Genomic DNA, 72,089 nt, shown 5'->3' with positions numbered 1-72,089 from the left:
CCCAGAAAGCCTCCCCTCTTGTTGAAGGCAGCGAGAGGTAGGGCGTCCCACAAGGCCATAATGTTTGTCCTCGCCACCCTAGCGACGGGGAAGATGAGCAGCAATGCCATGCACTAGAACGCCCACCTCTTCCCAAGGCTCAGAACAAGGAAGCATTCTGGTGGTTGCTTCACTCTACCTCATTGATGGGCCGGCTCATACAAAACCTTCCACCATCAATGTATTCCCATCGTGCTGAAAAGAATTAACAAGACTGCATATCAGTCAGGAGGGGAAATACATGCCACATTAAAAATGCCAACCATAGTTGGTTTATTGCCCAGTAGTCATTTTGTCTCTTCTGTGAAATAAGGGAGACAATGGTCAAAAACCTGGCAATACATTTCAGATTTTTACATTATTTGCATTGGGATACTAATAAAAAAAATTACACTTAATAGCTTGCAGTTTATCTAGGCAGGTGAAGTTGTAGCTGTGTTCTGTTTATGCGACTTATTTAAGTTTTTGCCATTCTTGTGGCTGAGTTACAGGCCAAGTCGTCATGGCAGTTTTGATATATGACAGCCATAAACCAGTCAGAATTATTATATAAGAGATATGGGTGCTGTGTGGCATTTAGAGACGGTTCTATCTAATATATGTCTATTAGTGCCTAATGCAGCCCTGGATGGCAAAAAACCAAACTGATACGACAACTTTCTTGATATGCATCTCATAGAGGAGTTTCCAAGATTCTTAGCATTTATTCTTTATTCTAGGGGCATTCCGGCTGAAAGTTATCTCCTATTCATTTTCAGCTATTGACGTCAATGAAAGTTATACACGCTTAGATTAGTGTGGATCAATGCCATCCGTCAAAAAATAACTGTCAAGTTTTCTAACTTTTTCTATAGATATTCTCCCCCCCCCCCCAATGAAATGCTTTGGAGACCATATATAAATCACATTTTAGTGTTTTGCCATAACTTTCTGCTATACCAAAAAGCTGTCTTTAGATCTGGTGTCTGGGTAACATTCAAAATGAACTCTGAGGTTCTGCTTGTGAACTTCCTATAGGCATCTGGTTGGCCACTGCAAAAACAGGGTCCTGAATTAGAAAGGCCTTTCATCTTAACTGGTATCTCTTGATACCAATCTTTACTTGCACCAAAGTATATTTACACCAAGATAAGAGACAGATAATTAACACTTTAGGCCTATACACACTTACTTGGGAGTAAAGCCCACTGAGCATAGAGGAAATACTTCTGAATAAAAATACATGCTAGTCAGGGAGTTGTTGCGGCTACTCCCGAGTAAAGATGCTCCAGTCCCTTGTGTCTTTAAAGGTTTTATTGTGCATACTATTTACAGTGCAGAGATAGCAGAAAACATGACCTCCTAGTCACTCTCAGAACCCGGCAATGGCGCCCGTCGGCTTCGGGACCAGCATAATAACCTGGGCACCCCGAAACGATGCCCCCTCGCCCTGCGTTTGGGCGTGCGCCTCAATTCGGGCGCCGAAAGGAGTGGTGTCCTTCCTTCGCCGGCTGGAGCAGTGCCTGGGCTCAGATGCCTCCCTGAGCCGTCCCTCCTCCCCTAGTTGGTCAGAGTGGTGCAGGGGCTCTGATACGTCGCTGAGCCCTTCCTCCACCATCTGTTCCCCAGAGTGTTGCCAGGGCTCTGATGCCTTGCTGAGCCTTCCTTCCTCCATTCCACTTCCCCCTGACCCGCTGCTAGCGCTGTCGCTGGGCGAAGTGCTGGTCAGAATGATGGGGAGAGGCTCCCTGTAGGGAGTCCCCCTGACAATGCTAATGGGGTTTAGAAGCTTCCACTGACATATTCATGTGGGCCAATTTTAATTGGAGAGGACGACAGCTGTGTGTTTTTTTGGCGGCATACCTGCCAAGGGACGCAGGTGGTGCTGTGGGTTAAACCACAGAGCCTAGGGCTTACTGATCAGAAGGTCGGCGGTTCGAATCCCTGCAACGGGGTGAGCTCCCATTGCTCGGTCCCAGCTCCTGTCAACCTAGCAGTTTGAATGCACATCAAAGTGCAAGTAGATAAATAGGGACCGCTACAGGGGGAAGGTAAACGGCGTTTCCGTGTGCTGCTCTGGTTCGCCAGAAGCGGCTTTGTCATGCTGGCCACATGACCTGGAAGCTGTACGCCGGCTCCCTCGGCCAATAATGCGAGATGAGCGTCGCAACCCCAGAGTCGGTCACGACTGAACCTAATGGTCAGGGGTCCCTTTACCTTTACCTTTACCTGCCAAGTGCCCTGTAAAAATGGGACGTCCTGTTTTCTCGCTGCTATTTTGGGTGCCTCAATCTCTCGCACTCCCACACTGTGCTCTTGCTAAAAGACATCTGAAGTCAGCCCTGTTCAGGGAAGTTTTTGGTGTGTGGTGTTGTATTGTGCTTTTACTATTTTTTGCTGGGAGCCGCCCAGAGTGGTTGGGGCAACCCAGTCAACTGGGTGGCATATACCTAAATTATTATTAATATTACCCAAAAAAAATTGTTTGGGGGGCATGATCTCACTTGGCAGCCAAAAACCACACTTTTTGGTACCGTTCAGGATTGCACCCCACCAAAAAGCACTTCCCAGGGTGAGAGCAAGGCACATATATATATGATTTGCCTGAGAGTGCATCTTCAAACTATGATTGCCAGGTCAACTTTGATGCCTAGACCTTTATCACCAAAGTACAGTGTGAGGCTACAGCCACGCCACTTTGCTACAGCTAAGTACTGTCTCCACTTCTGGGTGCCAGAAGGATGTTGACAAATTGGACGGAGACAGGTAGGAGGCTGGAGAGGGGGTCTGGAAACCCGATAAGGAATATTTGGGTAAGTTTAGCATGAGGAAGAGGAGGTAAAGGTGAGACGTGATAGTAGTTATCTGAATACCTGCCATGTAGAAGAGAGAGAAGAGTGGATTCAAAAGCAGAACAATAGATCACCACTAGCAGATCGTGTCTTTCAGCCTTGCCACTAACCCCCCCCCCCCAAAAAAATCCACCTCCTTACTCCGCAGAATGTGCCATCACCTTACCTGCTGCTTAGATTTCACTGAAACATGTTTCAAGAATGTGTGCTTAGCTTTAATAATAGTATTATGATTGAATGTCATATAACTCAGTTCCTCAAGGTATGCTTACAATAGAGATATGTTTCTCCGGCCTTTTCTAGACAAGGTCTTGCTTTTGAGTTTTTAGGAGAAATGATGGGAAACGACTGTCAACCTGACACTAACAGTTGAAAAGCTGAAGTAGATATCATTAATCATTATGATGACCTACTCTGCCTGCTTTCGTCCTTTCAGGGAAGCAAAACATTTCCACTTGGTTTTGAAGCTGATTCCTGTTCAGATTTGAACAGCAATGGGCCTCCCCAGACTGGGGTTATTTTGTGTAAGTGGATTCTGCAATTGGTTCAATAATAGTGCAATAGCACTATTGCAGCCAGTGTGGTGTAGTGGTTAGGAGCAATGGACTTGTAATCTGGTGAACCGGGTTTGATTCCCGGCTCCTCCACATGCAGCTGCTTGGGCTAGTCACACTTGGGCTAGTCACACTTCTTTGAAGTATCTCAGCCTCCCTCACCTCACAGAGTGTTTATTGTGGGGGAGGAAGGGAAAGGAGAATGTTAGCCGCTTTGAGACTCCTTCGGGTAGTGATAAAGCGGGATATCAAATCCAAACTCTTCTTTTTCTTTGTATGGGGCCATCCACACATCACTCAAATCTATTTCGTTACCCTCTGGAGGAGAACTCTTGCACTATAGCGGGGGGGGGGGGGGCAGAACACTTCTGTTTTTCATGTATGAGGTTTTTAATGTTTGACATTTTATTATGCTTTTATATTTTGCTGGGAGTCGCCCAGAGCAGCAGGGTATAAATAATAAAATTGTTGTTATTGGAAAAGTTACAGGATGTTATCAGGAGACTACGGGAAATGCACTTGTTGCAAACAAAATAAATTATAACCACCACAAAAACTGATCTGATAACATCACAAGCATAAATCACGACAAATGCTTTTTTTAATAATAAAAATGGACATTTGGAAGGGTTCAGTTTCTTTTTAAAAAATCTCAAATCATGGAGGAGCAACAGTAGAAATGATGGAAAGCAGAGGTAGACTGTTTGTTTACAGTCATACCTCTACTTATGTATGCTTCAGGTTGCGTACGACACGGGATACGTACGTGCCGAACCCGGAAGTAACAGAACGGGTTACTTCCGGGTTCGGCGATTCGTGCATGCGCAGACGCGACAAATGACATCACGCGCATGTGCAGAAGTGCCAAATCGTGCGGGGAGCATGTGCAGATTCGGCGCTTCAGGTAAGTACTACTCTGGATGTGTACGGGGCTCCGGAATGGATCTCGTTCATATCCAGAGGTACCACTGCATTTACTTTGGATATTAATATACTGTTTTTCATGGAACCGCACATAGAAATACTAACACAATAAACATACATTTGAAGTATAGAATAAAATCTATAGAATTTGGTTGGGTACAGTCAATCCTCGGTTCTCGAATGGCTCTGTTTTCTAACGTTTTGGCTCCCGAACGCCGGAAGTAACTGCTCCAGTTTTTGAACAATTTTCGGAAGCCGAACATGCTACGGGGCTTCTGTTTTGAGTTTCCCTATTGTATTGAGGCTTCTGCTTTCAGTTTTCAGTTGCCGAACATATCGGAAGTCAATCGGTCTTCTGGAACAGACTCAACATATGGACAGCAGTCAGTATGGCTCCATTCCCAACATGAGGCGTTGCAAGCATGCCTCAAATGATAAAGTACTAGCGGCTGCCCCCCCTGCTCATTCTGCTCACATCTGACCAACCCGCCCCGTTTGTACCTCACCCCTCCCACATTGCAAGCCCCAAGCCCCTCCTACCCCAAGCACCATCCCTTTAATGAAGGGGGAGGCGCTTCATATGGAAACTTGCTAAACCGCTGGGTCAAAGGCCTCCCCTACACATCAAACTTTGCTGCAGGCACAATTAACAGAAGGAGGATGCTTCATAGTGCCTTATCTCTTCATTAAACAGCTCACCTGGGCTGGGCAGCCTTCACACAGTAGTTGGTGTGGCTGCCACAAACTGCTGAGCGTGATGACACATTACGTTTTTATGTATATAGGAAGATATGGCTGCTCGCCTTTGATTTCTACCAAAAGTCTATGGAAAACCAGTAATACCCACTTAAAGTTTTACTTCATGGCCTCGGGGCTTCTGGCAACCTTCACAATATCATAATCAGTTTTAATTTGCAGACTTTTCAAATCTCTATAATGACAGACTCTAAACAAACTGTGAAAGGAGACTAATTTTAATTAGTGACAGCTTCGAAAGCCATTCATTTGAGCTGCTTGAATGTGTATGAGCATTTTTTTTTACATCAATCATCAGTAGCCAACAATTTGCTTACACTGGTTTTTTTAATTTTTTTATAACCAGAATGAATGTGTAGAATGTGTTCTATGCAGTACAACTCAGGGACTGGAGGCCAGCAAATCACTTGTACATTGTGAAATTCTCTTAACATCTGTCCAGACAGAAAAGCAAGCATATGGGCTACGTTATATAGACATTCTGAGACCCAGTTCAGCCATCTCCCACCTGCTCGATAGAAAGATGAACATTTACAATTTTGACAAGCAAAATAAATGATCCAAATTATGAGGGCAAAAAATCAAAACCTTGCAAATTCTGAAGAGCTTCATATACGTAGACATGGGTGGAAGAAAACATGGGTGGGGAATGGTTTTCAAACAACTTTCTGGCTGAGCATATAGATTTGCTACATACATGCACACAGAGTATTTTTCAAGAAATAAGTAACAATTGCTTTTCAGCACAAGGATGTTGGGCTGAACTAAACAGCTGGGGATGGATGATGCATGTTTACTTTGAAGTTAAACCTCACAGAGAAGCAAACATGAGAAAATGCACTGCTATCTGCTTCCAGAAAGGATCCAGGGCTTGCCGATCGGAAGGTCGGTGGTTCGAATCCGCATGACGGAGTGAGCTCCCGTTGCTCTGTCCCAGCTCCTGCCAACCTAGCAGTTCAAAAGCATGTCAGTGCAAGTAGGTAAGTAGGTACTGCTGCGGCAGGAAGGTGAGGTGTTTCTGTGCGCTCTGGTTTCTGTCACAGTGTTCCATTGCGCCAGACAGAAGCAGTTTAGTCCTGCTGGCCACATGACCTGGAAAGCGGTCTGTGGGCAAACGCCGGCTCCCTTGGCCTGAAACCGAGATGAGCGCCGCAATCCCATAGTTGCCTTTGACTAAACCACTGAGCCTAGGGCTTGCTGATCAGAACGTCAGCGGTTCGAATCCCTGTGACGGGGTGAGCTCCCGTTGCTCGGTCCCAGCTCCTGCCAACCTAGCAGTTCGAAAGCACGTCAAAATGCAAGTAGATAAATAGGAACCGCTACAGCGGGAAGGTAAACGGCGTTTCCGTGTGCTGCTCTGGTTCGCCAGAAGTGGCTTTGTCATGCTGGCTACATGACCTGGAAGCTATACGCCGGCTCCCTCGGCTAATAATGCGAGATGAGCGCGCAACCCCAGAGTCAGTCACAACTGGACCTAATGGTCAGGGGTCCCTTTACCTTTAACTTAACCTAAGATTACCAGACGTCCCTGTTTCCCAGGGATAGTCACCGGATTTACAAATCAGTCCCTTGACAAAATCCATCTACCAGTATTTAGTAGGAAGTTGAATCCCTGGATTCATTGAAAAAAATCTGGTAACCTTAAATTAACCGTCCAGGGGTCCTTTACCTTTACCTTTATCATATACTGGAATTTTACTGTTCATTTGTCTGTAAGATTGCATCTTTATAAAGTTTCATTGCAAACTCTTTCCGATATCAATGATTTGTCTTTTCATCACCAGCCTTTGTTTTCATATTTATTGGTATCGGTCAGGGAATTCATTCTCTTATTTGTCTTTTTGGGCTCTGTGTGAAACTGGATACTGGATTACATACGATCCAGCAAGCAGGATCTTCTTAAATTCTTATGCAAAGGAGGGGCAGATTAAGCTAAACTCACGTTGTTTCAGATGGTGAGCCAGGATTTGCATTTAGAAGTGTTGATAGGATGTTTGCAAGAAAATCCATAAAAGAAAATTTCTTCATTTCAAGCCTTGTCACAGAACAGAGGAAACTGCATGAGATCATTTGGTTCTTTGCATTATTTAGAGCTCTGTGAGATGCATTTCGAGTTTCCACCAGAGCTAATTGACTTTATAGCTGGGTTGCTACAGGCTCAGGCAAACAGGAATGCGTGTTTGACAGAGCCTTAAAACTTATGATGCCTACAGGAAAATGAATATAGGGTTTCTCTGAGATATTTACAATTTATAACAGCAATTATACAGACTTCATTTTAATAGCAAAGTACACCTTGTCCCCAGTCAGGTGACCTCTACTAATGCACATTTTCTTGTAATTTCTGTAGATAAATCTTCTTCAACAGGTACATTTCATGTCCATACCTGGATACATAGCTGCCAAGTCTCCCGTATTCCCTGGGAAACCCCCGTTTTATCAGCTGTTCCCAGCCGAAAAAACGTATTTTTTTTGTTTCCCCCCACTCTATTCTGGTGCGGCGGCCATTTTGGAACTGGGCGGAGCATGCTCAGAAGCGACCTTTGATGCTGCTCTGCCCAGTTCCAAGATGGCTGCAGCGCGACTTCTGGTGTGGTGGCCATTTTGGACCTGGGCAGAGCAGCATCAAAAGTCACTTCTGAGCATGCTCCGCCTAGTTCCAAAATGGCGGCAGCGCTACTTCCGGTCTGCTACTTCCGGTCCGATCCCTTATTTTTCAGGCAGGAACTTGGCAGGTATGCCTGGATATGAAAATATAAATATAAATAATGTGGTCCTAAGATCAAGCCAATATAATATTTTATACAAGTGTAATCAGTGGACCTCTGAAACTATTTATTAATAGCGGCGAAATTTAAAAAGAGGACTACCGAGTCAGGGCAAGACCACACATTTCCTCCTCCACCAACTCCAACAATTGGTTTTTCCCTCTGACCCTTTTTGTACTCTAACAGGTCCACAGGTTAAATGTTATAGGAATATAGGGAACTGCTTTATACTGAGTCAGACCATCGCTTCATCTAGCTCAATATTGTCTGCACCAGGGTTTGGGAACTGGATCCATCTGGAGGGTCGGATCCTTTTCTTCCCAATGCCATGGGCCAAGTTTGACAAGCAGGCACGTAGGACATGTGTCAATCATTTGGCATCACAGTGATGTCAAGTGACCTGTTTCAGCTGATGTTCAGGACTTGCAAGATTGTTGAGCCTTGGGCACTTTGCACACAGAGCTATGGAAGACCTGACAATCAACTAACCATTGGGGCTTGCATAGAGCTGGGCACACACCCTCCAAGTGTCCCTATTTTCCATGGACAGTCCAAGAGTTACAGAAGACGTTCCAGTTTCTGATTTGATCCCACTTTCCCTTAGGATGTCCCTATTTTCATCGGAGAAATGTTGGAGAGTATGGTAGGAAGTCCTTATTTTAATTGGAAGGTATATAATTATGCGACCCCTGAGCCAAGGAGATAAATAACTATGCAACCTTTAGAAGACATATGAAAGCAGCCCTGTATAGGGAAGATTTTTTAATGCTTAATGTTTTCTTATGTATTTATATATGTTGGAAGCCACTCAGACTGGCTGGGGCAACACAGTCAAAGGGTGGGGTATTATTATTATTATTATTATTATTATTATTATTATTATTATTATTAGAATAGCATGCACTTATTTTCATCAGAGAAATGTTTGAGGGTATGTTGAGCACTGGAGTTTGCAGGTGCCGATTGATCTTAGCTGTGCTTTCAACACCCCTTTGTTCCTTCCATGTCTTTACCTGCCCCATACCTGATGTCATATATATTAGATGTAGGGCAGGCATGCATAGCTTGGCCAAAAACAGCCTCGCAGGCTAAATGAAGTGGGCCCCCTGTTTGGAGGTTCTGAACCCCTCATCTTAAAAGCTTTCAGTGATCCTCCAGGATTTTAGACAGCTGCCCTGCCTTCCTCAAATAGAATATTAGTTGAATAAACTGGGAGGGAAGATATATATTGTAATTGTTTACTGGTTGTTTGCGTCTTGTATTCTGTTTATTGATTTTTCATACAGACAGATTGGAGCCCAGTTCCATACCATCCAACTTTTCTCCAGTGAAAGTAGGGACGTCGTATCATACCCTTCAACTTTTAAGTACTACTGCATAGCTTCCATTCATTTTAATGGGGCTTTATGCAATAATGGGTTTTGAGAAGGGTGCTGGAGGATTTATAGCAAAACAACACTTGATGGATGGTTGTCCTCTGCACATTTGGTGAATTGTAGCTTAAATCCATCCTGGAACTAATGGAGGCCCTTGGTGCTCAACTTGAATATTTAAGACCCAATCACAATTCTAGTATCAGAAGCCTGGCACTCTGGTTCTGGCCAATCTTTCATGCCACAAGACGCTATTCTGCTGTATCCCACCTCCACTGAACTATTCTCCAAGCTGTCTAAGCTGTTCCGCTTCCCATTTCATGCATAGTAACTAAATTGAACAAGAGAAGCATTATGAACTTAATTCAAAATTAGGGTTCCCTACTTAGGGGTTACCTAAAGTTAGGGGGGATGTGCTTGGCAAAAATGCGCATATTAGGTGAAATTCACACCAAACTGTTGATGAATTTTCATGAGGTTTTTCAACAAAATAAATAAATAAATTTTAAGCTGCTGTGTAAATGTGGAGAATGGAACTTAAGAATGGGAAACTGAGAAAACCAGAACTTACATATTTGCCCATTCCTCTCCATGACCTTTTGAGATCCGTGTTCAAAGGGACGTCTTAATGCTCTCCTTTCAATAAATCAGATGGATGTTCTTTTTTCTTTATGTTCACGAAGGATGAAAGTTCATCCATTTTCTGCTCTAATTCATTTGGTGGCAACTTACTGATGTCGTAAAATCTAAGCCATTTTACCTGATGAACTTAGTTTTATATACTCCAACTGGACAAGGAATTATAAAGCGTCAAGCTCCTCTGAACATCTTCATTAAAGCTGCCTTTACTAAAAGATGAGAAAGCACGAGACTGCAACAAAATGTTGCAGAGTATTCTGAATATCGGCAAGTTTCACAGTTCACTGGGACACTGATCTCTCAACCACGTTGGGCGTGTGCTTTAAGTCATAAAGTCCATGTAGTGATTTCAGTAGTCCAAACACAGAATTTGAGCAATAAATCCAGTTTTGATGAACTGATTATGAATACATTATCTTCACGATTATGTTTACTAAGTCCTCTTTGAACAATAAGTGAGGGGAACGCAAGGGAAATGCATACCAAAACAATCAGGACACTATTTGGGGGCTCTGTGGTTCACATGTTACAATCAGTTCTTTTTATACAGTATCTATGGTAGCCAGGATTAAGAAAGCATGAGGTTTACTGTGGACATCCTTACAAAGATACGATGCAAATTTCAACTTCTTCTTCTTCTTCTTCTTCTTCTTCTTCTTCTTCTTCTTCTTCTTCTTCTTCTTCTTCTTCTTCTTCTTCTTCTTTTAAAAAAGGAATGTATTTCCTTGTTACCTTCTCAGGACTTTTGCCACAGAGACAAAAGCTAAGCAGTTGATGGGGATATATGATTTCGCCCCAAGTAAAAGAAGCCATTACACTTGAGTTAAATAAATGTACTGCAGCTTACAAGAGTCAAGAGGAAGGTGAATATAATTGAGTTTAATGTAGCTTGGGGCCAAAGTAGATTAAGTGCCTGTCATGAGGCAGCAATGACTTCCTTGGCCTTTCTCGAGTTTTTTTTTTTTTTTAACAGGTGATGGAGAAAGCCATTCTTTTCTGAGAGAGCAGGGCTATTTCCATTTTATGCATTGTTCCAGCTACATTAAATTAAAAAGTTTTAAAAGTTTCTAAAACTTAACACTAATTGTTTGTTACTTTCTTTCAATCATTTATTTTTAAACTTTAATATATATAAATATTTAAAAGGTAAAGGTAAAGGACCCCTGATAGTTAAGCCCAGTCATGAACGACTCTGGGGTTGCGGCGCTCATCTCGCTTTACTGGCCGAGGGAGCTGACTTTTGTCCACAGACAGTTTTTCCGGGTCATGTGGCCAGTATGTCTAAGCCACTTCTGCCGAAACCAGAGCAGCGCACGGAAACGCCGTTTACCTTCCCGCCGGAGCAGTACAGTACCCATTTATCTACTTGCACTTTTTGGCATGCTTTCAAACTGCTAGGTTGGCAGGAGCTGGGACCGAGCAACGGGAGCTCACCCATCGCGGGGATTTGAACCGCCAACCTTCTGAACCACAAGCCCTAGGCTCAGTGGTTTACACCATAGCACCACCCATGTCCTATATATAAATATTAAACCCCTACAATTCAATTCTGTTCAGCCGTCTTAGTTGCGGTTTCACTGTTTGGGGAAATCCGCTCCACTTCCCAGTGGGGAGGACTTGCAGTGGACCATGTGGCCCAGGGGTAGGAAACCTAAGGCCTGTGGGCCGGATGCGGCCCAATCTCCTTCTCAATCCATCCCATGGACGGTCTGGGAATCAGTGTGTTTTTACATGAGTAGAATGTGTGCTTTTATTTAAAATGCATCTCTGGATTATTTGTGGGGCATAGGAATTCGTTCATTTCCCCCCAAAAAATATAGTCCGGCCCACCACATGGTCTGAGGCACAATGGATCGGCCCATGGCTGAAAAAGGTTGCTGACCCCTAATGTGGCCACCCAATCCACTCCAGGGGTGGGGTGGGGAGTCCCTCATCACTCAGAGGTCCCGGCCGCGTCATAGATCCAGCCAGCCAATCCGCTGGCTGGGGGGCGTGGCTGGGACCCATTTAAACCGTGGCGCGAGACGGTTCCTTCTGTCTCGCTTCCTCAATCTTAGTTGCGGTTTCACTGTTTGGGGAACTCTCTTCACAGGGAAGTTTACTTCGGCCTCCCTTTAATGTCTTTCCAACAACAAGCAAAGGCCTTTATTTCCTCCTGGACTTTTACCATCTGGAGAGACTTGTTTTCTTAAAGGCTTTTTACTGCTGGCAGAAAAACCACCAAATCCAAAGTCGGACCAGGTTTTTGAAACACACACACAACCTGTGACCACAAGACTCTTAATCTCAGGACCGTGATTTGAGCCCCATGTTGGGCAATAGATTCCTACATGTCAGGTCATTGGACTAGGTGACTCTTGTGGTCCCTTTCAACTCTAAAATTCTATCCCTCTATCCCTTTGCTCTGTCATATTCATGCAATCAAATCTGTCCCTTTGCTCTCATATTATACCTTTTCCTTTTCGCCTTAATAGCCACCGGTGCTTATTGCCTTTCAACTCCCAATTCCATTAAACAAGGTGAAATGAAATCTTGACTTGTACTGGAGCAAATGATGGATATATTGCTTCTCACTCCTACATCTTCATTATTTCTCGCTTTGTTCCCTCATCACATGAAATAAGACGAATACTCATCCGCTGAATATTTCTAACTCCAACAGTTTGATCTAATCATTCTCAGGGTGTAAAACAGTGCCAATTCAAGCCTTCTGACATCCACTAAGCTAATAAGGAGCCATTTACTCAAACCGGCTCTCTTCAAGCTGTTAAGCAAGATGACACGGAAAAGTAACATAAAAGGGCATTTGATTAAAATCATCGCTGTAGCTCCTATAGCGCCAACATAATATATCTCTACGTAATGGTCCTCAGTAAATCCTCAGCTATCTTTGAAATTGAATTGTCTGTTGAGCATAATGCAGAACAAGTTTTGGAATCAACCAGGATAAAACTCAATTGGGCTTGGTCTGCTCTGGGATTAGGGAACCTGCGACCTTACAAAGCTCCCATTCCCATCAGCAGAACAAGTTTTGGAATCAACCTGGATAAAACTCAATTGGGCTTGGTCTGCTCTGGGATTAGGGAACCTGCGACCTTACAAAGCTCCCATTCCCATCAGCCCCAGTCACCAATGGTTAGGGGTGATGGGAGTTGTAGTCTGGCAACATCTCAAAGATCACATGCTCCTCACCACTGGTCTCCTCAAATAGCTTTTGGACACCATTCCTGAATTTTTCAGAATTGCCACTTTAATAGTCCGCTGCAGCATGAACAATAAAGGAACTCTTCACTGATCAAATGGAGGAAGCATGTGGGACTGTTGGAGGATGGATAATAGTTACTGTACATATTTTTCGTGCATAAATGGTGCCGGATGCTAGATGCCAGGCAGAAAAGTGCTAGCTCCCACAGGATATTTTTCTGCATAGGAATCTTTTTTCACGGGGAGCAGTCAAACATGCCACCCCACATCTAGAACCCAATACCATTTAGAATCAGCTTTCACCACAGGATGAGCTATTTATTAATTATTATTTTTTACAGCAACATTTATTCTGCCCTTCCTCACAACAAGCCTGTGAAGTTGATTTGGCTGAGAGACAGTGACTGGTGCAAAGCCATCCAGTGAGCCAGACTGTTGGTTAGAGCATGGTGCAGATAATGCCAGGGTTGCAAGATCGATCCCCATAAGGGGCAGCTGCCTATTCCTGCATTGCAGGGGGTTGGACTAAATGATCTTCAGGGACCCTTCCAGCTCTACAATTCTATGATTCTATGACATTGTCTCTTGCTGACCAGAGTATGACTCCAAGGACTTCGTGCCTTAACCTTAGCCCCTCGCTTCTGCTCGATCAACTAATGCAGGAACAACTAGGTGCATGTTTCAAGTTTAATGAGTTCTCTGAGATCTTGTCTCACTTGCTCTGAGATTCAGTGAAGGCTATAATTTGAGGATCATTCATCATCATCATCATCATCAATTACTTATTCCCCGCCCATCTGGCCGGGCCTCCCCAGCATTAAAGTGGTTTTTAGGTTGAAAAGGTGAAAAGAGGCTGTCTGTGCTGAACCTTCACAATATATAGCTCCCCACAAACAAACCGGCAATGCCAAAATATATTGTCAACTCCTGAGATATGATGTAAAGATCTATGGCATGGGTAGGCAAACTAAGGCCCAGAGGCTGGTTCCGGCCCAATCGCCTTCTAAATCTGGCCCGCGGACGGTCTGGGAATCAGTGTGTTTTTACATGAGTAGAATGTGTGCTTTTACAATATTTAAAATGCATCTCTGGGTTATGTTTAGGGGCCTGCCTGGTGTTTTTACATGAGTAGAATGTGTGCTTTTATTTAAAATGCATCTCTGGGTTATTTGTGGGGCGTAAGAATTTCTTCTTCTTCTTTTTCTTCTTCTTCTTTTTCTTCTTCTTCTTCTTTCAAAATATAGTCCGGCCCCCCACAAGGTCTGAGGGACAGTGGACCGGACCCCTGCTGAAAAAGTTTGCTGACCCCTAATCTATGGAAGCTGGCAACAAGAGCCTTACGGTTATGGCACCAAGTTGCACAACTCAAAAATGTCAAGAGACTAACTTTTGCCACAAATGAAATGATATCCGTCAAACATTTGCTGATTATTATTCTGCAGATCATCCCAATCTGGATGTCATCAAGGTGTATTTAGATAAGACAGAGACCACCACCCCACCCCCCATTCAGCCCAGGGCCTAAGGACCATCTAAACTGGACTATAACAGCAGACAAAATAGAATCTGAGATAAAAAAACGTTTAAAGAATGGGAAATCACAAGGTGTCAATGGTTTGAGTGGTGAATTTTATAAAAGCTTGGAACTTGGAAATGTTCTTTAATGGTCTACCTTCGGGTGGGAGGGGGTTGATCGTGGAGCAATGGACATTGCTTTTGAGTAAATTATATTGTCCTCCCTTCTAAAAGAAAAAAGAAAAAGCTTCCGAATGCATAAAGTGCAAAAAAACACATGATCAATATTGTGACACCATTTACTACTCCCGTCACATTGATCTGGGGCATCCTTGGCTAAAAAAGAACCAATACATTTTGTTCACTTGAAAGAGATTGTTATATCTGTAAATTATCTGCCACCTCTCAGGACTTTTACAGCACACTTCTACAAGGGAAAAGAAAAACCAAGCTGCCAAGCATGTTCCTGTAGGAACCAAAGCTCAATAATATCTATTGTCAGTAAATTGTAAATTAACAGATAAAGGACTAAATAATTCAATGTTTTCCCCAGGGAAAGAAATAAATTAAAAGGTACCATATCTAATCTGGCGTGAATAACCTAGTTGTGGTTTTAATGGCATTTGACACTAGTCAAAATAAGTATAATTTTAATTATAATACATGATGTTATGCATTGCATATTTAATAGCTAGCAAAAGGCACATCAAGTAGGAATTTCTCATAAATTAAATACCTAAGTAGGAGCTGCAAACCACCATTCTATGAGAACATTGTACACAGACTTGTAGCCTTAATTACACAGCTCTGCGCTCTTTCTCTCGGTCATTTCACACACAGATGGAAAGTTGAGGAATCTGCTACATTTCATTTCCAGATCACAACTCAATATGTATAACAAATCTCGGAGGGCTTTGGAGCATCGAGCTCAGCAGCCAGCAGCTGCTGGTGCACACAAACTTTCCGTCTTAGTCAAATGGAATAAAATGATTTCCTACTTAAAAATATTTTTTTCCTTCAGTCTTCATTACTGGGAAACACTGGTTGTGTTCCAGCAAACAGATCCCGACCTCCTATGCCAGGATATGCACAAGCTCTGTGCGCCCACATGCAGACCCTTTGCTACGGTTTTGCTCCTTGCTTTGCAAAACAAACCAAGAAAACACAGTTAACCATAACTTGCCATTATGCCCAAACTAGGAGCTTTGGTTTCGTGGTAGCCACAAGGAAGATCCAGCCCAGCAAGGCCCAGCAAAGGTCCCAGTTTGGCCTGCGAGTCCATTTACCCCCAAATCACGGCCACCTGCCCCACACCAGGTGTCACATGCCGTGTCAAGGGAGGGGGAGATGGAGACATGACTGCCAATACACAAGTGGGAGCGTTAAAGGGAGCTGTGAATTATGCACTGGCAATCATGGGTGTACCCAGCACGGGGCAGAGGGGGGCAGCTGCCCCCCCTAGAAGCAAAAAAGGGAGAGCACAGCATGACAGGCAGGGATGCTGCCAGCTGTGCTCAGCCTCAGCCTGCTCGGCTGAAGTGAAACGGCAGCGGTATGTACGGTAAAGCAGCGGGCGAGGCAGAAGCACAAGTGTGTCGCCTCGGCAATGGCTGGAAAACAGCCCCTTTCCCTCTGGGGTGTGTGGACATTGACCATGCCTCCTGGGGGGATTCTGGCCACGTCATTGCCAGCCAGCCAATCGGGTGGCTGGGGGTGGGGGTGGCTGGCGTGCTCCCCTAGTTTTGATCCTGGGTACGCCCATGCTGGCAATCAGTTGACTGGCAGAGGATGGGCTGCACTACAGAATGCTCTGGGTGGGAAACCCCATGATGCAGCCGATCTCAACAGAAAGTGGAGCTTGAAGTTACTGCCTATCAGCTGATAGGCTCCATCTTCAAGCCCACTGGGATCAGCTGTGCTGCTGAGAATCCAGCACTGTATCAAAAACTCAGCACAGACACTTGAAGTAAGCACCAATTAGCAATAACTTCAAGCCTCACTTGACTGGGCTTAGATTTTCCTTTGTAGCACAGTTTGGGCTCTACAGAGGGAAAACGGCACACCTGCCATTATAGCTGCATCAGGGAACTGACGTTGTCAGAATGAACCACCAAGGCTGAGAGAACCCAGGATCTGGTCCACTGGTTCAATATCAAGGGCACTTCCTAGACACATGGCAGATAGTTAACTCTTCGTGGTCAAAGACAATGCAGTTGCTTCTACAAATCTGGACACCGACACACACCAATCTAACATCTAGACAGCTATTCCCAGGTCTGTGCTTTATGGAGTAGTCGCAGCAACAGGGGTCACTCCTCCACCAGTTTTTGTACCTTCGCCCAACAGGCGAAGTTTTGTAGAATCTAAATGATACCATACAGAGTAGCTACAAAACAAATGCTGGTCTCTAGTGATCTGTCCTATAAAGTAATACACAGGTAAGACAGAAACAAGGAACATAATCATAGATAGAGTCACATTCATTTATTGAATCTCTCTTGAAATCTGCATGCAAGGCTGGTGGTTTGGGACGTTACAGGTGAGGAATTGATAAACGCAAGAAACAAAAACAATACAATTTATTAGATGCTGTATAAATAAAATGTGACTTAGAGACTCTGAAAGTAAGTTTGGACAATTAGAAACATCTCCAAAGTTAAAAGGATACAAATTTAATAGGATAATAAAACAGAATACAATGTTAACAGGATACTTTCATCTATTGCTATGACCAAAAAGGTAGCATGCCTAGATTTCTTGAAGCTGCAGTCAGTTATCTAATTCCTCTCAAGCCTACATGATAGAAATATGTAATAGACAGGCTTGTCCATAAATCTATTTAAATGAAACTATCTAAAGCTATTATAGGGCATTATCTGTTAATTATAATTTGGTTTAATGGAAACGTTAGCCAGTAATTTTCAAAAGGTTAGGTGGAGATATTAAGAACTGAAATCTAGAGATAATGCTTCCCATAAAGTCAGCAAGCTATTTTTCCTTTAATTAGAATGGAGATAAATTCTGGCTAACAACATCCATCTTTTCTACAACAGAAGTGTAGCAGGAGTGGACTCATTTATTTACATAGCTAGGCCACTTCTAAATATCCAACCAGGACCAATGGTAATGCTGAACTAGTAAGTAAAAATTCTCTTGCTATGACATCTGAATAGGTAAACTATGGTTTTCATATGTAAATATGAAAAGGACTGGCTATGCTGTTGAGTCATGCTGGTGTTATTAGCACAGGCTCTTCTTCTGTGAACAAACAGAAGCCCAGAAAAAAAATTAGTAAGACAGCTTGCTTCACTGCAAACATATCTCTATGTTATAACTGGAACTGGAACCAATTTCTTTGGTAGAGATATTAATAGACTGATTTCTGCATTTCATATTTGATTGTAGCAAGCAATCAGTGATTGAATAATTTAATATAAATAGGCTAAGAAAGCAAATTAACTATACCTTTCTATGGCATGTGCCCACAGGCATAAATGGGCTTGTTTTTTATTTACTTAGTTTATGTATTCCTTTATAACTTTTTCTTTTCGCAGAACTCGAGACAGCATACATGAGGTTCCCAAATGGTCCCCCGTTTAGTCACAGGCCAGGTCCAGACATGCTTCTTTCAGCACTCGCTCCGTCATGTTCCTTTCAAGATGGGACCATTGGGGGACTATTAATATAGATGCCTAAAATATTACGCAGAGGCCCCTATTTTGACATATCATGCTGTCAGCCTTACATCAAAAGTATGAAGCACAGAGATTCACCAAGATTTTTTTTTCTTTTGCAAGTGGGATGCCTTGGCTTGGTTTGAGATTCTGGAATTAACTGTTCACAACTCATCTCATACTGAACCAAAGAAAAAGCCTGGTGGTGGGTAGCGGTTGCCACGGCAAAAACCAGTCGTGCTCATCAGCCTGGATAGCTCAGTTGGTTAGAGCATGGTGCTGATAATGCCAAGGTTGCAAGTTTGACCCCTGTATGGGATAGCTGCATATTCCTGCACTGCAGGGAGTTGAACTAGATGATCCCCAAGGTCCCATCTGATGCTACAATTCTATGATTTCTATGATTTCATTCAGTCTGCATGCACCTCATATAGTCAAAAGCACATGGCCTCCCATCCACCCACTAAAGAATTATAGGAACTGTAGTTTAAGGGTGCTAGGAATTGTAACTCTTGAGGGGTAAACTACAGTTCCCAGGATTTGGGGGGGGGGTGTGCTTTAAAGCCATGGTGCCTACATAGACTTAGGTACAAGATAGCCAGGTACCAGGGCATAACAATCTACATATGCCAGTGTGTCATAATGGTTAGAGCAGAGCTTTCCAAACTCTGTGTCGTGACACATTGGTGCAGGCACCCCCAAACTCGACCCTCCAGATGTTTTGGGACTACAATTCCCATCATCCCTGACCACTGGTTCTGTCAGCTATGGGTGATGGGAGTTGTAGTCCCAAAACATCTAGAGGGCCGAGTTTGGGGATGCCTGCATTAGTGTGTCGGCTGTAATGCATAGGTGTATCGTGTGAACACACCCCACCCTTTTCCCAGTTCTGGAAAGGGGCTAGTTGAACCTCTGGTTTGCTAGTAAAACCAAATTACTGTGTCACGAAATGATGCAAATCTGAATTACTTTTGCAGGTGTCAAAAAAGATTATTTATGTATGCTACTACTGCAGCCTGTGTTTTGTTAGCCAAAAAAATGGAATACGAGTGAGGTCCCAACCAAAGAAGCATGGCAACTTGACAGAATATGTACAACTTGCAGACATTAACATATAGAACAAGAGAAGAAGAAGAAGAAACGTTTAAAGATTAGAAAATGTTTATTTAATATATGGGAAATAATTGTGAACAGCTGAAAATGCTGGCAGCATTAAGATAAATTCAACAGTGTAAATAAGTTTTGATGGATACAATAATGGAATACTGAATGGTATAGTTTTTGTAAAAAAAAAAAATGCAGGGATTTATGATATATACAATGAACCATGGAAAGAGAAGGCAAGACATTGATATCTTAAGGATGTAAAATGAGTATTCCAAATTGTAAAACAGAAAATTTAATGAAATTTATATATAACTGAATTACTGTGTTGTGGAATGATGCATGTCCAAAGAGTGTGTCACCAACACGAAAAGTTTGGAAAGCTCTGGGTTAGACTAGGACCAAGGGTACTTGGGTTCAAATCCGCACTCAGCCTGAAGCTCACCTTGGGCCAGTCACCATCTCTTAGCCTAACCTACCTCACAGGGTTGTTGTGTGGATGAAATGGGGAAAGGGAGAGCCATGTACACCACCTTGAGCGCAATGGAAGAAAAACATGTAGTAATAATCGTAATGATCTTCTGCAATGCTCCCTTCTGCACAATTATTATAGGAGCAGAAGCGCAGTCCTCTTGCAGAAGAATCGTGTACACCACCTTGAGCTCATTCGAAGGAAAAGGTGGCATATAAATGTAATAATAATAATCTGCTGCAATGCCCCTTTCTGTACAATTTTTATAGGAGCAGGAGTGCACTTGGCTCAGCTGGCAGATCCTATTTTTCCATTCGTTTTTGCCCTTCCCTTTGTTCACCGGCGTCCAAAATCCAAAACTTTTAAGCAGCGGCGGTGGTGGTGGTGTGTGTGTGTGTGTGTGCTAGAAGAGTTAACCCAAAGGAATACAGAGATGCATAGCTGCCAAGTTTTCCCTTTTCTCGTGAGGAAGCCTATTCAGCATAAGGGAAAATCCCTTTAAAAAAGGGATAACTTGGCAGCTCTGCAGAGATGTGAGATTTAGCTATTAATGAGAAACTAACATGTGTCATTAAGGTATGACGGGGAATGGGCAGGAGAAATGATTTGGAGATATGGAAGGTATTTGTAGAATTTATACTGCTAAAACGGAAAAGGGCTCAAACCATCGGAAGGAGTGTTGAAATTTTGAGGTTGGATAGTTACAATGGAATGGTCCCGTTGGACCATTTGTATTCTTATTTATCTATGATTATTACTTTGTAATATATAGCCTATATATGAGTTAACCCAGTCAGATGGGCGGCATATAAACAATGCATCGTCGTTGTTCTTGTTCTTATTACGGAAACCAGGAAGCAAAACAGTCGCGAATTATGGAGGAGCAATGACAGGTTTTTTGGTTTGTTGTTTTGCAGCAGCGCGCACGAAGCCTCAGAATAAGCGAAGAGGAGGAAGCAGGGGGCACGTAGACAAGGCTTGAAATGCCGCGGGAGACTTGGATTTTCTTTCCTTTTTTGTTGTTGTCGTTGTTGTCGTTGCTGTTGCTGTTGCTGTTCTTAAACTTTATTTCCTTTCCTTTCTCTTCTGACCCGGAAGCTTTTCTTCCGAGGCGGCGGCGGTTTGCTAAGGCGAGCCGGAGGCGCTAGGCCTCTGTTGCCATGGAGACGGCGGTGGCGGCGCGCGCGTGAATCCATAGGAGGAAGACTCTCGGCAGGATGTTTGTCTACCTGAGCAAGAAGGTAAAGGCTTTCGCGTGTGTGTGTGTGTTTTGGGGGGGGGCGAAATCTGGGGAGACGGTTAAAACGGGGCTGCCTTGAAATCACACAAACATTCCCCGGACCTTCGGGGTGGGGCATGGCGCATGCTCCAAAAGTTCACTTTCCTCCTAAAAAGTGATTTCTCCCCCGAGAGCGACCCTCCCCTTTGCTACCATCACTGCTTTCCTTCGCCTACGCGTGTTGTTGTTTTCGGATTGCAGCCAGAAGAGATCCTCGTTTGTTGTTGTTGGTGGTGGTGGTAGACACGTGTCGAAGCGCCTCACACGTGACACCCGCCGCGCATTTTCGTCGCCCGAGGGTTTAGACGCGAGTTCCGTGTAGGTCGGGGGCGACGCTCCCCAAACTTGGGACTCCGGCTGTTTTCGGACTGCAGTCTCCATCCTCCATAAACCTTTGCTAGCTAGGCATGACGCGAGTTGTAGCCGGGGAAACAGCCGGAGAACCCAACTTTGGGAAACCCTGGTTGGGAACGTCTGAATGTGCACGTAGCGCAAGGACGGAGCAGTGGTTCCCAACCTTTTTTGGGCCATGCCCCACCTAAGCATCTCTAAAATCCTGATGCCTCCACTCCGTGACATATAATTTTTATTATTCAAAAAGTGAACTATTCAAGTGGAGGAAGCTTAAAAGGTCATTAACTGTTAATAACTCATTCTCAAATTGCCCTCCCAAAAAACAGCAAATTGCCCCCCTATGGGGCGTGTGCCCCCACATTGTGAACCACATGCCAGGAGGAAAGTGGGACATGACCACAATAAGATTATTATTTTTACACAGTTGTTTGTTGTTTTTATGAAAGGTGCTTAGTCCTATTGATTTACATGTTGAATATTGTTACCTTGCTGTCATACCCCCCAACATTTCTCTGATGAAAATAAGGACAGCCTATTCAATAATAATAATAATAATAATAATAATATTTATACCCCACCCATCTGAGTGGCTTGCCCCAGCCACTCCAGGTGGTTCCAAACACATAAACATAAAAATAAAAAGGCTTCCCAATACCGGGGTACCTTCAGATGTCTTCTAAAGTAGAGTTACTTATCTCCTTGGCTTTGGGGGACGGACGGAGGTGTGCATAACTCCATACCCTCCAACATTTCTCCTATGAAAATAGGGACCACCTAAGAAAAAGTGGGACATTCCAGGATCAAATCAGAAACTGGGACAGCTGCTGTAAATCTAGGGCTGTCCCTGGAAAATAGGGACACTTGGAGGGTCTGCTGTGTTGAAACTACAACAGTAAAACCCCACCTCATTTAATTCCTCCAGATTGTGTCAGCTATTCCCTCTGGGAATAGCAAACCTTTCTGATACTGGAGCAACTTTTGAAGCTTTCAATAGTTATTTTTTTACCCTTTTGGTGTTCTTTTCCCCTCTGTTTGACCCCCATGTTGCCCCAGAAACCTTTTCATTTCAGTTGTATAGCCTGAATAGAACTTCTTACAGTTTATAAAGCTCTTTGAGGCAGGGGCCTGTCTTTTGCTTATACAGTCGTACCTTGGAAATCAAACGGAATCCGTTCCTGAAGTCTGTTCGACTTCTAAAACGTTTGGAAATCAAAGTACGGCTTCTGATTGGCTGCAGGAAGCTCCTGCAGCCAATCGGAAGCCACGGAAGCCACAGCGGATGTTCGGCTTCTGAAAATCATTCAAAAACTGGAACACTCACTTCCAGGTTTCGATCATTCGGGAGCCGATTTTTTCGGGAGCCAAGGCGTTTGAGATCCAAGATATGACCTTATTACCGTTTAAAGCGCCGTGTATACTGGAGAAGTGATGTGAGTCACACCATACATTTAAAGCACCTCACCCTCCAAGAATGGGAATTGTAGTTTGTTAAGGGCGCTGGAAATTGTGGCACTGCAAAAAGGTAACCACTGTTCCCAGGATTCTTGCCAGGGGTGGGGTGTATGCGCTTTGAATTTATGGTGTACAACCGGTCCATATTTTGAAGTCAGCAATTTTGAACTTGGTTTCAATTTCCATAACGAAACCATCTTCCTTTCAGATTACAATTCCTGGCAATGTTCGGCTAAGATCTATTTCTTGGAGCAAGGACCAGGGCTATATAGCATGTGGGGGAGAAGATGGTCTGCTGAAAGTTTTAAAATTGGAGACAAAAACAGGTAAGTGACACTTCCGTTGCGCCTATCAGATATTTGAAAACAGTTACTAGCATTGCATCAGTACAATCTGGTTCCCATTCTGTGGTGGCATATGATGGTCTCTCTTTTGCTCTGTGGCTCGTCTGTCAACTTGCTCCCTCTATGGCCACATGACTGGTGCCAATGTGGTCACACTATCCTGAGTTATTGTAGCAGTGCAATGCCCTCGATGTTTTGCTGTCGCAGTGCAACACACTCATTCTGATCTGACATTTTCATTGCGTGATAGGCATATGGATGAGTGCAATCAACCATTTTTCTGGTCCTGTGATGCAAACACCAGGGAATCCTATACAAACATGCAGAAAGTGGGTTCATGGGGCAAGTTTTGTGAGCTCTAAGGGGACTGTGGATAGGTTTGGTGAAGTGGAATGGTACGTATTTATGGGATGGAGGCTGGGGAGAAGGGAAGCGAGGGGGAGACGGGTGGGCAGCCCAGGCAAGCCATGGAGAAGCTCTAAGGAATTAGACTTTAGTCCACCTTTCCCTCACATTTTGCATCCCTGTTTCTGATGGTTGTTGACCCCTGAGTATAGGTGTATATGTTGTTAAGAACTGCAGAAGCTTTGTGCCACAGGGAGAACAATTTAGGATTCCAGCCTTTGTTTTAAAATGATACTTAAACTTCTTTTTTAGATGAATCCAAAGCAAAGGGGCTTGCAGCACCTAGCAATCTCTCAATGAATCAAACACTGGAAGGTCACACTGGTGAGAGTCATTATGATTCTGTATTTAATATACATTCATTATAGACTAGTTTAAATCGCTTATAATTTCAGTATGCCAAAGTGGTATAGAAGATTAACATGTTAAAATGCAATTATACAAAGAGAAAAATAAGTGAAAAGCATCATGTAAGGGTCTTGAATCTAGCAAAGACTCCTATGAGTGGACACGGGAGAAGGTGAATTCCAAATTTCCCATATATCCCCAAAATATGCTCAAAGACATGACATATCTCCTTGGACCAATATAGGCAGAGGTGCTTGGAGCTCTAGTGGGGAGGGAAAATTAGCTAATATTTTCTCTCTTCCATTTCTAGGAACCCCTGTTGTATCAAAAGACCTTGCATTAATATATATATATATTCAGTGAATGGAATAACTCCATTGGATCCAAGCTATACTTTATTTTTTCATTATGCCCTATTGCTTTATATCGTGGTGGATTATGCCCTGTATACATGAGCTCACAAATACTGTTACAGTAATACCTCCACAAACGTCCGCCTCACCTAATGTCCATTCCAGCAAATGTCCGCGGCAAACCGGGAAGTACCGGAACGGGTTACTTCCGGGTTTGCCGCTCACGCATGCGCAGAAGCACAAACCGCTCCACACGCATGCGCAAACACAGTGCTTTGCCCTGCGTCCTTTTCGGCTAGCAGCCGAGGCTCCAGAATGGATCCCAGCTGCAAAACAAGGTACGGCTGTATATTATTATGACTGATGTTTCTGGATAATTGATTTTTATGAATTAATAACATTTTAATTGTGTGTTATTAACAAAACTGTTGTAATCCAATAATATAATCATCTATCATTTTCTAGGTGCTGTGCAAGTAGTGACTTGGAATGAACAGTATCAGAAATTGACCAGCAGTGATGAGCATGGACTTATTATTGTGTGGATGCTGTATAAAGGTAGACGATTTGTTGGAGATTGGCAATAATATCACAGTGGTATCCCAAGTCTTTATTGTACCTTTGTGGAATCTCAAATAATAGATGCCTTTGAGATTTGTACAATGCTTCTCTAGATTTTCAATTGCTGGTTACAAAGCCGCGAGTAGCATTATTTAATTATTTTAAAAATTATTCTAGATGCTTACCTTAATCAATTTATTCTTTTTTAAAAAAAGAGAAGAAGAAGATTGAGTTGTAAGTTTTTCCATAACGGCACAAAAAAGGAAAGCAGGACAATTCACAATACCATTTTGCAAAGTCAGGCACATATGGAGAAAACTAAGAATTAAATATTAATTCATATAGAAAAATGGGGGAGGGGGTCAAATATGGGACTCAAGGATAGCCCATTACTCTAAAAAGGGGTCGCAGTTCTCAGAATAGTTGTGCTCTTTGCCCCTTCACAGAGAAAGTAGCTCTTCCATATGCTGCAAGAGAGGAAGTTCCTCCAGCCACTGAGCTACTGGAGGGAGCTGTCCACTCCTTCAAGTGCTGTAAAGCCAGTCACTTAACCAGCAATAAAGCACACAGGGCTATTTGATTTATTCTTAAATCTTGCCTTTTTGCCCCTCTTCTCACCAACAGCATATCTGCCTTTTAGCCTACATGTATTTTGATCTGACAGGTTGCCATGTGTAGTAGGGCTGTTTGCTGTCATTATGTATAATCACAGCAGCTGATGTGCTTAGATTTTGTTATTTCATGGATCAAGCTTTCTTAAATTCATTGGAAGCTTGCGATTTTTAATAAAGCTGGTTTGAAATTTGGAGTTCTAAAACCATCTTTTTCATAGAACAGGCAGTGTTTCTTTTGTTGTTAATTCTTAGCTCTTTTTGCTCCAATTAAAATAGATAAGAGTTTTTCCACCAATCATTTAGTATCTTCCCTATAAATATGGGGGGGATGATGATGATGATGATGATATTTCTATGCCGTCCATCTGCCCCAGCCACTCTGGGCAGCTCCCAACAGAATATTCAAAACACGACAAAACGTTGATAAGAACATCAAACATTAAAAACTTCCCAATACAGGGTTGTCTTCAGATGTCTTCTAAGAGTCAAATACTTTTTTATTTCCTTGCCACCTGATGGGAGGGCATTCCACAGGGCGGGTGCCACTACTGAGAAGGCCCTCTGCCTGGTTCCATGTAATCTCACTTATCACCGTGTGGGAACCTCCAGAAGGCCTTCAGTGCTCAATCTCAATCTGAGCAATGGTGGTTGAGATGTTCCTTCAGGTATACAGGGCCAAAGCCGTCAATCAAGAGATGAGCACAGATTTAAGTCATCATTATTTTGTATTGATTAGTAAATTATTTTAAAATATTTCTTACTATGATTTAACATGCTCCCCAGGTAATGTGCAAGGTTTTTGGCAGATAATTCCAACTGGTTTACTTCTAATAGAAATAGTTCAGATGAAGTACAGCAGTGTTGAAGGTGTGGCTAAACATTTATTCTTTGGCTTTAGGTTCTTGGTATGAGGAAATGATCAACAACAGAAATAAATCTGTTGTTCGAAGCATGCGATGGAATGCTGATGGTCAAAAAATTTGCATTATATATGAAGACGGTGCTGTAATTGTTGGTTCTGTGGATGGTAAAGTATCTCCTGTATTACTAGCACACAGAGTATTCTTGTGCTAAATGAAAGACTCTTGTAGCATCGTTCACAGTGGATATGATTCACAAACATTGCAGATGACTTTGCATTTGAATATATTTGCTCTCATAGAATTGTGACTCCTAAAAATTGTATTTTTGTTTGCCAAAATCTTATTGTCCTCCTTTTCAATTTGCAACTGCTGTGTTGATGATATCTGACCACAGGAATATAGGGGTGACATCCAATGATGTCTGCCCCCCACCCTTGTACGTTGGTACTTTAGGTCTCTCTCCTCCTTCCTTTCCCCATGTGCCCCCCCCCATCTGGAATTTGATGCAGATTTTCAACAGACACAGGGAGAAGGAGAGGGAGGAGAAGCCCCACTGCAAGAGTGGATTCCTGTTTGTGCTACTTTAGAACTCGCCCATGAGGTTTTTGCGCTCTGTATTTCTACATTTTTACATATGAAAATGAAAGCTAATAAAAATGAGCTTAAATTCCCTGAGATAAAAGCACATTCTTTGCTTGGTGAATACTATATAAACAGCCATTGAAATCAGGATATGTCTGTATGTCACCTTACCCAATAATTTTAATACATGAATATTATTTTTAATATGTCAAGTAGATTTATTGGAATGTATGATGATATGCAATTAGACTCATGTGTCTATTAATAGTTGAACACATATACTATCAAAAGCATAGTAAAGACATACTGTCATGTTTACAATGGTTTAGATCAGGCATCCCCAAACTGCGGCCCTCCAGATGTTTTGGCCTACAACTCCCATGATCGCTAGCTAACAGAACCAGTGGTTGGGGAAGATGGGAATTGTAGTCCAAAACATCTGGAGGGCCAAAGTTTGGGGGTGCCTGGTTAAGATTCTCAATTTTATTCCATGAATGGAACAGAGCTGTGTTCATGGAACATTTATATAAAAATAGAAAAGAGAGCAGAATACATTTCTCTTTTTTGCCGTCTATGTTTGCCTGACTTAACATTCATCATTTGAACTTTTGCAGCAGCAATCCTTTAGTATTTTAAGTGTCATAAAATTTATTTTTAGTTGTAGGCTGTGTTGAACGTATTTTCTCTTAAAAGGGAATCGTATTTGGGGAAAGGATTTGAAAGTACAACTCCATCATGTTGCATGGTCTCCAGATGGCAGGACTCTACTCTTTGGAATGGCAAATGGTGAAATACACATTTATGACAAGAATGGGACTTTTATGGTAAGTTCAGAAGTGTAAGAAGTATAATCCATAGTCTACTATTGGGTGCCTTCACTGTCTGGTTGTTTTCACAGTTGGGAAGATTTTTTTCTGCCTGATCTACACTGGTGCTGCATAAAGTCACTGGTGCTTATCCTTCTGTAATGATGTGCTTAAAAACTGTTCTGCAATCACCACAGGAATTGAAAACAGGAGCATGTAATGGTGTTTAATAGAGCACAAATACAGAGGCAGCTGGTTACAGCAACCAATGAAGGTGATTTTACTGAAGCCAGTGCCATCAACTTGGACGGAATGCCAGCACTTTGACTTAATTGATATGTGGATTCCAGCCAGAGTTAGCTGCCTATTTATTCTTTCATTCGTTTATGTACTTCGCTTTTGAAAAAAAAATATCTTGGTTTGCATTGGTTTATATTTAAGCTAAGATTGGTTCTTCCATTCAGCAAACTTACTTGGGAGTAAAACTAATTTAATGCAGTGGGTCTTTCTTTCAAATAAACTTGCACAGCATCAACCTGCACATCTGTTTAAGCCACTGGTGATAGTTTTGTCAAGTTCATTTTTACTTACATATGTTAAATGGTCACTTTAGATGAAAATGAAAATGAACTGTTTGGTGAATGTAACTGGAGCATTCAGTATTGCTGGAATCCACTGGTACCCTGGAACGGAGGGCTACATTGAACCAGATTGTCCTTGCCTTGCTATTTGTTTTGACAATGGAAGATGCCAAATAATGAGACATGAGAATGATCAAAGTAAGCACAACTTCTGATTACTCATTGAAAGAAGCACTGTGAATTTCAGGCTTGGAGGTCTTGCTGGAGGGTGATGTAACTCAGATCTTTTTTTTTCCAGACAAGCTATTTGTAAGAGCTCTGTCTATAACGTTTCTTTTCCAAACTTATAACAACCAGATCCTGTCTTAATCGACGCTGCTCTGAATGTTGTGACTCTCCAGTGGAACCACTGTGGAAATGTCCTGGCTATTGCAGGCTTCCAGAAAATAGCTGGACAAGATAAAGATATAAACGTGGTTCAGTTCTACTCTCCATTTGGTGAGGTAAATGCATTTATTTCATTTTCCTGTTTGATGTGGTGTACTCTGGTTGGCTAAAATTAAATAGTAGCTCTCTCCATAAATGTTGTCTGTTCCTGTTTTTAAAGAATTTAATTTCAGGAGATACAGTATCACAAATTACCTCTCTCTTTACGTAATCATTTTTATTGAAAGTTTTCAACATAATATACAATAAAAGACAAGCTAAGCTAAGAGAGAGAGAGAAGCCAAAAAAGAAGAGGAGAAAAGAGAAAACAAAAAGAAAAGAAGGGGGGGAATGCCAAGCTCTTTATCACAGTTATACCTTAACCCTTATTGCACACAAATTACCTCTCTCAAGTCATCCTATTAGATTGGCCCAGGCCTTCTTGAGTTCATGTACACCTATTCTGCAGTAGGATTGGAAGTCCTACAGATAACGTGTAACCAATGAATGGATGGTGTCGTTTCAGCATTTGCGTACCCTGAAGGTTCCAGGCAAACAAGTTTCAGCTCTGTCTTGGGAAGGAGGAGGCTTAAAAATATCACTAGCCGTTGACCAATGTATTTATTTTGCAAATATTCGGCCAGACTATAAGGTAAGTAGCTGCAGAATGCCACTTTCACTGGAAGGCTTACAGCGCCATTTGCAAGCACTACAGAAAGAGCAGCCGGAAATTATGATATTAAAATGAATCACATCTCTGGGATATCACAACACCTCAAAGACCGCCTCTCCCCACCTGAGACCCTTTTTCATTTGCCTCTTCCATGAGAAGTCCAGAGAGTGGCAACATGAGAATGGGCGTTTTCTGCAGTGGCTCCCCACTTGTGGAATGCTCCCCCAGAGAGGCTCGCCTGGCACCCTCATTACATATCTTTAGGTGCCAAGGAAAAACATTCCTCTTCTCCCAGGGCTTTGGCTAATTAAGCAACCTATGGCCATTTAAACCGAGGTGGGTGAGGTGTAATTGTTTGTTTGTTTTTTGTTATTGTGGTATTTTTGTGTTTTTGTATTGTATTGTATTTGTATTGTAAACCGCCCCATGATCTAGGATGAAGGGCGGTATATATATTGGTATATTATAATGATGATGATGATAATAATAATAATAACAATGATAATAATAATAATAATAATAAATAGCAGCAGCTCTTCACCATGTTCATTAGAGTTAGTTATATTCTCTTGAGGAGAATAGTAATGATGAGTGGTAGGTCTGTACATATACCAGGGTTTCCCAAACTTGGGTCTCCAGCTGTTTTTGGACTACAACTCCCATCATCCCTAGCTAGCAGGACCAGTGGTCAGGGATGATGGGAATTCTAGTCCCCCCAAAAAGTCTGAAGACCCAAGTTTGGGAAACCCCGCTCTACACTATGAATAATCTCTCTATATGTTACTCTCTACTATGAATAACAAATAATGTTTTCTTTGTTGACAGTGGGGTTACTGCACTAATACAGTGGTTTATGCATATACCCGACCTGACCGTCCAGAGTACTGTGTGGTCTTCTGGGACATAAAAAACAATGAAAAGTATCTGAAATATGTCAAGAGTCTGATTTCCATTACAACCTGTGGAGACTTCTGCATTTTGGCAACCAAAGCCGATGAAAATCAACTTCAGGTATCCCTAGTTACCTTATAACTCTTGATGAATCACTTTGAATTAGAAAATGGGACAGTTAATTTGTTTGCAGAGCCCTGATAGAAGGTCCACTCATTACCAATTCAGTTCCCTTCAAAGATATAGGAGCTTAACATCCTTGTGGCAAGAACTAGTTAGAAGCTGTAGTTGAAAGCTCTGCTGCAAGTTGTAAATCTTCAAAGCACTGATTTGTTGTTGTTGTTGTTGTTGTTGTTGTTGTTGTTGTTGTTGTTGTTATTTCTGAAGTGTCAATAACATCAGGAGGTGCTGCCTAGAACATAAAATAAACAACAGTAAAACCCTCCCAGCAGGCTTATATTCAAAACAGGTGGGGAATGTTTTTGGCTCCCAATTCGTTGGCCAACCCACCAGTCACAATCCATTGTACAGAGTTCTCAAGAATGAGAAGCACAATGCAAGGAGTGTTGACAAGCCCTGTGCTTTGCAAGCCTTCCTGCGCTGATCCTTTCAACTTCTGGTGGTGCAGGGAAGCTTACAGAGCTCTTTCTTTCTTTCGCTCCTCCTTTCAACCTGCAATGTTAGACGTTGAAATGAGGAGCATAGGAGGGCTTGCAAAGCTCTCCCCACTATGAGCCTTTCAACCTGCAACATCAGAGGTTGGAACAGAGAGCAGCACAGGAAAGGGCTTTGCAAGCCTTCCCTTCCCCTAGGTGGTTCCAAAACTGTGCTGGGGGGCAGAAGCAATTTCCATTACTTGAAAATTGCCTCCCCACTCCTTGAGCAAGGCATGATCCTGCAACCTCTTTGCCGATGGGCAGTTGGGAGTGTGCCTTGCTCCAGCAAAGGAAAAATCAAGAGTTTGAATATGTACCTAAGTTTATTTTGTAGCCTTAATGTCACGCTGAATACTGTACTTATGGAGCACCTGCTTTTTAGCTTTCCATTGAGTCTGCTTGATTATGTAAACCAACTCTCTCTAACATTACTAAACCCAAGGAACAGTCCTCCTTTGATGTTGAGAACATGGCTTTGTATTTTGAAATGAGATGCAGTTAGAAAGGACCAGTGCTTATTTCTTTAGAATGTTTAGGGTTACTCTCATTTTGACTCAAGAAAATCACCATTTTATAGTTCAAATCGGGGGGGAAGTAAATACAGTAAATGGACAAAAGTAGAAAGATTCACAAAATGTTTAGTGCTATGCGTACCCCTGCGTCCCTCCAGAAAAAAAGGCACTGGGAAGGACATAGAGCAAAATGCTATGGTGCAAGTAAATTTTTCTACATCACTGTTAATAATTTGGAAGCTATATGGAAGAAATCCAACAGCCTCGCTTTTTCTTTTTGCTGTTATATACAATATACTTAGTTTAATTGGTATTCTTTTCTTTGCCAAAAGAATTAATTATTTCCCATATCTCTTGTACAATGCTTACAAAGGAGGAGCACGAAACTGACTCTCTTGGTGCAATGGTAAAACAATTCTTTTATATGCTGCTTTAATGGGTGGCTTATATGGGTATGATGTGATTTACCATTTAGGTATATGTAATCAGCACCCATTTCATTGAATTATAATTTCTGGAACTGCCCCTTTAGATCTGTACTGTTTCACAGAGAGTGATAGTATATTTGACCTTCTTTGAGTGACGTATAAACCCAAAATATACTATCTTGGCTTCAGAAACCTCACTAAACAGGCAACATGAATTTTACTTAGTTGTGATTAACTTTTCATATTGATTTCAGTGGGATCCAAGTTCAAGTAATCTAGATGCAACTCATTGATTAGTCAAAGGGATTCAGTAGTGCCTTTCTAACATAATATTTTGTGCTTTGCCCTTTCATAAGCAGTGACATTTTGTTGCAAAGGGGTGGTTTCCTTGTTGTGGGGGTGGTTTTAGTTGAAAGGAATTTAGCTTGATACGAATGAAACATAAGTTCTTGTTCCTTTCTTCTCCCCTTAAAAATGATTTTAGAATATTAACTTGTTATGCGATCATAAATCTTGGATGTATTTCCTTGCCTAATCTATATGGGCTCCCTTGGGAGGATACAGATTTAAATAATAATATATAAGCTGAGTTCAATATAATTTGAGTTGCCGAACATAGTGGTTTATGTGTTTTGCTTTGGCAGTTATGTGTTTTTAATTTTTCCATAGTATGTACTTGTTCTCTGCAATTCCATTGGTACTCCTCTGGATCCAAAATATATTGACATTGGTAAGCAGATGTTCAGAGTTTTATTGTATTCATTATGCTTCTTGAGCCTTTGCCCCAAATCATTTCAGATTGCAATGGCAATCCAAAATGGCTAACTACTACTTATGCGACAGAGCTGGCAAACTCTTTGCTGTTTAGTGTCTTGAAACATTAGCAAAATGTAATAGAAGTAGGTCTACCTACTACTGCCATTTTAGTATGGCCTACTAGGTCCACTTCTTTTGAAACTAATTGCAAAAGTGACTGCGGGCTGGATACAGACATATGTCCCTCCCTTTGATTGCAGAAGGGATTCTGATGCAGCAGAAACATCCACAAAAATTCCCCTGGAAGCCCCCCCCACTACCTCCCACACTGTTCTAGGGCATCCTTCAGCCTTTATGGGGGTTTCGGGGGGGGTGTCCCACTTTCTGCCCATGGGAGCATCCCATAAGTGGAACTGTGCTCATGTTTAGTCTAAATCCAGTTCCTTGTTAATTGATATTTCTGTTCAGAATGCCAGCTGCATCAGGTAGGAATGGGATTTTAAGCCAATATTATTTTATTGACAAAGCATAGTGTTTTGTAGCCAGTGCTGCCCAGTGCAGACAAAGGCTATTTGATCCAGAAGAGCTTCTGTCACCAGAATGTGGAGGGAGGTGATTTTGTGATTCCCACCCCCTACCCCAATAGGGCGGTTCATAAACAAATTTTTTTTTAAAAAAAGAAAGCCTGCTCCAAAGGTCTTATCCCACTACGCTAGGGATTATACAGCTATATCTGAAATTTCATGCATATCAGTTAATATCTTGACCCACCTCCACGAAAATAGCTGTTTTCTTGGCCGTTTTCCGTGAAGGCTGAAATTTCAATTCAGTGGAGCAGGGTCAAGATATTAGCTGATATGCATGAAATTTCAGATATAGCTATATAATCCCTAGTGTAGTAAGATAAGACCTTTGGAGCAGTCATTTTTTTTAAAAAAAGAAGAAGAAGGTTTTTTTATGAACTGCCCTATTGCCCAACATAGCTGCCAAGTTTTCCCTTTTCTCACAAGGAAGCCTATTCAGCATAAGGGAATTTCCCTTAAAAAAGGGATAACTTGGCAGCTATGTTGCCCAATCCTCTGGAGGAGATTTGGGTGATTTGGAAGACTCCATTAAGGAGGAGGAATCACTGAAAATTACCTTCCTCTCTTTTCCATCAGCAGAGATGCAGCATTGGATGCAACCTAATAATACAATAATAATGAGTAATGCTTGACATTTCAAGGTGCTTCACATATATTGTCCTTTCAAATAGGTAAGGTGGATCTTATTGCAGATGAAGGATTTTTACAAGGCCACTCAGTGCATTTGTGGCTGGGCTGAGAACTGAAATGTTGAACTTCTGGATTCCATCTCAGGAAACTTGTGATTCTCCAGATGTTGCTAGACTACAGTATCCCTACTGGTAATCACTGGCCATGTTGTCTGAGGCTGATGTGAGTTGGAGTCCAACAACATCTGGAAAGCCACAGGTTCCTCATTCCCACACCACATCAGAACATCTGTGCATGTGATGTAAACATATTTGCTCTTTTCAAAAGTGCCGATCATGCTCACTTTTCAAAGGACCCACACATCTGCTGTTTTATTAGGGATATTGTCAATCGTTCTGACTTTTGCAAATATCACTAAAGCATGCACACTTTATTCATGCAATTCCAATCTTCAAAAACTGTTTAATTTCCAGGTTTCAGTCAAGTACTTGAGCCCAATTTGCAACTGCCTTTCCTTATCAAGTTCCAATTATTTTTAATTATGCATTTGCATGCAGGTTCATCAAAGGCTAATATTTGCCAGGTTTCAATGGGAGGCTTTTAAAATGTATTTACCATGCTCGCTGCTTCTAACAACAGAGCTTGGTAGGCAGCGTAGAAGCATAGTTCCCACTTAACGTTTCTCAATTTCAGTGTTCTATTGCTCATTGGTTATTTCTGCCATAGATATTAAACTATCAAAACGACTGATAGATAAAGCTCAATAGAGATTGTTGATTGCACTGTTTATAGTTGGTGGTAGATGTTAGAGCAGCACAACAGAAAGAATCACACTTCAAAGTACCTTGTTACATACTGTGGTACAGGTATTATTGATCTTACCTTTCATTTGTTTTTGTTGCTGTTATTTATTGTTATTAGAAAATTTATAGCCCACTGTTCCTTCCAAAACAGCCCAAAAGAGCACATACACTGTTATGGAATGGGGGATATGGTTGGCCCTCCAGATGCCATTTGACTACAACTCCCATCAGTCCCAGCTAGCATGGCCAGGGATCAGGGATTCTGGGAGTTGCAGTCCAACAACATCTAGGAAGGCCATAGACTCTCCACTTGTGCCCCAAATCCAGTGGAGTGGGGTGGAGACTTCCACTGCTACCTTTTTTCTGCAGAAAACTTTTCATTATTAGGAATGCATTGTTTTGTAAAACTGATAGCATAATGAATACAAGTCAAGTAGGGGAATGGAAATGGATATAATGATAACTCTAAAATCAAAGTTTTTAAAGACAATTATCTATACGAAGCACATGTATTATGAAATAAATGAGAAATGTATACTTGAGTGTGCCAGCATCTATTCTCTAGAAATTCCCGGCACATTTTGTGTTCAGCACATATAGCTCTTTGAACCAGGCCATGAGATTTGTGTTGTTTTTCTTATACCTGGCAATGACACCCAAGGGTAGCCAGTTTCAATTGTTTCCGGACTACAGCTCCTATCATCCCTGACCATTGGCCCTGCTCACTGAGGCTGATTGGAGTTTTACTACAACAACACCTTCAGGTTGACTTACCTGCATGTTGGCTACCCATGCCATGTACACAACCTACTTCTTATCTTGGTCTAAATAAGATTGCACCAAAACATTCAACAGGCCTATTCAATTTGTGCTTCTTGTTTGGATTTTATAATAGCACCACTGTTCGTTATCATGACCAAAACCCAGGTGATAGCAGCTTCAAAAGAAGCATTTTATATCTGGCAGTATCGTGTGGACAAGAAGCTCACTGCGATGGAAATTAATCAGGTCTCACGAACTAGAAAAGAGGGCAAAGAGAGGTTTGTTCTCCAATTTTGCAGCTTCTTTTCCTGTGCTATGTTGTTTAACACCTAGCATTATCTCTGTGACATTTGATTTGCAAGCAAATTCATAAAATAGTTGCTTTGTGAATAATTAATTTGTAAATAATATCTGCCTATATTCTAGGCAGGAAGGGACTAACATCTCTTATTCAGCATGCCAAATAGTCTTCACAGCTAATTCACTGTAACTGCTTCTGGGACCCTTATTTACACCAATGGATTCTCTTCTTTGATGTCATTCAGATCTTTCATGGCCCACCTCTTATATCTGTTTCTATAGTGCTGTGTATTGGATCCTAAGATAAGTTAGCTTAATGAAGTTCATAGAAGGAAAGTTTCCCATTTTCTTGTTCCTCTACCTCCCTTCTGTTCCCCTTCTGCATTGTATGGGCAGGCCCCCACTGAGTGTCCAGAGAAGCATTTTGGGCAATGCAGGGGGCAAGAAAAGGAGGAGTTCTGCTTCTGTCAAGCTCCTTAAGTTGACTTAGGACCCAAGCCTAATTTTTTGTGTCATACCTGGAATAATAATGGGAAGTTTGGATTATTTTGCTTTGAGAATTTCTCCCAATCAAATTGCCATATTTCATTTCAGTCTGGCACCCTGCTACCTCCAAAATCCAATCCTCCTTCTGTGCAGTATTTTCCTGTTTGCAAGAGTGCACTGGAGGATGTGCTCTAGACAGAATGACTCCCCACGCTGGGTTTTATTCTTATAGACAGGTTCTTCAGAACCTTTTGCCTTCCTCAACCCTATAACCACTTTTTAAAAAACCCTCCTGCATTAAGAACAACCACAGGAAAACACACACACATTTGGGAAACGAAACAACATGTGCAAGCCCTAAAAAATATCCCTGTACATCAGAGAGTACCAATTTCCTTTTTCCATTTTTCCTTTCAGGATTTATCATGTAGATGATACCCCTTCTGGAGCAGGTGATGGAGTACTTGATTATGCGAAAGCTTTACAAGTAAGTTCCAGTTCTTACTAGAATCTTGTTTGGCCAGTCTGTAAGGAAAGCCGTTTTGAGTTGATGTTTATAATCTGAAAGTGCATTAGATTTCTTCTGTGTGTTTTTTTCTTAGAAAATTGCTTGATCATACAACTCAAAAGAAGTATTTTCCCTTCTAAATGTTACCATATTCTTGCTAGCGATTTTGCTCTGTACCTCTGTTTCAAAGAATAAAACTGCTTTTGGTGATTAAACTTGACATCTGATATGGTTTCAGGGAACGAGGGATCCGATTTGTGCAATAACAGCATCTGATAAGACACTTATTATTGTAAGTACCAAATGTGCTGTTTATTTTAATTCATTCATTTATTTAACAATATTTGCATATTCTTTTCCAAGCATACATGGTTCTCTTAACACTGCACAAGAATAAACTTAGATTTATAGCTGGGCGATATTGCCCTTGCCCTGCTGAATCTAAAAGGCTATACCAGTATACTAGTACACCTCTGGCCAGTCTTGCTGCTGCTGTTCACTGGGAGGTAGAGAGGGAGCAGGGAGGTTGTTGTGGTACAAGTGCACCAGCAGAGCCAATTGGTGCTCCCACCAATGTATTTCCAATACAGTCGTAACTTGGAAGCCGAACGCCTTAGCTCCCAAACAAATCAGCTCCTGAACGATTGAAACCTGGAAGTGAGTGTTCCAGTTTTTGAACGATTTTCGGAAGCTGAACATCTAGTGCGGCTTCCGCAGCTTTGGATTTTGAATGGTTCCAGGAGTCGAACGGACTCCTGGAACACATTCTGTTCGAAAACCAAGATACCACTGTATGCTTCCCTCTCTGCTATCTGCTGGTAAACAGCAGTGATATGACCTACTGGAGGTCAGGTGAGTGTCACTGTCTCACTACACTGTCCACTACTGACTATGCCTCAGGGCATACATGAGAAGGTGGCAAACAGGAGATAAGCTGATTCGAGTCTCAGGCACAAAAGATTATATACAAACAGCAGCCGCAGCTGCTGTCTTCTTGTAGTAAGGTTAAAGCTTACTGGGAAATGATATATAATGAATTGAAAAGGATGTTTAAAATAACCTTGTAAAATAATAATAATCCAGAAGCTTTTCTTTGGGGAATTATAGGGACAGAACTACCTAAATTGTATAGAAATTTATTTATGTATGCGACTACAGCAACAAGACTGCTACTCGCCCAAAAATGGAAAGAAGCAGAAGTCCCAGCAAAGGAAGAATGGATACAAAAGCTTATGGAATATGCAGAAATGGCAAAACGTACCGGAAGAATAAGAACTCAAGATAACAAACTTTTTATAAAAGAATGGAAATGGTTTATTGACTATTTACAGATAAATTGCAAACATAAAAACATTGGCAGGATTATTGTAATAACTTGCAGTTTCATAAGAGTATATATTTAGAGTAGATAATTAAATGAGCAAATTAAATGAATTTGGATATGCAGAAGATATTAAAAAATAAATTTAAACTGCAGAAAGGGGGAAGTCAAACTTTGAAATGTTAAAGCAGGCATGGGCAAACTCAGCCCTCCAGATGTTTTGGGACTACAAAAACATCTGGAGGGCCGAGTTTGCCTATGCCTATGCCTGTGTTAAAGTGATTGTAAAATTAATTAAATGTATAAATTTGAAAAGTATAAATAAAAACTTTTTTTAAAAAAAATGAAGCAAAGGGCTTCAAGCATGAAAGTGAAGGTTCGGTTGTTCACATATGGACACGAAACCTCATGCAACACTGGGGAAGTGAGTGCCTACAATGGATTTTTTTGCTGTTTTTTGAAAGGGCAAACCTCAACAATAACCTGCGAGAGGGAGACAGATCACTCTGTTCCTCCTCCACCAGCTTCTCTCATGCACCCTGAACTATAGGAACAGCTGAGCAGTGAGGGAAAAGGGGTGGGGCTGCCAATAAAGGGGGTGTGCCTAAGTCCCCTTTCTCTCCACTGCTCAGCGATTCCTGCTCAGCCGCAGCAATTTCAAATGGACTGAAGGGAAGAGGAAGTAGCAGAAATGGGGGTTGGACTAGAGAACCCTCATGGTCCCTTCCAACTCTACAGTTTTATTATTCTCCCAAGCCTTTGGCTCATTCATTTGATAAGACTACTGGTTGCCTACCCGTGGCGTAGATCAGCACATAAAGAAATGTGTGTTATGCTTATTTTTCCTCGCTTCTCAAAAGTTGTTTTTCCCTAGGGACGAGAATCTGGCACCATTCAGAGCTATAGGCTCCCCAACGTTGGTTTGATTCGGAAGTATCTCCTCAACTGTCGGCCTTATCAAATGTCTCTGAATTGCACCTCCAGGTAAGATGGAAGTTTGTTTGTAAAATATATTCTTAACTTTGAGGCGCAATCTTTACCAATTCGGATACATTCTGTTAGCTGAAACATTATTCTAGGGGGCTGATTTTTTTTGTAGATTAGATTACATATTATATTGGAGACAAGAGGTAGCATTCAACCATTTCATCCCATCAATGCAAGGATTTCTGCTTGTGCAATGGGCCATCTCCCCCCTCCTCCACCCATGCCTACCCAAATCTGCTCCAAAGGGTTGGGGGGAATCCCTTAGAATAGAATTGGGGGTGAACAGGAAGAGGAAGGGGGAGAACATTCCATTGCACAGGCAGAAATTCTTGCACTGATGGAATGTTCACAGAGCACTATGTTGGGTACAACCCAAGGCTTTTAATAGACTGGGGGGAAAAGGTGAAAAATTAACTGAAGTGGGGTGGGGGGCAGGTTCCGGCAGATAATGGTGTTGAGAGAAGGGCTTCCCTTCCTCATATTAGCATTCTGCTCTAGTAACTTCCAGATTGGATCATTACAGTGTGTTCTACGCCATGTTGCCCTTGAAGATGATTTGGAAGCTTCCAAGTGGTCCAAAACGCAGCAGCCAGATTATTCATTCTAAAACAGATGCCTCAGATGCCAGTTTGTTTCCAGGCCCAATTCACGGTGCTCATGTTAGCATTCAAAGCCCTAAAGACTTTGGATGCAAAGATCTGAAAGACCACCTCATTCCTGACAGATCCTCCCAGGTGTTAAGGGTAGTTCTACCCCCCTCAAAAGGTGGGGTGGGGTGGGAGAGGGCATTTTCTGTGGCAGCCCCTAAATTGTGGAATTCTCTATATTCTACAACTTTCAGGGAATGGTGAAGATTTGCCTCTTTACCCTGGCCTTTGACACCTGAGATGTGTGTCTTCAGGGCTCATCCTCTTTTTGTAAATATAATAGCTGATAACTGGTTTGTAATTCTGAATTTTAAATTGCTCTAACCTGTCCTGGGATCTGCTGGAGAAGGGTGTATTATAAATTTTAATTATCAGTATTACTATGATGTTGAAAGAAACACCAATTTGGGAATTCATTGTTTACCTGTTAATATGTAGTTCTACCTGTGCTATTTGTGGCTGAAATTCTGGTTTAAGAAATACAGTGGACCCTCTGGATATGAATTTAATTCGTTCCAGGGGTCTGTGCACCCCCCCTGAAAAATCCATATCCAGGGCGCCGCTTCTGCGCACATAGGTGGCATGATAAAGCGCTTCTGCGCATGCACGAGCAGCGAAACCGCGAAAAATACTTCCGGGTTTGCCGCTTTTGCAACCTGAAGTTTACGTTACTCAAGAGTAACATAACCCAAGGGTCTACTGTACCTTCACGGTAAACCATTTCAAATATGAGACAGAAATTTGATAAAGAAGGACTGTTTTTGTTTTCATTCATTCTCCCTTCATTTTCAGCCGTCTTGCTATCATAGACATGTTAGGAATGCTGATTTTCTTTGACTTGGACACCCGAATAACAGACAGTTCAGGAAGCCAAGCAGTAGGTGAACAACTCAAACTGGAACGCAAAGATGTTTGGGATATGAAATGGGCCAGAGATAATCCAGAGCTTTTTGCCATGATGGAGAAAACAAGAATGTATGTGTTCAGAAACTTGGATCCTGAGGTACAGCAATAAGCAATAATTAAATACAAATATTTTAATTGGGAGTCTGCGACCTCCCATTGCATTTTGGGGGGCTGGAATAGGAGGAAGACAGTTGGCGAAGTTCTCTGCAGATCCACTTTGAGATCATATGTTCTTCTAGCACATTGTTTGTCACATATATTCCTTGGTTGATTGACTAGGAGTTTTTGTCAAGCTGGAAGCAAAGTGAAAATAGGTGGAAATTCAACAGGGATTAAGGGAACAAAGTGATTTTGGGGTGGGATGCCTCTCCCCCTTCCCTCCACCCCACCTTGCTCCTCGTGGAGCTCTTGGATCATTACGGTGGAACAACTACATAAGTAGTAGTAAAAATACTGGGTCACACCAAAGTTTCATCTAGTCCAACATTCTGTCTCTGAGAGTGGCTAGACAGGATCCTCTGGAAGCTTTCAAGCAGAGTATTATATATTTACTATTTAATTATCATCATCAATATTTTTACAAAATGATCGGACTTCTCACCATCCCAGTCTCAAATCAGCTTACAACGATTTTTTTAAAAAAACATACAAAACTTAAAATGTAAATTAAACCTCAGAAATGAAAACAAAAGAAAATCAGAAAATTTTAAAACCTCAAAGAAGCATTCCTGATGTGAAGACTTCCTTAAATAAAATGGGTTTAGCCAGGCATCTGAAACTCATCACAGACAGTGAATATCCTACTTCTTACTAGTGGGAGAGTTGGGCCCACAACACTGAAAGCATGACTTCTCACTGACCCATGTTATGCTTCTGGTCCCTGGGGAAACCACTTATAATGAAGGTGATGAAGATCCCTATTACTGATCGCAAGCACCTAATATTTAAATGTTGTTATTATTAGTATTTTATTTGAACCCTACTCATCTGACTGATTTCCCCCAGCCACTCTGGTCAGCTTCCAACAGATACAAGAACACAATAAAACATCAAACATTAAAAATTAAAAAAAAAATCCCTATACATGACTGCCTTCAAATGTTTTCTGAAAGTTGTATAGTTATTTATCTCCTTGTCATCTGGTGGGAGGGTGTTCCACAGGGCGGTTGCCTCTACTGAGAAGGCCCTCTGCCTGATTCACTGTAGCTTCACTTCTCGCAGGGAAGGAACTGCCAGAAGGCCCTCAGAGGTGGACCTCAGTGTCCAGGCTAGACAATTGAGGTGGAGACACTCCTTCAGGTATACAAGGCCGAGGCCATTTAGAGCTTTAAAGGTCAGCACCAGCACTTTGAATTGTGCTTGGAAACATACTGTGAGCCAATGTAGGTCTTTCAGGACCGGTGTTAATGGTCTCGGCGGACACTCCCTGTCACCAATCTGGCAGCCGCATTCTGGATTAGTTGTTGTTTCCGAGTCACCTTCAAAGGTAGCCCCACGTAGAGCGCATTGCAGTAGTCCAAGCGGGAGATAACCAGGGCATACACCACTCTGGCAAGTGGGTCCTTTAGGACCGGTGTTTTACGGTCACCAGCCTAGCTGCCGCTAGATGAAGTGCCTTTGTACTTGCAGTTCTCTGAAAATTGAGATATCTTCCATGAATTTATCTGAGAGTTGCTTAAAGTCATCTTAACCTTAAAAGATGTCACACCTTGGTTAATTAGAGTTTAGAAAATGTTACAAGCCTCTCTGTAGTCCCTGCTGTTAAGTCTAAAAGCTTCAAATGATGTAGCTGTTCTCTGTAGGAATGGTGTTCCGGCCCCTTGAGGATTTAAACTGCAAATGCAGAAACAACAGCAATAATAGGTTGACGCTTTCTGAAAGCTGCAAGGAGCTCCACAGGCTTCCCTCTGCATTTCGCAAATACAGAGGGAGCACAGATATGAGGTTGCGTGAGTAAGATAAATAAAGTAGGCAGGAAAACCGGTGATAATATTGCCAAAGTCTACAATCCTGTGCACAATTAACAGCACAATTAAGTCTCTGATTTTAGTGGGATTTGTTTCCTAGGAAGTGTACATAAGATTGCGTCCTAAATGGCATTGAAATTTGTGCCTGAAATGCTGCCGGATAATTTTGATTTGCTGATTATATGGTAACTTGTATTTTAAGGAACCCCTTCAAACGTCCGGATACATTTGCAACTTTGAAGATTTAGAAATTAAATCTGTTTTACTGGATGAAATATTAAAGGTAAATTTTAGATTCCCCCCCTTCTAAAAACATTCCATGTATACGATTTACAAAACAGTGGTTTTCAATGGAAATGAGCAGCCACTAAACTTATTTTTTTGTGTATTTTACAGAATCCTGAACATCCTAATAAGGATTGCATTCTTAATTTTGAGATTAGATCACTACGAGATGCACAAGCGATTGTAAATAATGCAGGCATTGCAGAGTCTGCCCAGTTCATTGAAGAAAATTCGCATCCAAGGCTTTGGTAAAATTCCATTTTTTTCTAGGTTTTCTTTCCTAGTTAGAGGGATTATATTCTTATGGCTTTTCAGGGTTAAATCTAGGTTAATAAAACAGGTTTTATTAGCTGAGGATTTGGACTGGTATCTGTTATATAATAATAATAATAATAATAATAATTTATTATTTATACCCCGCCCATCTGGCCGGGTTCCCCCAGCCACTCTGGGCGGCTTCCAACAAAACAGAAATTCTAAAATACAGAAATCCATCAAACATTAAAAGCTTCCCTAAACAGGGAAAATAATCTCAGCGGGTGGCACTCTGGGTTAAACCACAGAGCATAGGGCTTGCCAATCAGAACGTCGGAGGTTTGAATCCCCGCAACAGGGTGAGCTCCCGTTGCTTGGTCCCAGCTCCGCCAACCTAGCAGTTCGAAAGCATGTCAAAGTGCAAGTAGATAAATAGGTACCCCTACAGCGGGAAGGTAAACAGCGTTTCTGTGCACTTCTCTGGTTTGCCAGAAGCGGCTTTGTCATGCTGGCCACATGACCTGGAAGCTGTACGCCGGCTCCCTCGGCCAATAACGTGAGATGAGCGCCACAACACCAGAGTTGGTCACGACTGGACCTAATGGTCTTTACCTTTCATCTCAGTTTGATGTGAAAACATCCAATAGTAATAAGATCTGCTGGCTAAATTTGACCCCCTTTGAAGGTCAAATATAAACATTTGCTGCTCATGATATGTCAAAAGTGTAAATAGGTCGTGTAAGAATTGGTGCATGCAAAAGGACACTGAAGATCATGTGATACATTTTCCTTCTCAATCCTCAGGCGGCTTTTGGCCTGCAACATGGGTAGGTAAGCTGTTTCAGCAAGCCCAGGTAGCCTATTTTAAGGGAGAGATAGAAAAGAACCAGAGAGCAATGGAGAAGTTAGATGGGGAACCTTCAGAAAGGAGCAGCCCATCTAGGCGATAGCTGAGGCAACCTTTTGCTGAAAGACAGAGGACATTCCCACCAAGCAAAAGGCAGCAGGAGGTCAGAGGAACATTTGGGCCGTCACTGGAGATGCAACTCCAATTAAAGCTCCAAAGAGCCCCAAGCCATACCTCTGCCCTGCCTGGACAGATGCCAACCACAGAAACGCCTGGCACGTCCAAAAGCAGGTTCATATGGAAAGAGGCAGTCCTTGAAGTACTGCGGTCCTGAACCGTTTAAGGCTTTATAGGTCAAAACCAGCACTTTGAGTTGGGCCCGGAAACTAATTGGTAGCCAGTGCAGTTGGACCAGGATCGGTGTAATAGGCTCAAACCGTCTGGCTGAATTCTGCACCAGCTGAAGTTTCCAATCCGTCTTCAGAGGCAGCCTTATGTGTAACACATTGCCATAATCTAACCTTGGGGTTACCAGAGCATAGACAACAGTAGTTAGGCTATCGCTGTCCAGATAGTGGCATAGCTGAGCCTCGAGTGACAGCAAAGGATTCAGAAGTACCCCCAAGCTACGAACATTTGACCTCCTGTCCTCCCCTTCCACGGTTTCCATATTTACCCTTGAATGATACATATTTCACATCACTTCCCTTCCTCTTTTGCCCTCCCAGGATTCCAAGAGATTGGCACTCGTTCCAGGAATTCAGGAGGCCTCAGTCTCTCTCCCATAACCCATCTAGAGATACAGACAAGCAAAGGTGTTCACACAGCAACTTCTCCCGAATTGGATATATCACTGTCCTCTCAGGGTTTTAGATGTCCTTCTCAAATAAGCTTAGATTTTTCCATCAGGGATGATGTGAAACCTTTGGAGGTTTCTGGGTATTGCAGAGACCCTTCATCTGCACACCCAAAGCTTTTCTCACCCCCCCCCCCAAACCACGAGATCTTTTGGGCGTCGCATCCACCTTCTCCTCTTCTCTTCCATATACTGCTTTGGCTCCTTCTGCAATTCGGCCAAGAATATTTGTTAAGCCTGTTCCTTATGAAGCTGTTTTTTCCAGGTAAGACATCTGTGTTCTTTATACAGGCGACTGTTGGCTGAAACAGCTCTCCAGAGATTGGATCTTGACACTGCTGAGCAAGCATTTGTGCGCTACAAAAATTACCAAGGTATCAAGTTTGTCAAGCGTCTTCTCAACCTCCAGAGTGAATTACTGAGGCAAGCCGAAGTGGCAGTTTACTTCGGCAAATTTGAAGAAGCTGAAAGGATGTATTTGGACATGGACAGAAGGTAATTTTCTAGGATAAATTTGAATTGACAAGAGAATCCCCTGAGTGCACAACAGCACAATTGATCGTGGGAGAGCTGTTTAGAGCTGTTTCTCTTGAGTGAGTCAATTTAGGAATTGTGAGCGCCGCACAAGCCATATTGCGTTTCTAAATTTCAAATCCACATAACTCAAAAGGGGGAAGACCAATGAAAAAAGAAAATACTAGGCATGGGGACAGAACTGAGAAGTGATGCAGGTACAGACTAAAACATCTGTTTGAGGCCTAGTAAGCTGCCTTGGGGGTGATGCTGTGCATTTATGTAACACTTTACAGTGTTCAAAGCAATTCCAAACATGCTCTTCCTCATCTTTATAGCAACCTGATATGAGGCAGGCCAGTATTGTTCCAGGTACGGGCTGAGGTTTAGCAAGAATAACTCGCCAAAAGCCACCCGTTCACTTCATGGTTGAGATACGATTTGAACATTTTGGTCCACAGCTCTGTACTTTAAGAAACCTACAGGGCTGGGGGGAGAAAGAATGTGAGAGGAGTGAGTATAATGGAGTGAATTTGGAGTGAGAAGAGTGAGTTTTTTTCTTTCTTTTTGAAGGCAGTGGGAGGGAATTAACTATGCCAACTCTCAGGCTGACATAGTTTCTGGCTCTGTTTGAGAGGGTGCAGACCCTTGGCCATCCTTGACACACACCTGAATCACCCCATCTTTGGCCCTGCCACCAAAGGAGGAGCGCCAGCAGGACAACCATGGCAGTGGAAATCTTCGTCACCATCCCAGCATGGTGGCAGAAAGTGTTGTCCCCTGTGGAGAAGGAGTTCTGTGATACCTTTCCGCCCACAGAATGTCCTCCCAGGGACCATTGAATGTAGAATGTTTTTGTTTCATAAGCCACCTTGAGACGCTTCTGCCTTTTAAAGGTGATCTAAATGTACTTTTAAATGAATAAAGGATTTTAGAATTGGCTCTCTGTATTTCATGAAGCTGCATTTTTGGTTTTATATTTGCAGAGACCTTGCCGTTGATTTGCGAATGAAACTAGGGAACGGATTTCGAGTGGTGCAGCTTTTGCAAACGGGCTCGGGACACGGAGATGACAGTCTCCTTGAAATGGCACACAATGAAATTGGGGACTACTTTGCTGATAGACAGAAATGGTATGTTCATAACTTGACACTATAAGTGACAATTGCTGCCTCCTGTCCAAACTGGGGACTTAATTAGTTTCTTTTATAGTTTTTTTTAATTGCCTTATGCAGGGAATGGATATCGAACAACGTTTAACCTCCATGTAACTCTCTGATTGATGAATTAGTTACATTAATTAATGAATTTATTTGATGATATTGTACAGTATCATCAGTTATATGAAATGTTAAAAACAGACAGGAAAAAATGGTTTTGAATGTATGTTTAAAGAAGACTGGAAACTGTTTACTGAAAGTATGGGTGAAAATTGTGTTTATAAAAAAAATGCTGTTAGCATTAAGAAAAATTCAGCAGTGTCAATAAGTTTTGATGGATGTAACAATGGATTACTGAATGGTTTAGTTCATTTAAAATATGCAGGGATGTGTGGTATGCAAAATGAACCGCAAAAAGAGAAGGGAAATCAGTGATTTAAGGTTGTTTAAATGAATATTTTGAAATGTAAATGTGTGTGTGTGTGTGTGTGTAGAGTGAATTTATTTGAAAGAGACACAAAAAGCATTCCGTTTTGAAAACTTAAGCATAAGATATATTCTGTGGTTTCCCTACTTCGTTGCTGGTGCAATTATTGATCCTTTTGTAGCACTGACCTTAGGAAATTAAACACATTGACAATCTGACAACAGCAAGCAGGTAATGTTAACAGATAATCAGAGATGTGGTTTCTCTCCCACCCATGCCCAACTTCTTATAGGACCAATGCCGTGCCATATTATGTACAAGGCAGAAACCATGAACGTTTGGCTGAATGTTACTATATGCTGGAAGACTATCAAGCGCTAGAGGATTTAGCTAACTCACTTCCAGAAAACAACAAATTGCTTCCTGTAAGTATGGAAAGCTACTTATTGCGAATTCACATCCTCAGGCTGTAATCCTGTACATGACTACCTGGGACATAAGAACATACGAAGAGCCTGCTGGATCAGGCCAGTGGCCCATCTAGTCCAGGATCCTGTTCTCGCACTTGACAGCCAGACACCTGTCGGAAACCCACAAGCACTCTCCCCTCCTGTGGCTTCCAGCAACTGGTGTTCAAAAGCATTGCTGCCTCCAACTGGAAGCAAAGCATAGCCATCTGAGTAAACATGCAAAAGACGACGTTTTGTGGGAGGGCTACAGCATCGCTCATCTCTGCTTGTTCCAGTAGCACAAGCATTTTTGCTAGCCAGATGGAACAACCCCTCCTCTCCTCCCCCCTTCATAGTGTTCTGGGGGTTCTCCCCAACCCTCCAAGGTGGATTTTGGGGGAAGAGAGGGGGGTGGAAAGCCCTGTTGCACCAGCAGGAATGTTTGTGCTGGTTTCTGCTAGCATGCCAGGTTAGTTCAATGTAGGCCTACGGTTCTGCTTGTCAGAACAACCTGACTTCATCCAGCAACTAACCACTGGTTTACACAAATCAGATCCTTTATGTTATTCATCCTAAACCACATTTTGAGTTTTAGAAGACTGTAACAACACACACATCTTTGATAGAGTGTCGTGTGTGTGTGTGTGTGTGTGTGTGTGTGAGAGAGAGAGAGAGAGAGAGAGAGAGAGAGAGAGAAAGAGAGAATGATATTTAACACAAAAGTATCCTTGGTCATGTTCTTTCTCAACACTCTTCAGAGCTCTAAATTTTCTAATACCAAACCCCGGTAGAAAGAATGTCAGCTGTAAAAAATTTTTTAAAAACAGACACAAGAAGAAAAGTGGCACATTGTTATCATAAGGGGGGTGGGGAGTATATTCCAGCTGATCGCTGAATTAAATTTTATTGATGTGCCTAAAATATGGAGAAGATGGTAAGGACGTTAGAGTTTCTGCAAGTTACTACATATGGTAACGATATTGTGCTTCTGCATCCATCAAATGAACAGATGCATCTGACAAAGTAGTCTCCTTGTTAGCATATGTCATGGTGAATTTATTAGTGTTGAAGTATCTGCAGTTGGTATCTGTAGTTTAGACAATACAGACATGGGGTGATAGCCAATTTAGTCATGCTCAGAGCAGATCCATTAAAGTCAGGATATACTCTTGAGTGCAACTGAATTGGCAATCACCCTAATAATGCTCTGCGGTTTAATTATGCTTTTGGTGTCTCCTGCAGGACATAGCCCACAAGTTCGTTACTGTGGGTATGTGTGAACAAGCTGTAGCAGCCTTTCTCAAGTCTAACAGACCCAAGGATGCAGTAGATATCTGTGTAAATCTCAACCAGGTAACAATATAAGCCCAGCTGCTGAACTGGAAGGTTGTTTGCACATTAATTTCATTCTAATACCTAATAGTGGTTCATTCTAATATCATTTCCCCCCAATAGCCAGAATTGCTTTTACATAATAACCTCTAATAATCAACTGATTTGTACTGACCAGCTGCTTACATCCTCCTATGCTCTGTGTCTGAGGGCCAAGCCACAAATTGCATAAGAGATTTGAAATCAGAACTCCCAGTAGCCTTTTAATTTTCCTAAAAGCAGCTGGCAGAGTGGAGGAACACAATTCAGATCAGGACTTACAACAATGTAGATGTTGCGATGGAAGGTGCTTCTACTTTCCCTTGTGCCAGTTCCAATTCCCTTATGCAGATTCCCCATGCTGCTATTATCTGCCTTGGAATCTAGGCAGGTATTTTGGGAATTAACACAGGCGAAGGGATTAGACCAGCCAATGCCTCTACATAGCTCCATCTTGATTTCAAACAATGCGATATATTATTATATCCTGATGTTGAAAACCAGATATTGCCCAGTGCCAGATGTGGCTCTCTGCCCAAAAGTGGTTCCTCACCCTGATGCATAGAGTCTTTCAGAAACTTGGGCAGTGCAACACCTTTATCTAGCACTGTTTTGCCACTGAGAGTACCAACAGAAGCTACATTGATTCTGTCCCTGAGTTGTGTCCCAATATTCCACCACAATAGGTTTTACCAGTGGCCTCAAAGCCCTAAGGCCTGAACCAATTTTCTCCAGCAGCAGAGCTCTTTTGCTTGAGAGAGTGGACCTTTGATATATATATTTAAAATTGTATTTAATCGACTTAACATTTGTTACCTTTGCTTCTAGTGGAGTAAAGCTGTTGAACTGGCTAAGCAACACAATATGAAAGAGATTGGCTCTCTGCTAGCTAGATATGCATCTCAATTATTAGAAAAGAACAAGCCACTTGATGCTGTTGAGTTGTATCGTAAAGCCAACTATTTCTTTGACGCTGCTAAGCTCATGTTCAAGGTACGGTTATTGTGGATGAACTGTCCAATATATGCATGCATTTTTTGATAATATGCAATGCTAATTAATTAAGACGATTTACTTTTTATATAGGAGCTTTTGGTTTAACTTTGCACAACGATGCTGCTTCTGTTTCTGGGAACAAATGTATTCATTTCTAATTGTATGCTGTAGCTTTTATCCAGTGAAGCATTTTATCTGGGCTTTCAAGCACACAGGTGTGCATGGCATGTATTTTCTGAACAGCAGCTCCTCACTGTGTGTGTGAGACTTTAGCCACACACTTCTCTAGATGAGAACTTAAAAAGGTAAAGGTAAAGGGACCCCTGACCATTAGGTCCAGTCGTGACCGACTCTGGGGTTGCGCGCTCATCTCGCATTATTGGCCGAGGGAGCCGGCGTATAGCTTCCAGGTCATGTGGCCAGCATGACAAAGCCACTTCTGGCGAACCAGAGCAGCACACGGAAACGCCGTTTACCTTCCCGCTGTAGCGGTTCCTATTTATCTACTTGCATTTTGACGTGCTTTCGAACTGCTAGGTTGGCAGGAGCTGGGACCAAGCAACGGGAGCTCACCCCGTCACCATAGCTGCCAAGTTCCAGGTAGAAAAATAAGGGATCGGTGCTGGCGCTGCCCGATTTCCGGTGCCCAGACACTGGCTCAGATGCAGGAAATAAATGCTTGCAAAAAAAGGATGCCAAATGCACTAATGCAGTGATGCTTCAGGGAGATGCTTGTGCTGTGATTCCTGCACTGGAGGGGGTTGGTCTAGAGGACCCTTGGGGGTTCCCTTCCAACCGTCCAGTTCTGTGATACTACTGTATGATTAAAATACTCCAAGAAATAAATAAACGGGCTTCTCTGTGGCAGTCATTGGAAAGGGCTCTGGGGGGGCCATCCCACAGAAAGTTTGGTATGTGCCCTGCAAAACCACCCTCTAGCCTTCAGGTTTATTTTATTTTATTTTTATTTACTACAATCGATTGTAAAATAACAACAGCAACAACCTCAAAGCAGTTTACAAAAGGATAAAACAAGAAAATTATGGGGGGGGGGATCTCAAAACTTTAAAATACTAAAATAGATTGAATTTCACATCCACTTTATTGGATATTCCCTGGTTCTAGTACTGTATTATGAGAAGGGGGGAAAAATCTCTTCATTCCCACCCACAATTACTTGCCTTTTTTCTAAAAATTAAAATGCCCCAGATTTTGGAACATTAGCTTAGCTGCTTGTTTATAGGAACAAGGGAGTTGTCTTATACTAAGTCCACTGGTCAATCTTGTTTAGTATTGTCTACACTGACTGGCAGCAGCTTTCCAGAGTTTCTGACTCTATCTGTGCATGCCTGCAACTGAACCTGAGGCAATGCAGGGCAGCTATGGCTATACTGAGCTACAGCCCAGAAAGCATAAACCAGGAACAGAGGAGCAATTGCAGTAAGAAAGGACAATAACAGTTTGCTATAATTTGGCAAGCTTTGGCTACCTAAACCAGCTCAAGAGAGTGGCTTGCAAAAGGCACCTTTTGTTTATTTGAAACCAAAGAATGTCACGGATTTGCAAGATGCAAATTGAATCCCTACCCCCAGGCAAATCTATTGTACTTGGGGTGCAAATTGGATTTGAGCTCGCAGCTCCTTCTTTTATAAGGAGGTGCTGCTAAAAAAGATATATTAAAATTTTCACAACTTGCCAGATGGAAGTGAACCGGCCAGCCGCTGGGGAGGTGTGTGTGTGTGTGTGTGAGAGAGAGAGAGAGAGAGAGAGGCAGAGAGAGGCAGAGAGAGGCAGAGAGAGAGAGAATGAGAGAGAGAGTGTGCCCATGCCTGTAAGGGAAGCGCGTCCTCCTGCAATCTCTTCCCCAAAGTTGCAGGACGGAGACTGACCTCATCCCTTGCCAGAAAGGGGGGGGGGGGTCCAGCCAGGATCAGGCTGTGTAAAGCGAGGATTCCTTTATCAGTGTCTATGCAGCGAACTGCATAAATTAATGCAAATACTGCCTCCTCTTCTCCCCTTTCCCTTTTGGCTGAGAGAGAGAGGGGAGAGAGGCAAAGCAAAGCAAAGCAAAGCAAAGCGCCACACAGGCGTCTGACCCCCAGCGCTTGCAGCCTCTGGTAGGGAACTGCCTCTTCCGGAAAGGAGCGAGCTGCAAGTGGATTAATTTGTCAGTATGCAGCAGCTTTAGAGAGAATGCCTTCTTCAGCGAATGTTGGGGCTGGTTTTTTGTTTAAGAGAGAGGAGCTATGCTAAGAGGGGGCTGTAGAGAGGAGCAGCCCACTCATAAATCATTTGCAGTACAGTAAATCATTTTTTTTTTTACCTCAAAGCGCCGGCAAGCTCAATCTGTTTCCTCCCTCGCCTCACTCTGCAAACAGCGGAGCTAAAGCTGCCCTCCTCGCTGTCGCCGCCTCCCGCCCTCCTCCGCCCGCCCTGAGGCTGTAATAAGCAAGAGAGGGAAGCAGCCACCCCGCTTCACAATAAGCGTCTCCCTCCGGCCAGCCCAGAGCCACGCAGCTTGGCCAGACATGCCTGGATTCGCCGAGGGAGGCACGGAGAGGCACCTCTCCCTGCTTCTGCGGCTGCCTGTCTCTGACATCAGCAAATACGGGCAAATACGGGTTATTTCGCCATACGGGAGGAGGGCAGGAATCAGTTTTGAAATCGGGGTTTTCCCGGCGAATACGGGAGACTTGGCAGCTATGCCCGTCACAGGGATTCGAACCGCCGACCTTCTGATCGGCAAACCCTAGGCTCAGTGGTTTAACCACAGCGCCACCTGGGTCCCTAGATGAGAACTTACAAACACATAATCGGTATACTAAGGCTTCAATATTTTCAGCAATACATCAGTAGCTCAATACATTTAAGTTTCAAGTGAAGATTACTACTTTAGCCTCTTACCGAAGGAAAGCTGCACAGAACTGCAGCTTGTATCTAAACGTTTGTTACTTTTTTGTTTCAGGTTTTGTTGTTGTCGCTGTTGTAAAAAATGGAGTTTATATCCTGTTCATATTTAAAAGGGAGTGGTATTTTGCATTTGGGGTGAAAACATGGGTTGCATCCAACCAAGTGTGAGTGTAAGGGTTAGGTAGGTTCCTTCCTATCCACCCTGTTCCCTCCTATTGAATGCCAGCAGACCCACAACAACAGAGTGGGATGGGGCATTCACGGCTGCTGGATTGCTCAAAATTAGCTACTACCCATCAGTTGACATCTTTAAACCAGCTGAAGCTTAAGGTAAAGGTAAAGGGACCCCTGACCATTAGGTCCAGTCATGGACGACTCTGGGGTTGCGGCGCTCATCTCACTTTACTGGCCGAGGGAGCCAGCATACAGCTTCCAGGTCATGTGGCCAGCATGACTAAGCCGCTTCTAGAGAACCAGAGCAGCACACGGAAACGCTGTTTACCTTCCCCACTGGAGCGGTACCTATTTATCTACTTGCACTTTGATGTGCTTTTGAACTGCTAGGTTGGCAGGAGCTGGGACCGAACAACAGGAGCCCACCCCGTCGTGGGGATTTACCTTGATACTATTGGCCAGTGGGAGGGATCATCCCTGAAGAGCCCAGGAGAGGGTCAATCAGCTTTATAAAAGGGCTTTGCGGGCTCCATCAGTTCTTTGGAAGAACTGCAGCTGGCTAAATGTCAAAGGTGCCTCTTGGACTGGAGAGCCTCCTCAACCAAAAGTGACAGAAGAAACTTTGATCCTGTCCTGTTTCCTCTCCTCTTGTGGGGTAGCCAGCTGCCATGGGAAGTACTGTGCAGTGCAGTGGTCAGGCGTGGTGGAGCGATGCCACTCCACCGCACTTCCAACAGCGGCATTGCTGCCACTTACCAGGGCAGTGGCGAGGTTGGGCTGCCAGGGAGCACCAACAGGAGTGATAGATTGGTTCTGTCAGTGCGCTTGCACACATCCAACTTCACCCCCAGGAAATTGCATCTCCCCAGGAAGCAGCAGCAACACCATTGTTGGATGGGCAACAGAGCATTACTCTTCCACCATATCGGTTGCTTCCAAAAGTGGTGATGCAGCTGCTCTTGCCTTTTTCCAGCAGGGTAAAGGGGAAGACGATCAGTAGCAAGATTGGCTGGGGATTATAAATAAGGTATAAATTGCATATTGTGTCATACTTTCTATTTCATGAGCCTTAGGCTTTCACTTTCAAACTGTAGAGAGAAAACAAAAATAAATTCATTATTATTTTTTAATGGTGCATTTCTTTTGAAATTTCTCTTTAAAAAGATTGCAGATGAAGAGGCTAAAAAGAGGACCAAGCCTTTGCGTGTAAAAAAGCTCTATGTGATGTCAGCTTTACTCGTAGAACAATATCACGAACAAATGAAAAACGCGCAGAGGGGGAAAGTCAAGGGGAAAGTTTCAGAGGTATGGTGCCTGATCGCCCACCAAACATGAAAGCAAGTCGTACCTTTTCAAGACGACGTTTTTGAAAAATATCTCTAGGACAGATGGCAACAAATCGATCTTTCTCATATATTTTTAAAAAATTGCTGTTTACAACAGTATGTAGAGAATAGTTTCGCAAAGGTAAAAGATCCAGAAAAGGGTTTTAAGGGTTACAGGAAGGATAGCCGCAGAAGCCCCATGCTGTCATTTCCTCTGCTAACAACTCCGGTAGAAGAGCTCACCCGAAAAAATCCCAGCGACACATCTCACTTAGCAAGCAGGAGAAAGGGCAACCTTTGCTGCCATTTCATTGTGCATAGCGCCTCCTCCTCTTGTTGAACAGGCCCCACACACCTGTCAGAATTGGCTCACTGAGGGTCAGAGGGGATTAAAGGCCACTGGCCACATCTAGTTTCTCACCTGTGGAATATGGGAAAGCCAATCTCTGCATCAGAGCTCCACATCCAAACAAATGTGTTTAGTTTTAGGATACACATAATACCTCTATTCAGTGAGTGTGAGTTTGGAGGAGGTAACTTAATTGTTATTTAAGAGCTCTCTGCACTTCATGCTTTGCTGCTATATTCAAAAGACATTGACAATGATATTGCGTACATTGTTTGAAATTCACTTTGAAGCAGCCATCTTCACTAGTGAAAACTGAAAATGGGCATTATAAATTAATAGCACCGACAACTATTTTGCCTTCATGCTTTCTTCTCTCTCTTCTGTCTTTGCTTCCAGGCTACTTCAGCATTAGCTGGTTTGCTCGAGGAAGATGTTCTCTCTTCAGACAGTCGCCTGATCGATAACGCTTGGCGAGGAGCTGAGGCTTACCATTTTTTTATACTTGCCCAAAGGCAGCTTTATGAGGGTTATGTAGATACAGCAATGAAGACTGGTAGGATTACTTGTTGTTATGAACCGCTGGGTAGTTTGGTTTAAGATCCATCATTTGTGGGATTCCAAAAGCTTTTGAATGGATTAGACATACTTCGGTCTTGCAGTTCAATGCCACTATGACAGCTCTAATGTTCTCAGAAGCTCCCTCCTACTAAAGCATTTTCTTGTTTAACTGGAGGAGCTGATCCATGCATGCAGCTCCATTTTGTTTGCACCAAACCATTCCCATTATCACAAAGGGAACTTTCTGTACAAAGAGTGTGGATCAGGGTGAATGAATTAAAATAACAGGATTTATGTACTACCGTACTACTGCCTATTTTAGTGTAGCAAGCAAGTATGCTGAGATCTCGTTCTCTTTTTTGCAGCCCTTCACTTGAGGGATTATGAAGACATCATTCCTGCAGTAGAGATCTATTCCCTGTTGGCTCTTTGCGCATGTGCCAATAGAGCCTTTTCTATCTGTTCAAAAGCTTTTGTTAAACTGGAATCTTTGGAAAACTCTCTCCCAGACCAGAAGCATCAGTATGAAGAGCTTGCCCTGCAGATATTCACAAAACACTTTCCTAAAGATAACAAGAAGTCAGAGTTGGAGGGTCTTCTTGAAGAGTAAGATTCCTGCTTTTATTCCCATTGTGGCTAAAATAGAATTTATGTTGTCTCTGAGCCGAATGTTGCTAAAAGTAGCTATGCTGTATGTTGCAATTCATGTTTAATTTTTGATAGAGGCTGAAACTCGAATTCATTCCTTTTCATTAGTAGCACCTGGACATGTGGTTGCTTTTAATTGGAAATTTGCTAAACCACATGACAAAATGCAATAGTACAACTGGTTTGGGAATCTCTCTTTTTAGCTTAGTTTGCTTACTATAAAAGTAACAAGGCATGAGCTTCAAGGATGTTCAAATTTGACCACTGAGTATTGAAGTTGATTCATAAACCACTGGAAATTTCAAGACAATACTCAGCCCTTTGTGTTGTTCTCACTAATAAGATGTTTCTGACATATCATGACTAAATCTGCTAATAGTTATCATATATCTGTCTTATGATAACCAGCTATGCACCAGGAGAATATGCACATATTTTTTCCATGTAGATGCAAACTTTCTCTTCTTCTTTCATTCCCTTATATTTTTTCTTTATCTATTTCCCTTCTGTTTTCTTCTTTTTCATTCTTTATCCTTGCTTGCTTAAGATATTTACAATGTTTTACAAATCAAATAAGTTTTATACTGTAATTTTTCTAAATTAAAAAATAAATAGCTGTACACTGGTGCTGTGAACAAACATAGCTTTGAATGGAACTGATCATATTTTACTAGCAATATCACTGTTGAATATGAGGGACGCTCATTCAAAAAGATAAAAATAAAATTCCACTTTGTGTTTCTTTTAACAGGGGAGAAGGGAAGCTCCCAACCTGTGTTGCTACAGGAAGGGCCATCACAGAGTATCAGTTTTGGATGTGCAATATTTGCAAGCACTGTGTACAAGCCCAAGAAATCAGCAATTACAACTTCTGCCCTCTCTGCCACAGCTCAGTGGCCTATTAATCATAGGGAAATGTCTGCACTGTTATCGGTATGCACAAGTGCAAATGTATGCAGTATGAAATGCTTAGAAACCCTGTTGAGGTTGTTACGGTGGGAATAAACAGAGAAACAAAAGCTATCTAATATTTCGCCCATCCTCTGCAGAGTTGAACTATTCCAAATCCTTTCTTTAAAATAGCCTCAGCCTGGGAAAACAGTGGATTTTATTGTTGTTATTATTATTATTATTATTATTATTATTATTTTAGTGTAGCTGAATAGCTTCCAAAAAGATTTGTAGGGGGTCGGTGGAGGTGAAGTCTTAAAGGAAAGGATTTTGTGATGGGGAACCAATGTAAAAAATAGCATTGATTTTATGACAATGACAATAACAACAAAAATCTAGCATGACTTTCGCACTTTGGTAAAATGTCCTAATCCAATTACATTTCACATAAAATTATTGCACAGATGTCCCTTTCTAAGCACAATACTGAAAAGATTACTGAGATTTAAACATGGGTATCATGTTTATCCAAAGGAGCATGCATGGATCAATTATTGCTGTGACCCACACCATGAACTTACGGAAGTTTGTTATCTAAACCAGGCATCGGCAAACTCCGGCCCTCCAGATGTTTGGGACTACAATTCCCATCATCCATGACCACTGGTCCTGTTAGCTAGGGGTGATGGGAATTGTAGTCCCAAAACATCTGGAGGGCCAGAGTTTGCCTATGACTGATCTAAACAGTTAAAAAGCAATTGGTAGGCTGCGTCCATCTAAAAAAACTTCAGTGATCCAGTCTGCGCCAAGAGACAACATATGCTACTGCAGCCTTGGCACAGCTTAGTCAAATCATATGCTCTCTCAGCACCTTAAAACTCAGTCAGATATGCCAGGACCACAATTGCTAGAGGAGGGGCCTTAGTTCTGTGGAAAAGTTCAGGTTGTGCGTGCAACCCTTTGCCATTTCAAATAGCGTGTGATCTCCCATGCACCCAGGCAGGCTTGCGGGAGCCAATAAGAGAATGCTGCATAGACCCTTCTCCCTGCCAGCCTGTGGCGACCATCCCACCCCTTTCACCTGATAGGTTATCATTCAGCGGACTTCATTGTCTGTTCCTTCCCTACAAACTGACGGCCCCATCCACCACTGCACCCAACCCATATGTGCATGAAACTGCACCTCCTCCTCTGCAGAGTTACATGGGCCATACCTCAAGTTTCAGCGCTGCTTGCAATGAATCCTGCAGTTCTCCGGCAAGTGTATCTTTGAGTATAGGAATGCAATCTCAATTCCTCCTGGACCAAATCCTTCTGCAGCACCAGCGGCAGCAGTTGCAAAGAGCTATGGGAAATACAGAAGTGGCAAAAAAAATGTACCGAGAAGAAACCACGTGCGCCAACCAACTTTATCACTTTAGAGTTCAATAAAAAACATATTTACCTGGACATTTAATTATCTATATGCAGGTGTAGCAGTTCTTTTTAGCGTTCTGCTTCTGTACGGTTTTTGTATGGAAAAACGTGTATTATTTTGTAACAACATTTAGTGAACCACTTTCTTTGTGGACTAAAATGGTTATGGATAACGCCAATATGGTTATTTGTTTCTTAAGGAAATAAATTATTGTATTTCTTTAATATTCCTGCAGCATATTGCCTTTTTGCCAGCATGTGGTCAATATAGTTTCAGCCAAATGTTGTCTCTCCAAACTCCTCTGCAAGTCTCTGGCCTCCTCCAAGCACTCTCTCCAGCCTCCTCTTCCTCCTTCCAAGCTCCTCCATCTCTTCTGCTCCCAAACACTCTCAATGGCTGCTGGGATTGATGGGTGTTTTATTCCATGAATGTCTTTTTTGTGCCTTTTTTATTTCCCCCCCCCCATGCATGCCCCCAGCAGTAGCCATTTTGCTAGTGGGGGTGCCCCTGTGAGTAGCGTCTGCCTGCCCAGCATTTTGAGTGTATTGGGATACTCCTTGCAGGCTTGATTTCTCTGCCAATAGCAAATATTCCCTGCTGTCAGAGTCAGGCAGGGGTGAGCAAAGGGTGGCGCTGTGGTCTAAACCACTGAGCCTCTTGGGCTTGCCGATCAGAAGGTCAGCGATTCGAATCGCCACAACGGGGTGAGCTCCCATTGCTCTGTCCCACCTCCTGCCAACCTAGCAGTTCGGAAACACGAAGTGCAAGTAGATGAATAGGTACCGCTGCGGTGGGAAGGTAAACGGCATTTCCGTGCGCTCTGCTTTCCGTCAGGGTGTCCTGTTGCACTAGAAGCGGTTTAGTCATGCTGGCCACATGACCCGGAAAGCTGTCTGGACAAACGCCGGCTCCCTCCGCCTGAAACCCCATAGTCGCCTTTGACTGAACCGTCCAGGGGTCCTTTACCTTCTTGCCTCTCCAGCATGGCGGATCAGGGATTTGTATTGCTCCACCTCTGTTTGCTGTTGTTGTTATCATCATCATCCTCTTTGGTAACATGTTGTAGTTCTGTAATAGTGGTGAATTTCTTTACTTCTAAAATGTTTTTGGAGAATATTCAAGAACTAAAGGAGGGGCATCGTGCAGAATTCAAGGGTAGGTCACTCTTCCTCGATAGACAATTCCCTGGCAGTTTGTTTGCTCTTGCCAAGTAATAGCTAAAGCATATTTATGTATCCCTAATTACAGTCCTCACCACCCAAGCCATACACATTTGGTTTACAAGTCTGTCAGCATTTCCATTACACCCCCCCACCCACACACCTCCCAGAGGTCAATAACTTAAGCCATTAAAAAACTGCATCAGCAGGAAATGTGATATACAGGCTACCTAAGCCGCAATTCCTTTCCCCCCTACTTCATGAAAGAGGAGAAATATTTTTTGCTTTCCGTAATTTATGGCAAAACTCTTGTCATCTGCTATCTTCAAATTGGCCTGCATCCTGAAATTAAGCTGTTGGAGGCCGTCTGTCAGTAGCTAAACACTCACCCACAATAAATAAGGAGCCAAATATAACCGTCAGCTTGTTGAACGGGCAGCCATTAATTGCATAGGTTATTCATCCTTTAATAGAAAAAGTTGAATTAAGCTTTAGTTTAAAAGCGCCAATTAAATTCTGAGACAGTAAAGGAGTCATTACTCTCCCTTCCCTGGCCTCAGGAAGAGTGAATAGATTTTCTACTTGTTAAACTTGACGGTCTCCACCAAAATAAAACACAGGCTCAGAGCCACTAAATCACAAAACCCTATCGTTAGTTGTGCTGACTTTCAGCTCACAGTTGATATACCCATTCCAGGAGCCTTATTAAAGAAACACGATGGCAAATAATCAACACTGAATCTTGGCTCTATATACCAAATGTGTTCAATTAAACAAGGCTATGGGCATGCATCTGAAATAAGACAGTGGGTTGGGTCCTGGCAGCAGATTAAATCCTTATCTTCCCCCACTTCTGTGGGCCAAGCTTGAAAGGTATGGAGGGATACTCGCCTGTCAATCACTTGACATCACTTTTGAGTTCAGGAGACCCATTTTCACCCAGACTTTGAAATTAGACTGTCCATGGTGCTTTGAAGGCCCGACAATCAGCTTGGCTACTGGGGCTTCAAAACGCCACAAGCTGCTCTTCTCAAGCACTGCAAATCAGCAGTCAGTTTGCAAAGAGCCACACAGGGCACTTTGCATATATGATGTTGGGTGTAGGTCAGGTGGGTCTTGCAGGCCCTATTATGGTCCTTGCCCCCCCCCTACAACAGTTCTATGGTGGACCCCACCTGGTATCAGTACAGATTAAAGTTGCTCTATTACTGGAGTGGAGATTAGAGGAATAATTTCAGGGGGAAGCTGATGGGGTGGGAGCTACCTCAGAGGCAGGAAAAAAAGAAAATGCTGGAATGGAAAATTCTTCCGCATTCCAGATTTTTCTTTTTCTTTTCACCTCCAGGGAAAGAGGTAGTGCCTATTTAGAAGTACAGCTCATTAAACTCGGCATCACTTATTTCCAGGCAAGTGGGTCAGGTTTGCAGTCTTAAGATCCATTATTACCTAAGTTTCATTTTTATGATTCTTAATGACTTATTCATGAACTACTCTCCAAGCACCAATTTCAATAAGAGATTGAACATTGTGACCATTAATGCGTATGCACATGTTTGATCCATTTTGTTTTAGTTAGCTGAACTGTAAATCGAGAGATGAAACAATATTTTGTGGCAACACAGCTAAATTTAAGGCAAACATTTTTGAGAAAGGGGAACAATCCCTGCCCAGGGATGGCCCAAGAAATCTCTGGGCATTAGGAAGAATATCTGAAGAGCAGCCACACCATGGAGATACATATATAAAACCATAAATCGCATCCAATGGACCATTTTATTGCCCATAATGGCATTCAAAATCTGCTGCCAAGTCAGCTACCTCATTCTGCCTTATGAGAGCGTCACCTTTACCCTTTCCCGCAACCCCCAGCCAGTGACAAAAAATGTTGGAAGGACTCGTAACTGAATTATAAAGCCTACTACAGGCTTTGCCTGCACACACCACATATTTAAAACATGTAATTGAAGCACCACCACCACCCAAAAAAGAATCCAGTAGATTGCCAGGGGTGCTAGGAATTCTAGCTCTGCAGAAACTACAATTTCCATGATTCTACGGTTGGGGAGTGCTTTAAATGGGTGCTTTATTATGCATCCTTTGTGGGGATAACATCCTAATTTCAATCACTTTCTTCCCCGGTGATTTAATATTCTGACTATTAATGAACAGACGTATCTTAGAAACCCGTCTTATTGTTTAATCAGGAGAGTCATCATGTATTAAATAATCCGTTTCTAATGGTGTCTTGGCAGACAGCTATTTGCAATTTTGCTCAATTGGTTTTTCATCTTGCCTTCATCCTGAAGTCTTCCAGTTTTGTGCCTATATCTGAAGTAAACCAAGATTAAAATTCCCAACAGATGCCCAGGCTGAAGCCTATGCTTTAAAGTTTCCCTCACCTTGCTTCACCTTGCCACAAGGACACCTCCTCGCATTCCAACTTTCCTATCATCACCTTTTGACTGCTCCTTTTATTTTTATTTTTAAAAAACTTGCATAGGTGTCTACATGCATTCTGCTTACGTCTCTGCAGAGACTCCTCATATCACCTCTGCAGTATCGCCGTAAGCTAGACAACTGTCAATGCAGGAGAGCTGAAACCTCCTTTTTGTGCACGCTCCCTGAATGCCCTTTTCATTAGGTTTCTTCTGCGCCCCCATCTCCAGGGTTCTGTTAGCCTGTGCATGCCCTGGTTATTTTTTAAATAGACTTTATTGAAATTTCGCAGATCAGAAGCAACACATAGAACAGTACAAAATTACAACGTTAATACAAATCACCACAATTGAAAAGACTAAAGAACAGAAAAAGTGCAAAAAGAAGAAAAAAGAAGAAAAAAGCTCAGCCATCAGTCCAATGAAAGATAATTGTTACCCCCATCCCTCACTTTCCCTCCCCCCTCCCCGCCCGTCTACCCTTCCCTCTCTCACCTAATTCATCCATAGTTCCTTATTTTACCTTTTATTCCATAGTCTTTGCTATTTTAATGTCATCCACCTCAATAAAGTAATCTTTTGGTCAAGTCGTTTTGTTATTGTTTGTTATTAAGATTTATATTCTTTTCTTTCTTTATATCATTATTGGGTAAGAAATGGGTTGGGAAGATGGGCCTAATGGATATTTCTTATATTTAATTTTAATTTAATCTTCAGACTTCCTGCCTTTCCCCGATGCATTTATTCGTCTTAACCTTGAACGTACATAACACAATACCTTTATCTGTATCAATTATCAAATTCGTTCTTATTTCTTAGTGCACCAATATTTTGCTCTCGAAAAATTTGTTCCCCCCCCCCGCCCTATTCGATTTTAATCCAATATTAATACAGGTGATATTCCTTTACAATGTTTTTCCATATATATCTTATATTTTTCCCACTTTGCCGCAAAATTTTGTTTTGATTTGCCTCGTATGTTGTTAGTCAGAATGGCCATCTCCGCCAGTTCTTGTACTTTGCACTGCCATTCCCAAATTGTGGGGACATCTGTTTCTTTCCAACTCTTGGCGACCAGAATCCTGGCCGCTGCAGTAGTATACAAAAATAATTCCTTTACTGGATTTGGTATATCCTTCCCTATTATGCTTAACAATAACGTCTCTGGCCTTTTTTGAAATGTTATTCCTAGCATTTTCTTTATTTCCTCATATATTAGTCCCCAGAATTTTTTTATTTTCTCGCACGTCCACCACATGTGCTATAGGTCACCCCTACTCCCCCCACACCTCCAGCACAGACTTGATAAGTTCTTATAAATCTTAGATAGTCTGGAGGGAGTAAGGTACCATCGGTGTTGCATCTTTAGCATGTTTTCCCTAATAGCGTAGCTCGCCGTAAAGTTTATTTCCACTTTCCAAAGATGTTCCCATTCCTCCATCAGGATGGGCCGACCAATATCCTGGGCCCATCTTATCATATTCACTTTGGTAGCTTCTTCCATTACTACGATTTCTAGTAAGAGCCTATACATTTTTGATATCAATTTAACCTTATTGTTGATCAACTCACTTTCTAATTTTGATGGTTTTTCGTCAAACCCTATTTCTTTATCTTTTTTATACAAATCATATGTTTGATGATATTCCAACCACGTTGTGAAGTGAGCTTTCACTTCTTCATATTTTTTTATTTTCATTTGGCCCTCAGATACTGACAATAAAGTATTGTATGTCGCCCAGTCTCTTCGTATTTCTCCTTTTTACCGCGAGCGCTTCTAAAGGGGATATCCATTTTGGTGTCTTAGGTTCCAAGAACCTCTTATATTTTTCCCACACTTTGTATAGTGAATGTCTTATTATATGGTTTGTGAAGCCCCCATGAGATTGTTTCTTCCCATACGCAAGGTAGGCGTGCCATCCAAAGCGGGTGTCGTGCCCTTCCAAATCTAATAGGGTCGAATTATCTAAACGGAACCAATCCCTTAGCCAGGACATACAAGCAGCTTCATAATATGTTTTCAGGTCCGGCAGACCAAATCCACCTCTTTCCTTGGTGTCTATTAAGACCTTATGTTTTATTCTGGGTCTCTTTCCAGCCCATACGAATTTCGATATTTCTTTTTGCCATTTTTCTATACAATCCAATTTTCTTATAATAGGTATCGTTTGGAATAGAAAGAGAAACCTAGGTAAGATGTTTTGTTTTACCGTCGCTATCCGTCCCAAAAAAGACAATTGCAGTCTGGTCCACACCTCCATATCTCTTTTAATCTCTCCCCAGACTTTTATATAATTGTTCTCGAAGAGATTTATATTTCTTGAGGTGATCCAGATCCCGAGGTATTTAATTTTGGTATGTATTTTTAATTTTGTTACTTTCTCCAAATCTTGTTGCTCCACACTTGTTAGGTTTTTCACTAATAAATTTGTTTTGTCTATATTTAATTTAAAACCCGAAACTTTCCCAAATTCATCTATAATTTCTATTGCTCTAATTAAACTTTCCTTTGGCTGTTCTGTAACAATGATAAGGTCGTCTGCGAAAGATCTCAATTTGTACTTATTTTCCCCCAGCTGGACACCTTTAATGTTCTTTTCCTCTCTAATTCTATTGCAGAGCACTTCCAAAACCAATATAAAAATCAGGGGGGATAGCGGGCAGCCCTGTCTCACCCCCTTCTGAATATCACATTCTTGCGTTATTGAACCATTAATCAAAATTTTTGCTTTTTGTTCTGTATAAATCGCTTGCACGCTGTTTCTGTATCGTATCCCAAAGTCCATTTGGTGAAAAATGCTGTTCATAAACCTCCACGAGACCCTATCAAATGCCTTTTCTGCATCGACTGCCATTATGGCAGCCGGTTTATCAATGCGTAAATCCAGGTATTCCAAGATGTTTATTAATGTCCTTGTATTGTTTTGGATGTGTCTACCTGGCAAGAAACCTGCCTGGTCCCCATGGATAATGTCTTTGAGGACCTTTTTTGTTCGATCTGCCAATATGGTTGTATATAGTTTATAATCATTGTTTAAAAGAGCAATAGGTCTATAATTTGTTATTTCCTGTTTGTCTTTCCCTTGTTTTGGTATAATCGTAATATAGGAGTCTCTCCAAGATTTGGGCATTACTCCCTGGGTCTGTATACTGTTCATAATTTCCTGCAAAGGTTCCAAAAGTACCTCTTCGAGTTTTTTATAGTAAAGTCCCGAGAGACCATCTGGTCCTGGCGACTTTCCTAGTTTAGCTTTTTTAATAGCATCCTGAATTTCGATTATTGTGATAGGGGCATTTAATATTTCTCTTTGCCTTTCTTCAAGCCTTGGGAGGCCATTTTTCTCTAGGTATTCTTTTATCTCCTCTGAGGTTTCTTTCCCTTCTTTGTATAGTATAATATTCCCCAAACTTACTTTCAATTTCCTTTGGATCTGATACTATTTTATCGTCTATTCTCAACTTGTTTATTAATTTTTCACTTTCCTTTTTCTTTAGTTGCCAAGCTAAGACTCTCCCTGGTTTGTTAGCAGATTCGAAATTTCTTTGCCTCATTAATTTTAGCTTCCATTCTATTTCTCCAGAGATTAGTATTGAATATTGTGATTGCAATATTTTAAGATTTCTTTTGTTTTCTACGTTGTCTGGGTTATTGTATAGATCTTTCTCAGCTTCTCTAATTTTTTTTATCACCTCTTGTTTCGTTTTTTCTTTTTCTTTCCTTTGGAGCGAGTTTTGTTGTATAAAGAAACCTCTGAGGACTGCTTTGCTGGCGTCCCATATGGTTTTTATATCCATTCCCTCTGTGTTATTTAATTCAAAGTATTCTTTTAAGGTTCCCTTTGCTTTTTCTACTATAGTTTCGTCTTTTAGGAGAGACTCATTCAGCCTCCATCTCCTTATTTTTCTATTCCATTGTAGTGAGACCATAACTGCATTGTGGTCCGACAATGTTTTGGGTTGAATTTCTGATTTAGATATTTTTAGAGTCAAGTCTTTAGATAACCAAATTGCGTCAATTCTTCCTGCCGACTTTTTTGGAAAGGAAAAATATGTAAATTCTTTTTTAAATGGATTTTGGTGTCTCCACGCATCTTCTAGGTTTAATGTCTCCACCAACCTAAAGAAGGTTGTTGGCAATTTAATTTGTTTGTATTTCTTAGAAATTTTCCCTGATCTGTCCAATTCCGGTGCTACAACTCCATTTAGGTCACCTAATAAAATTACTTTTTCTCCCACATTTTCTATTAGTTTATCCTCCAGATTTTGATAAAATTCATGTTTTTTTTCATTTGGTGCATATATGCCAATTACAATTATCCTCTCCCCTTGTATCGTTATTTCGATCACAATCACTCTACCTTGTGTATCTTTGTATATCAATTTGGGTTCCAAATAAGGTTTGGCATAAATGACCACCCCTCTTTTTTTACTCTCATCTGAGGATACAAATTCTATTCCCAAAGTTTTATTGGACAGAATTCTCGTATGTTTTTTAGCAACATGTGTTTCTTGGAGACACACCAAATCAAGTTTTTGTTTTTTCAATACGTGTGCGATCTTGTTGCGTTTAGTCTTTTCATTTAAACCATTAACATTCCACGTAATTGTTTTTAAACTCATAATTAATTTTTATTATCTGCGTTTATTGAAAAATTTTCATATACTGGTTAAAATCTCTCTTATAATTGGCAGGTTAATTAGACAGATGGTTAATTGGACAGATGGTTAAGTCCCTTATAATTTGTTACATCTACTTCCTTCTTTACTCTTCCTCTTCTGGTTCTAGATGGTTTTCATTCTCCTCTGCCCCTCCACCCACTTGCTTTTTACCTCCTCGTTGTTCTTTATATTTTCTCCAGTACTTGTCAGCGTCTGCCCAGGTATTAAAACTTCTTCTTTTACCTTTGAAAAAGAAGGAAATCCCCTCTGGGAATCTCCATCTATGTACTATTGATTTCTCTTTCAGGGCATCTACCAGAGGTTTATATTTCTCTCTCTTTTTCAAGAGCCTCGGTGGAATAATTTTATGTATGATTATCTCTGCCCCTTGAATGTTTAATTTTTTCTTACTACAAGTTTGTAAGATTTGGTCTCTGATTTCCATATTTCTAAACGTGACAAGGCAGTCCCCAGGCCATTTATTCGCTCTGGCAAGGCTCGATCTGGTTCTATACACTTTCTCAATATGTTGGGCCATTTCTTGTGGGTCTAACTCCAACCAGTTTGCTAACTCCGCCGTTATTTTTTGTTGGATCTGTTCGTCCTGCTCTTCTGGTATAGATCTGAATCTTAATTCTTTCTCCCTCCTGTGCATTTCGATCATAGCAACTGCGTCCAGGACTGCCTCATGTGTGTCTCTTATTTCCGTCAATTCTTTTTTAACTTTCTCTGTTTCACTTTTCCGTTCTCTACACTCCTTTTGTGCCTTCTTAACCCCCTCCTCCAAACTTATTGCTTTGCCCTTCAATTCTTGCACAGTTTTTGTTACCTCTAGGTTTTTGCTTACTAAGTCGTTAAATTTAACCGTTAAATCAGTTACAGCTTTTGCGTTTTCATCAATTTTTGTTCCCATCATATCTATTTTCTGATCTGTTACCCCTGCTTTTTCAGTCAAATTTTCTATTTTCCTCCCCATTGTGTCTAGTTTCTGATCTGTAGTCTTGGCATTCTCCCCCATTTCCTTCCTCATGTCTAATAAATCTCTTTTCAGTCCAAGTAACAATTCTTTCATGTCCAAATTCATATCTGCGACTTGGGCTGAATTCCGTCTGAGTTGGTTGGGATTAGTAGCCAGATTACTTAGCGTTGTCTGTTTCTTGTTTGGATTAGTCATAGCAGTCTTAATTTCCTTCTGTATAAAGAATTGTCTTAATTTTTATTTCGTCTTATTTTGTTTAGTTTAGATTGTCCTTTCCAGTGCAGAAATTTTCCTGAAATTTTATTACAGAGGGCTTTATTTTCCTGTACTTCACTCTTGTAGGAGGGAATTAGGAGGTCAGTGTCTTTGAAATTCAATCTGTAGAATCTTTAAGTTCTTGCTTTGTCCTGTAGGTGGCAGCACAGTTTCACAGTTGCCTTCTCTCTATGCCTCTGTCTTCAATTGCTTCAATTGCTTCCTTCTCTTGTTACAGTATAGCCAGTATCTACAACTCTACTGTAGCCTTAAGGTAACAGAATCCCCTAAATTAATAGAATCCCATAATCTTAAAGCAACAGAGTCTAAAGGATACAATGCCTCGCGCCAGTGACTCAGCAAAATGGTTAAAGTTCAAAGCCTTTTATCGTTTTTCGTGTCTGGAGCTTCAGTCGTTTTAGTTCTTCTTATTCCCAACCAGGTTATATTAAATCATCTCTCTTTCTCCTGGGTTTTGGGGCAGTGGTCTGGGTTTTAGTCCATCAGCATTTCTATTTTCTTCCCCCTTTCAAGCCCCCTTCCGTCTAGAGGTAGTGTCCGGTATGCTTTTGATAAAACTTCTTTGTACCAGCTTGGTCGTCTTATTAGTCTCTTTACCCCTGTTTAGGAGTTCAAAGCAAGGTTTTAACCCCTGTAGTTCTTTTTTGGGCGTTAAAGTTGGTGCAAATACTCCAAATGCTTCGGGGTTGGCCCCCTCTTTTAATATGCGTTTAGTGTGTCTGCTGCCTGCTGTTCGCTATATTTATGATTGCTTTCCAGCCCGCTTCCCTTGGCACTTTCCCAAGCGCAGTCTCGTTTTTAACGCTGTTACAGGGCTAAAATCCCTGCCGCTTTACACCTTTTAAGGGTTTTTTTTCCGATAAGTTTCAGAGGGTTTCCCCCCCCTTTTTTCGATAAAGTTTCAAGCGGTTTTCCACCCACCTTTTAGACTGGGAGCGGGCAATTGGCAGGCAAGCAAGCAGCCGGTTTCTTTCAGTATCGGGGGCTGTGCCTTCGGTCCGCTCCAGAAATCAGGCTTTCTCGCCGCTGGGAGGAGATCGCCGCCGGGAGGAGGTCGCTCCCGCTAGCATCTATGGTCTTCTTCTGGACTTTTGGTCCGTTTACGAAGACCCTTCCAACGCTATGCGACTCCTTCGGGTACAGAGATCCCCCTGTCCCTTCCTAAGGGGTTTTGAAGCCTCAAAAACCCCTAAGACCCTGGTGGTGAGTGCGCGTCCCTCGGAGCTTCGACGGAGCGCGTCTGGAGCGAGTCGTGGCCAACCGGAAGTCTCCCCTCTGACTATACATAAGGGTCTGGTGACTTCTGTTTCAGTGTATCTGAAGAAGTGTGCATGGTCTCTAAGGTGCTACTGGAAGGATTTTTTAATTTTGTTCTGAAAAACAAGTTAGGCTTTTGGAAAGACTGGGTCATATAGTTGCATAAGATATTTGTGGAAACAAGGTTACTAGGCACAGCACATGTTTACATGTAATTTGGCTGCCAAAGTTTCAGAGGTCTTGCCAAATGATAACCAAGCTAATAATAACAACAACAACAACAACAACAACAACAACAACAACAACAACAACAACAACAACAACAATATCCTGCCTATCTGGCTGGATTTCCCCTGCCAGTCTGGGAGGCTCACATCATTTATCAGAACATACTAAAACATCAAACATTGAAAACTTCCCAATACAGGGCTGCCTTCAGATGTTCTCTAAAAGCCGGATAGTTGTTTATTTCCTTGACATCTGAAGGCAGGGTGTTCCACAGGGAGGGCGCCACTACCAAGAAAGCCCTCTGCCTGGTTCCCTGTAACCTCGCTTCTCACAGTAATAATAATAACAATATTTTTTATTATTTATACATAAATGTATAAATGAACAAAATTGGGCAAGTTAAAATTGGACCTCGGTCAGAATCCATTTCCTCAAGAACAGAAGTAATTGCAGATTATAACCTCTATGGAAATCAATTATTGAATAAGGAAAACAACATAAAGAGTAAATTGCCTCCATAAAAGTGTGTGTGTGTGAGAGAGAGAAAACAGATAACTGGCACTGCATTGCAGGCAAAGACTGCAAGCACCATAACACACATCAATCCCTAATGCTTCAGCGAAAGAAATCCTGTTAAAAGAATGAACAGTGCTATAGTCATTCATCATTGGCTGCAAAATGCTGTTGCTGAACCACTTAACCCATAGATTCAACCTGCTGTAGCAACTGAAATGTAACTGGGTGTCTGCAAGTAATGTATATTTGATTGCATAACTCATCTTCATTGGAAATGATGGTTGAAAAAGCAGTTAAGAGAAGTATTTCCAAACAGAAAAATAAATAAATGACAGCTTCATGATCATTCCTGGCCGGGGGGCGTTTAAAAAGATTAGCAAGAAATTGGTATGCTTAGCATCCGTGAGGGCTCAATCCAATATACAAGTCAGGATCTATTTGCGTCAAGAAGGCCAGTGCCTTCTAAACATATCAGTGCAGCTGGGATAGAAGGGAAATGGCCAGAAGCAGAATATTCGCTATAAAATGTGATTCTCTCCTGTGAGCAAGTAACTGGAGCATTAGCAGAGCTCAATTCAAGTCAGACCAAAACAAGGCTAACCCCAAAAACATGTTTCCAGTGACAGGGTGTGAATCTTCATCACCTGACACCACAATGATTCATAGTCCATTTGAACATGTGCCAGGTATGTTCCCTTGAGAACGCGAGGAGGCCCATTTGCGTGTGAGAATCTTGTTCTCCCAACGAAATATTTAAATTTGAGGTTTTTAAGTAGAGTCTCAAGAGCTTCAACAGTGTTCTCGAAGCTACCAACATGAGTCTGACCAAACTACGGGAGGCAGTGGAAGACAGGAGTGCCTGGCGTGCTCTGGTCCATGGGGTCACAAAGAGTCGGACACGACTAAACAACAACAACAATGTAGAGCCTCCCTTCCCAGCTGAGGGATCCCCACCCCCTCCTGCCTGCACGCAAGTAGGAATGGGATTGGGGCTGCTCTGATGGGAAGGGAGGCATCACACTGCCCGAGCCTCACCACCGCCGCTCTCGGCCCTCCTCTACCTTACATGCCTGACCCACCGTGCACCGCTTCCCCACCACCACCAAAGAACCAACAACTCAGGGGCTGCCCAGGCTCATGAAGAAAGAAGATAGAAGCCTCAGAGGATGGGGAAACATGGTGGTTGAGGTCAAGGTGGCGGCCGCCCCTCTGCCACCGCCATCACTGCAGCATCAACGTCCCAAACGTTATTTATTTATTTATTTATTTATTTATTCATTCATTTAGTCCCCAGATTCATTGAAAAAAATCTGGTAACCTTATCCTAGTACTGTCCTGAGGAGGACAGTATAGATTTGGAACAGTGGTTTGCAGAGGGACATAGTTCAGAAGGCAGAAGTTGGGAAATACTGGATGAGGAACAGTCTTTTCCCCAAGTATATACCGTAACTTTGATATATACTTCCAGTAAGCACTGAAGGTTTTACTGGTGTCTTTAGAGAAAGTAGAATTACAACAAGGCAGAGAGAGAGAGAGAGAGAGAGAGAGAGAGAGAGAGAGAGAGAGAGAGAGAGAATATACTGTATTTATATGGAGTGTCCTTCAGATTCTCTTCTCTTCTCGAAATCTCCAATAAATCTTCCCTCTGGAATAGCCATTCTTTTCCCTGGTCCTCTTTCTTACTATGAAGCGATTAGACAGAAGTTTACCAGATTAAAACTGTCCGCTCATTAATGCCATCAATGGGCAGAACAATCCCAATTTACTAAGAGCATTCCGGTAAACAATAAAATAACCACAGTACTGATTCACAAACATGAATCACACATCCCCGCACACATTCATTCTCAAAAGAAGGATCACCATTTCACACTTTTCACAAGCTTGCCATGTCAAGTATTCCACAACCCTCAGGCCACCATGAGAAATCCAAGGGTCTCCAACACCTCGCCACTGTTTCTTGCCCCCTTAGTAACTGTTACCTCACTTTGCCTAATGGTTGAGCTAGCAGTGGGGAGAAGACATCATCCCTCGGGCAGAGGGGAGGACAGGGGCTTAGTGTACAAATTTGTGGTTGTCCCCCACGACCAACATTTGTGGTCGATGATTTCATCTTTGCTTGCAGAACCCGTCACGGCAAATGCTATCACGGTTTTCTAGTTCTTTGCTTAATTTTCATCAGCTTGTCTTACGGAAGACCACTGCTCTTTGTCGTGATCAGTTTAATCACATGTATATAAATCATTTAAATTTGTGGTGTGGATTTGACCCATTTCCATTACAGTTGGGCTACAATAAAATCTCTGAGAGCATCACGCTGAGCTTTTTCCTTGCTCAAATGCATGCGCCAGCAATATTCCTTTTCCTGAAACAATCCTTTTGTAGGAATATCTCTAAAGGGTGCATGGAATGCATGCACTTGGTTTTGTTTTTATGGGGTTTTACTCCAGTACTGGAAAATGGTCTCCTTTTTTATGGTTTGGTGAAAGCTGATTAATGCACACTTTCCA

The 72,089-nt window shown here is 42.0% G+C and overlaps 1 protein-coding gene across 2 annotated transcripts; it reads left to right on the top strand.

Annotated features, from left to right (window-relative positions):
- Positions 1-20,943: 20,943 nt before the first annotated feature.
- Positions 20,944-58,293, top strand: WDR35 (WD repeat domain 35). 2 transcript variants are annotated; one of them, XM_060272431.2, is made up of 28 exons: positions 20,944-21,094; positions 23,147-23,264; positions 23,940-24,011; positions 24,854-24,946; positions 26,462-26,590; positions 27,702-27,832; positions 28,428-28,593; positions 28,753-28,898; positions 29,348-29,473; positions 30,320-30,505; positions 31,927-31,959; positions 32,651-32,711; positions 35,650-35,794; positions 36,720-36,789; positions 37,049-37,102; positions 39,006-39,115; positions 40,558-40,768; positions 42,841-42,921; positions 43,035-43,171; positions 45,173-45,376; positions 46,381-46,527; positions 47,274-47,406; positions 48,673-48,783; positions 49,630-49,794; positions 54,046-54,186; positions 54,952-55,108; positions 55,479-55,719; positions 56,513-58,293. In XM_060272431.2, the coding sequence occupies exons 1-28, from the start codon at positions 21,071-21,073 to the stop codon at positions 56,664-56,666; spliced, it is 3,546 nt and encodes a 1,181-aa protein (XP_060128414.2). In that variant the 5' UTR covers positions 20,944-21,070; the 3' UTR covers positions 56,667-58,293. The 2 variants fall into 2 exon arrangements, with proteins under 2 accessions (XP_060128414.2, XP_060128415.2); XM_060272432.2 differs by lacking the exon at positions 31,927-31,959.
- The last annotated feature ends 13,796 nt before the right edge of the window (positions 58,294-72,089 follow it).

The sequence above is a fragment of the Zootoca vivipara genome, chromosome 3 (genome assembly GCF_965207765.1).
Source record: "Zootoca vivipara chromosome 3, rZooViv2.hap1.1, whole genome shotgun sequence".
NCBI classification, from domain to species: Eukaryota; Metazoa; Chordata; class Lepidosauria; order Squamata; family Lacertidae; genus Zootoca; species Zootoca vivipara.
This window is presented reverse-complemented; position numbering and strand designations above follow the sequence as displayed.

Excerpts from the sequence above, each read along its gene's own strand:
- WDR35 (XM_060272431.2), top strand. The coding sequence starts at position 21,071 with ATGTTTGTCTACCTGAGCAAGAAG. Across the intron at positions 28,899-29,347 it reads TCTACTCTCCATTTGGTGAG|CATTTGCGTACCCTGAAGGT; the intron begins GTAAATGCATTT and ends GTGTCGTTTCAG. Across the intron at positions 49,795-54,045 it reads CTGCTAAGCTCATGTTCAAG|ATTGCAGATGAAGAGGCTAA; the intron begins GTACGGTTATTG and ends CTCTTTAAAAAG.